General features: G+C 43.9%; 2 protein-coding genes across 2 annotated transcripts; both read right to left on the bottom strand.

Annotated features, from left to right (window-relative positions):
• Nucleotides 1–19,818: 19,818 nt before the first annotated feature.
• POU2AF3 (POU class 2 homeobox associating factor 3) lies at nt 19,819–29,090 on the bottom strand. The gene is made up of 5 exons (XM_077839644.1): nt 29,087–29,090; nt 27,489–27,583; nt 23,453–23,510; nt 21,477–21,706; nt 19,819–20,157 (listed from the first exon to the last, which is right to left on the bottom strand). Exons 1-5 carry the CDS (start codon nt 29,088–29,090, stop codon nt 19,819–19,821), a joined length of 726 nt encoding a protein of 241 aa, XP_077695770.1.
• A 9,329-nt stretch (nt 29,091–38,419) lies between these two features.
• Nucleotides 38,420–53,790, bottom strand: POU2AF2 (POU class 2 homeobox associating factor 2). Its single transcript, XM_077839806.1, has 4 exons — nt 53,770–53,790; nt 42,253–42,295; nt 40,137–40,426; nt 38,420–39,399 (listed from the first exon to the last, which is right to left on the bottom strand). The coding sequence occupies exons 2-4, from the start codon at nt 42,257–42,259 to the stop codon at nt 38,998–39,000; spliced, it is 699 nt and encodes a 232-aa protein (XP_077695932.1). The 5' UTR covers nt 42,260–42,295; nt 53,770–53,790; the 3' UTR covers nt 38,420–38,997.
• Nucleotides 53,791–59,273: the final 5,483 nt, after the last annotated feature.

The raw sequence follows: 59,273 nt of genomic DNA, 5'->3' as shown, positions 1-59,273 counted from the left end.
AATGTGGGGAGGAAATACCACTGCTTTGTTACCTACGTGTTTTGTTGCATCTTTTATTTTATTTTTTTAAAATTGGGACTAAGGTAGGGTGGCAGGAACAGGGGCGTTAGGAGAAGTGAGGAAGTAGAAGGAGAAGGAAGGGAAGAGGGACAATTATAGCTTGTCACCTTCTTAGGTATAAACAGCAGACAGGTTTTTGTGGGCATCACAGCAGAGGTAAGCCTTAAAGAGGAATTTGAAAGGAGGATCGAGGACTGGCTGCATGGATTGTATTCAGGAACGTTTTTCATTGGGGATCACTGCCCCATTGTGCTAGATGCCCTACACACACATCACAAAATGGCAATCCCTGCCCTAGGAAGCTTTGGCCCAAATTTTTAAAGGTATTTAGGTGTTGTGGCGCTAGGTGTTGCAATGCCTAAATATTTAGGAGCCTAAATCTCATTTTCAAAAAGGATTTAGGCATTTAGGAGCCAAGATCCCATAGACAGTCAATGGGATTTAGGCTCTCAGTGCCTAATTCCCCTTTGAAAATGAGATTTAGGTTTCCACATTTTTTAGGCATTGCAGTGCTAAGTGTTGCAATGCCAAAATACCTTTAAAAATCTGGGCCTTACATTCTACATGGAGCATCGAATCTATACTGCATTGCAAGGAGTAGTATTCAAACATGGATCTTTGGCTAAGCAGTGAACAGCTGACACAAGGAGTGAGGGAGATAAGCAGAGAAGGGGTTGGGAAGGAAGGGGAAGGACAAGAAAAGTGATTACTCAGTGAGGATGAAGATCATTATTGAGTCATTTTGCAAGCTGAGCAAAGAGGCCTGAAATGATGCATTGTGCTGTTCCGCTTCCCAGTGCGATACCATGGGTGAGCAATAAAATGCAGCGCGTTTCCCATTGCCTGTGCCATCCACAGTATGGAGCCAGACTCTTGGAAACAGCTCTGCTGCTTAGGGCTCATTCCAAGGACCACTGGCACAATCGTTTCCGCTCCAAATTATTTACACCCTTGAAGCAGGTCCCAGAACTGTGTGTCTATTTTGTCGGAGATCAGTGAAGTTGTTCATCGTCATGACTAGCTTTGGGCTTGGAGAATGTAAATATTTTACTGGACATTTCCAGTTCCTGGAAACCATAAGGAGAGCTAAGGGGAGATAAAGAAGTGACATACAGCGGCTGATGAAAGCCGTGACCCAAAGTTGCATTTCAAGAGAAATAGAAGGAAATCAGCCTGGTACAGCTTGCTCTGTTGCCAAGCCTCTAAGAGGATGTCTACACTGCAAAAAACCCAAACCACCCACAGCAGTGAGTCAGAGCCTGGGTCAGTTGTCTCAGGTTCACACTACAGAACTAAAAATAGCAGCGTAGATGTTCCCGCTTGGGCTAGAGTCTGGGTTCCGAAACCTGGCGAGGTGGGAGGGTCTCAGAGCCCGGGCTCCCGCCCAAGTGCCAACGTCTACACTGCTATTTTTAGCCCTGTTGTGTCAGTTCCCCGCGCCTAAGCCAGTTAACCCGGGCCCTGGGCAACGGGTATTGTGAGCGAACTTCATGACATTTATGCTTTAGTAGAGACCGTCCCCCTGACATATTTTCTGGAATTTTTACTCATCGTGGCTTGCCTAGCAGCTAGACATAATGGGCAGACCCTCAGCGGATGTAAACGGGAGCTGTTCTTTCGGCTTCAGTGCAGCTACGCTCCAGCCACCATCTGTTCAAGCTGCCTCAGCCTTTTTTTTCAAAACCTTCTTATTTATTATTTTTCACACGCTGCCAGCACATTTATCAGCCCAGCTGAACTCAGCATTGCAACATTTGTCGCCACAGAGTGACATCTGGGACAACACCTAACACCAAACCATCACCACGAGTGGTAGATTTGTTGAGACTGGATGTACGTTTTTCAGCACCTGTCATCAGCTGTGAAGAAGGGGGAAAGAAAGTTATTCATCTAATGTCCAGAAATGAACATGGTTTGATACAGAGACTGAGAGAAAGCTGTACAATTAAATATTATGTAGCTCCATTTACCACCGCTGAGGGTCTGGGCTTATAAACACACAGATCCAACAGCAGAAATTCACTGTCATATGTACTCTGAAGTGTGGCTTCCTACCGTCATGTCAGCCTCTGACTTTCCAACGTGGCCTTATTGAGGAATCCTCCTTGTCTAGTTTACTTAACCGTTCTCCATTGGATTCAGCAGGAGAGAAGATGTTATTCAGTTCAGTTAATCCTGGTGCTCAGTTTTGTGGATGCACAAGTGACACTTGCATGTTTCTTCTTATAAAGTTCTATTTGACGGGGAATGGCACGTGCCTTTTGCTCTTTGTGGTGGGACAAAGATCTGTAAAGAATAGTCTCTCTCCTTACCCTTAATTTTTTGAAACACCCTGGTCTTTTTTGCATCATTCTCTCCCTTTATCTCTTAGGACCCATTGTACGGGCAATAACTTGTCCATGGGGTTCTGGTATCTGACACTGTCTCCTGATAATAATCCTGTAGGCTCTTTCTACGTTGATAGGATCATCTGGAGTCTTCAGCTGCTCTACTGTGTCTCTTGTAACCATTATTTCCAAGAAAAAAAGATTACATCGTTGTCCTCTTGTCTTTCCTGTAGTTGAAGAATGTGAAGAATTTGAGCCTGCACCCGGCCCTCATTTTGCTCTAATTTCTTTTCAGAGAGTTTCAGAAGTTTCTGCACACTGTTCAGCGTCTGCTCATATTTCTTCACAACTGCATTGGCCTTGGCCCATGGGGCAGTCAAGGCCTCCTGTGCTCTTTCTAAAGCACCCAAGAGAGAGTCTAGAGAGTCCCATTAGATTCCTGTCTGACTTTCTCCCATTTATGTTTAGCAGTTTACTAAAAGAAATATCTTTGCAATATTTACTAGCAAGTGAGATCCAGGGCAAGACTTCTTAAGGGAATACTCAGATAGTACAGGCCAGAGGCCAGATCCAAAGCTCAGTGAAAGAAGTGGGAATGTTTCTGCTGACTCTAATGGGCTCTGTCTTAACCTTATATATATAAATTGATGGATGGATGGATGGGGTGGTGAGGGAACAGGTGGGTAGATAGATGGGAGTCAGAGGCCAAGAAAGTGGGTCTTGGATCAGGGAATAAGTGCACTGGCAAGTTTTTAACTTGTTTGCTTTGCTTGTTGGGATCCTGGCTATGATTCAAGATCATGCCTATGTATGCAAATACCAGCTTCATTGGGATATTGAGTAAAATCTGACTGAAAGCTGCCACTTTCGATGATCTCCTGCCTCGATGGGTCGGACTCTTTACCTGCTACAGTGTGGAAATTCAGTGATTCAATACAAAGTCATTAACATTAACAGTTTCCCTGGAATCTTGGAGGAGTTCTCGAAAGTGCAGAGGGGCTTGGAGACCCTGAACTCCATCCCAGGGCCGAGTACGCAGCAAATACTGAACCACAGCACAGTTTGGAGGAGGATGAGATTGAGTCCACTGTGCCTTGAGGCTGCAGCCTGAAGTACTCCCCAGTAGGCGTGCTGGCGAGATGGGCATAATACCTCTGGGAATGCTGGAGGAGAGCACATGGCAGCAATTGCTGGTGCACCTTGTTACAAGGTACAGCAAGTTGTTGCTCTGTAGAGCAGCCCTGCTCCACTGGCTAATGCAAAGGGGTGGGGAGTACTGGAGGGCATGACCCTGTCTTCTCCCCAGCCAACCCACCCTGTGTGTGAAATCTCGTGCCACAGCTGGCACTAAAGTCACCAGTCTCTTGTGCACCAAAAGCCTGATCCTGCATGCATTGAAGTGAATAGCAATGCTCCTTCCATTAAGCCATAAGATCATGCCCCTGTGCAATAGGAGAGAAGGCTCCCTGTGTTCTCTATCCCTTGTTCCCCGGCAGGACTGGGCATCATTTAGCCTGTAGTGTCCCTAATCCAACTTCCATTACAGCGAATGCAAAGGCTTTAATGAGAGTTAGTTCAGGCTTTATAAGATTAAGAGTCTTATTTGCCTAGCTGAATGTTTGGTTTCTGAAGATACCAGGGTTTCTGCCTCAAGACTGTTGTCAAAGATACAACATATAAACACAGATGTTTCATTTTTTCTTGAAAAGCCATATAAATAGCTAAGTAACAATAATTTTGTTTTATGGGATGGTAAAGTTGACATAACAGATTTGCTGATTCAGAACTTGTAAAAATACCTTGTTTCCCTAAAAAAAGCTTTTAATAATTTCATATTTGTTTGCTATTTAGAGGTGTGTTTCAGAGTATCCTCTGCATCAGAGGTGCACGTGGAACAAAAATTACTAACCACTCCTTCTAAAATTGGTTATTATTTGTGTCCCGTACCTTTTAATGTCATCCCCTTTCCAACTGAGCTCATAAAATAACTGCAACTGCATATCAGTGTGTAAGAGCTAAGTAGTATTGTTTGTTATTTCATCAGTTAATAAATAGAACAGAGGGAAATGAATTAGAACCACAGCAGGCGAAATGATAATACAAAGCTCAACAGAGCACCGTCTGTGAGGAATACATAATGATTTGAAAAATAAAAGTTATGGAGCTGGTTAAATATATTATCAGTATCATAGAATCTTTAATAAATTAGTCCCTTGCCATCTATATTTCTTTTATTAATCCTTTGTCACCAATCCTATTGACTCTTCTGGCTGTGCAGCGTGACAGGTTTTGTCCTGTCCTGTCAGATAACAGTGATAGAGTTCCTCTCCGGTTACAGAACTCAGTTTCAGGCCACCTACCGACCTGGCGAGGAATTACATTTTTTTTTTTTTTTCATTTTTAAGAATGCTTATGTTGAAGGACCCAGGAAAGCACTTATATATGTTCTTAAATCCCATTGCTTTTCATGGGACTTAAGCACATGCTTAAAATTAAGTACACGCTTACATGCTGTCCTGAATAGGATGCTTTCCAGAGATGGGGCCAATGACAGGTGTGATTTCTTTCACCTGCCCCAGTACTTGAGCCCCCTTATATATACAGTCCTAGCATATATTCTTAATAATATTACATAGAGATACATGGACAGCAGTAACCCTTCGAAAACTGGACACTTTCCAGGTGGATCACTTGTTATCTGAGTGTTTTGCAGTAAGTTCCACTAAGGACACTTGCCCAGTGATCCGGAACTTGGAAGAGCTCTAGCAGTAATAGGCAAGGTGGCTGGGACTTGCTTTTTTTGAAACAGAAAAAGCCCAGTGGCCAGGAAATCAATGTATTTTAGCTACAAATATAATCCATTAAATATTGTTCCTGATCCTCATTTACACTAAGGCCCTTTTACACTCTTCTGGCAGAGGCCTTAATGTGCATGTCAGAGCCGTGTAAAGCGGTGTTAGTGCAAATGAGAATCAGGCCCATTATTTTCAGCTATGATGCCCTATGTGAGCTAACACATGCCATCGCACAATTGTGTGTAGTGCATCCACGTGCCACCAGATTTTACTTTGTCTATGTAAAGTTAGTTTCTTGATAAGTGACTTTTCTTTAGCCCTTCAACTTCCTTCTACAAGGCACTTTATATGGACTAAGCCCATCTCTTTTTGCTAACAGCTAATCTGGTCCCTGCCACCTAATAAGATATGGTTCTGCAGACATTTGCAGGCTCGTTGGGCTCATTGCTAGTCAGGTGTCTTTTGCTGGCCTCTGAGATACTGCTACAGCCAGGTATCCATTCTTAAAGCGTCAAAAGCCACCAACTCTTAGAAGCAAAGCTTCTCCAACTTTGTAGCAGGTCTATTGAGTTGTGGTGTTTAGAATAGGCATATATAAGTAGCAGATAATGGAGATACCCTAAGGTAACCAATATTTTCTGGCCTCTTCATCTCTAATTGACAGTTTTCCATTTTTTGTACCCTTTTAAAACTGAAAATATTTTTGCGGGGAACTGAAAGATACAATTGAACCATGGACTGTAAGGTGTTGTTGTTTTCTTTTCATTGTGCTAGGCTCATGGTAACACTGCTTTGCACATGGCAGCTGCTCTTTATCAGGACAAAAATCAGGAAGAAATTATCAAATTGCTCCTGGACCATGGGGCAGACCCAAGCATCCGAAACTTAGACAACGACCAGGCAATTCACATGGCACAGTCAGGAAAGGCTGGCGATCGGGTAAACATTACATACGGTTTATACTCTATAACTCTCCCTGCCTATTAAACATAGACATCATGTATCTTTATCGAAAGAAAGAATTCAGTTATAGGGAAATTTGCTACTGAAATTCCCCGATTGAAAGCCTCTGAAACAATGGACCTTCATTCCATTCACTGTGCTAATTCTCCAGATCCCCAGCAATTACCATCCATCAGCTAGGCATTAAGGCCCAGATTTTCAAAAATGACTGTTGATTTGGGGTACTTCCATCTTCAGGGATTCAACCTGAGACCTTTTAAAGGGCCCTGATTTGCAGTAAATGCTGAGCAACCACCCTCTGAAAATCAGGCTCCTTTAAGGTATGTCAAGTTGGGCACTGAAAATCACCAGTCACTTTTGAAAATCTTGGCCTAAATACAGTATTTCAGTAGGATTCTCCCGTCCCCCTCCTCCTCTGTTCTATCTAAACAGGGGAGGAGGAGAGAAATTGTCACTGCTCCATAAAGAGTAAGAAGAATTTCCAACTCCAGTGTTGTTGTGGTTGTTCCAAGCTGGAGTAAAGAAGAACTCGTCTTGCTACAGTGGCTTCCTACAGTTAGGACCTAATCCATGGCCTATTGAAGCCAATGGGGGTCATCCCAGAGGCCATCCTCTCTCTCTCACACATGCACAGTTCCCTCTGCAGCTGTTTCAGGTGAAGAAAGCCTCTGTCACCATTCCCAAGTGAATAGGGCTAGCTATTATGCCAGATAGGCTCTCCTCTGTTACAGAGAATTTGGGTCTCCCCTGTACTGGGGGGTGCACACAAAGGGCATATACCTACTTTGGCAATTCCATAGCCAAGGAGCATAACAGAAGTATTAATGGATGCTCTGGAGATCTTAGCGAACTGTCAGCACATTGCCTGCTGTTTACAGTGCCTGCATTTGTGAAAAGGTTACTGGAGCCCATTCTAATTGACAGTGGGATCATATACATCCACCATGTACGCATCCACCCACAATTTTACATGAGGTATATTAAGTCTTTATATTTGTTGGCAGGTCAGGCATTTGCTGAAGAAAGGGAGAGTCACGTCAGCATTTGTTACCTGCCGTCGAAACGCGAGATCCTAGATCACCTGCCAATTCAGACAGGGTTTTGCCTTGGTTTCCTGAGAAGGCACCTCCTTTCAGAAAAACTTGAAGTCTTTAAATCAAGACTGAATGACTTTCTAAAAGATACGTTCTAGTTTTGCCACAAGTTGTTGGCCTCAGTGACAGCGATTACTGGGTGAAATTCTGTGGCCTTTGTTATGCAGGAGGTCAGATTCTAACTGCCCCTTCTGGCCTTAAAGTCTATGAAAATCCAGAGGCTTCAGTGATGAACTGTAAGGTGCAAATGTGCTGTAGCCACTAAGTTGAGCTCACCATCGTATGAGTCACTTACAGATTTAAACTAGTTTAAATGGTGGATTCTCTGTCACTTGAAGTCTTTAAGTCATGATTTGAGGACTTCAGAGACTCAGCCAGAAGTTAGGGGTCTATAACAGGAGTGGGTGGGTGAGGTTCTGTGACCTGCCATGTGCAGGAGGTCAGACTAGATGATCATGGTGGTCCCTTCTGGCCTTAAAGTCTATGTGTCTATGGCATTGTCATAGTTCACCTGTGTGACCACCAGTATGTCTGAACCTACGACATCTAAAGTGAAAATTCCTCTTGTCCATGAAGCTACTATCAATTCTGTTCCTCAGTATTTTGCATGAGAATATTGAAGTAGCCACACTTGAAAGCTTAGGTATCGTGCTTCTGACTCTAAGGGGGGAAAACAAATGCTCACAAGGATAAACATACAGGACCAGATCCTCAGATGGTGTAGGTTAGCATAACTCCGCTGAAGTCAATACAGCTGCACTAATTTACACCAGCTGAGAATCTAACCCACATATTCTATTTAGCATTCAGAAAAGTTAATTTAACAACAGTTCCTGTATGTAAAAATAACAGACCCGGCTGATCGTTTGAGTTCTTCTCTTCTTTTAGGACTATCCTCCTACAGTATGTGCAATGACTAATGGGATTTTGCAGCTCCAATCATGTAGTTAAAAGAGTGCAGGAAATCACTTTGTCCTACAGAAGACAGGTAATGATCACTGGCAAACATGGTGACATGTTATCTAACCTGCTTAATTAGTTTAGTTAGATTAATCACAAAGGCAAAATCATCAGCATCAAACCTAGACTGTCGGTCATATGCCCCCAACTGATGGTAAAAGTAACCCAGAAAATCAGATGTCTGAAGAAAGGCCTGCTGGGTTTTGTTTTCAGGCATCTATTTCATTTAAAATGTGTTAAAATTATTCTTTACAAAACAAATTACTTAAACCGAGGAAATTACCCAGAATAGTGACCAACATTCAGGATGCTCATTCAATATTTCCAATCAGAATAATCTATACAACACTGTCAATCATAGCAGGAATTATGGTCCTGAAAGCATTAAAATACAAGAAGCTAGATTCATCTCATCTGCAGCCAAGGAGCACGAGGTCTGGGAGGAGGGTGAAAAGATGGCGTGAGCTCATCTCTGTACTCTCTCAAATCCTCAGCTCACTCTGTGTTATTCCAGTCCCATGGTGTAATTTAGAGCAGTCTGAGGGTTGCCAATGGTCCCAAAGGACAAACATGGCATTGGGGAATGTAGGGAAGCCCCAGTCTGTCCATTCACTGTGGGCTTCCACTGTGGGCAAAGTGGGATTCATTGCAGGAATAAGGCCCAAAGCGTGAATGGAGAATATTCATAGTAACATTCTTAGCGGAATGTGTATTGTAGTAGATTCTTTCTATGGAAAGATTTGTGGGTTGCTATGCAATCGTAGACTGAAAATAGTGCCTCTCATGAGTCAATAGAAATGAGGGGGAGTAAAGGTGACATTCTGACAATCAGTACCACAGATGGTAATTTTCATTAATTATATTTAATAAGTTGACTAGAAAGCATTTTGATTGTACCTCACTATTTCTCATTGTAGCACAAATTAATTTTTAACAAGTGTAAACAGAAAGGTAAAGGATACTTTTTTTAAAATTTTTTTTATTTTAGTTTTTTTGCAGCATCTACGTGACTTAGGAGCCTAAGTCCCAGCATCTTAGCTATTGGAAAGTGACTCAGCCTTCGCTTTTTGAACATTAGCGCTCAGTGTGTCCCTCTTGAATGATGCTGTTGCATTGGGAATCACTAGTGATTTGCACTGAGACTTAGGCTCATAAGTTACTTAGGGGTTTTGAAAAAGAACGTTTAGCCAAATGTTCAGCAGGTTTAGACTAAAGCTCTTCAGAAACACTGCTATAGGTATTGTAATTACAGATTGCTGTAACTCTTAGCCTTCCTCAAACCTTTCTCTCCCTACTACTTGGCTACTTCCTTTCACTGCGTCATGTCTACATACCTGCCAACATCCTCTGACCAAAAAAAAAAAAAAAAGTAGCTTGTATATTTGCATATATTTGCATACATTCAGGCACAAATCAGCCAAAGCACATGCCTTCTCATTTTGAAGCTATGCTGTAAGAAACTCTAGCGTGGGAATGAATGCATGCACGAGTGAATGTTCAATGGGTGACACGTGTAAATGCAAATAAATAAATAAATGCAGTTGTTTAACTTGCTACCATCAGAAATCTGTGAATAACACTGAGCATTTAATACACTTTAATGCAACCACTCTTGCAGATTTTTATGTGGAAATCCTTATTTGTGAAATGAATTGGATACCATCATACAATACATGGAATAAACCATTCTTGAATTAATGAGTGTATAAATTATTAGCTCCCCTAATTACTTTCTTTAACATGTTTAATATTTAACCCTTAATAACAACAACACATAGCTCTTGTATAGCACTTTTCATCTGTATAGTTCAAAATTCTTTACAATGGAGGGAAAATTTCACTATCTCCATTTTACAGATGGGGAAACTGAGGCACGGGGAGGTACTATGACTTGCCCAGTGCCAGACAGTGAATCAGTGCAACAGCTGGGAAATAGAACATAGGTCTACCGCATTCCAGGCCAGGGTCTTATCTATTGGAGCATGCAACTCTCAAAGTGCCTCTTTCAGCCATTCTTTTCTGAACATTAGTGTGTGAAATGTCCCTCTGGAATGATGAAGTTATTGGAAATCACTACTAGTTGCTGAAAGCTATACATTGGTGTGTGTGCATAACATGATGACTGCTAAGAACAGCAGAATGTCAAACAGGCCTGCTTCTTTGTTACACTGAGGCCCTTTTACACCACTCTGGCATTGAATAGGAGCTTTAAAATAAGCATAACTGTAATTTATGTCCATTTTAAGGCCCCTTTAGATGGACAGATAGGTGCAAAGTGGCGTTAATGTAATCCGGTCAGATCCAGTGTTCCTGCAAAATAAATATTTAAAAGGAAAGGTTATTTTTTAAAACGGTACGCTCCACTTGTAATCAGCTTTTCCCTATAGGAATATGGGCATGTCTTAGGTTTTCGATGCACGTACTGATCCAAAGCCCACTGAAATCAATGGGAGTGATTTCATTGATATCAAAGGCTTTGGATCAGGGCCCGAGACATTTGGCCTCAAAGCTGTTGAATCCAGATAACAGGTAAAGAAACCATTTGAAAATAAAGCACCTTTTCCTCTTCTAGAGTGAAAATGACCACTGTGCAGAGAAACAGCACTACACCTGTGCACCATTTAAGTTCCTCTTATGCCCTCAAAATAGGATTTATGTACTAGTGCATAGGCTTCTGCTGACTGCACAGGGCTGAGTTTCACACATTCAGTAGTACCTTACTCTGCAAGAGAGAGAGATTCCTGTTGATTTCAATGCAATTGTTCAAGCAATAAGGCACTACACACTGTGAGAAAGGATGGTAGAATTTGGCCCTCTGTTTTGTCCAGGTTTATCCTTTCCTACCTTTGACTTAGCATAGGTTGTTACTCAAAAGGCACTGTTACCGTTAAACAAAGGCATGGAGAATTAGCACTATGGAAAATCTCCAAATGGTCTGTAGTTGAAAGCAAGGAACTATTATTTGATGGATTAAACAGGGCATTAGCAGAAAGCCCTAATTTAAGAGGTTTTGTCTTACCTAAATCTGCACAGTGCAATTTGAAATTGGGGTCCAGACATTAGGTTTGTTAATGGCTTAAGTCTCAATTTCTTATAAGAAGGGAATTATCTTAAAATAAAATATCAATATTTTATATGCAAACTATATAATCTATATTTATTATATAAACATTGGCCAAATTCTCAGCGGATGCAAATCAGTGTAACTCCAGTGGTCCTTTGCCAGTTTATATCAACTGAGGACCTGGCCCAAAGTGTTTTCTTTTAAACAAAATTGAAAAACAAAAAACACAAAAAATAAAAAAAAAAATTAAAAAAAGTCCTGCATTCCTTATTGTTGAAAAAGCCCAGGAGCAACCTTTGATGAATTGTCTCCTTCTGTCATTTCTTTCTGATGTTAATAGACAGTCCATCTGTGGCTCAATAATCAGCAAGTTTTTACTTGCACTGAATGAATCATCTGAAACGAATGAAAGACCTGAGGACCTGGAAACATAACAACCCAAAACACAAACAAAAGTCTGTAACATGTTTGCCATCCTAGGCTTGGACTCAAAAATAATAGACAAAATTGCAGAAACGAATGACTGATGGCATTATTCCAAAGGTCTATGAAAGACCAAAAATAAAAAATAAAAAAAAATGGTGTCAGTTCTGAGCCCTGAATTTGTAAAGGACAGGGACAGAAACGTGGCCTGTGATTGCCATGCCTCTGGCCTTCATCTGGGCTCCAACACCACGTTCCACTCCAACAGCTCTGCCGCATTGACCCTGGAGTGATGCACAGCATTCTTCCTCCATAGGCCCCCTCCGGGAGCAGCGAGGGGTGAATCTGCACAACCCTGTGGCTCGTAAGTCTCTGAGGAGAGAGCAGAGCACATCCCTGGGGATCCCTGACAAGCTGTGGGGCTAACTTTCCCCTTCACACTGCTGGCTACTCTGAAATCCTTCTCCCTAACTCACAAGCAGATGTTTTTTTCTAAAAGATCCGCTCTAGGAATTATTGTGGGGCAGTTCTCTGGCCTGTGTTATACAGGAGTCAGACTAGATGATCACAATGGCCCCTTCTGGCCTTTAGTCTATGGATCTATAATTCTCAGTTACGCTAAGGCCTCTTTACACCCATCAGAGGGTGACTGGCTCCTTTAAGGAGAGATGAGATCGGCCACCCCTGTGCCATAATTAATTAGCTGTTTCCCAGCCTGAGGAACAGGACTAAGGAGGGTCAGGTGAGCCCTGAGGTAGGGTCTGCTGGAGGCTGGGTGCTCTGTAGTGGAATGGAGTGGAACCACAAGGAGTGGGCAGGCCCTGAGCTGTAGGAAGCTGGGTGCTTCAGGGGCCCAGTTCCTCAGGGGCCTGGCGCTTCATACCAGCGTGGGGAAGGATGCAAGGAACAGAGCCCAGAAGGAGCTGTGAACAGTACTTCAGGGAACCAGCCTGGGAGCTGAATGCTGTGTCCCAGAGCCAGAAGACTCTCCAAGGTAACCCAGGAAGGGGCTGGGAATAGGGCCCTGAGAGTGGGTTGAAGAGAAACGCCTGAATGGCAGAAGGACCGTTTGTTTGTTGGGACATTTTTAGTTGCCCTGTTTCTATCCCAGAAGGGATTGTTTTGCTTGTCACTTGGCTGGAGGGCTCAGCTGCATCTCTAGCACATCTTCAGTGTGTGGAGAGCTGAGACCCAACTTGGTGAGGGTAAATGGACCTTAATGTGAACATTATTTGCAATTTCCACCCACTTCAAGGGCCTGAAACTCTGGCAGAGCAAAGTAAAAGGGTACTAGTGTAAATGACAATCAGACTTAAAAAGTATAATGGTCACCTAGGGTCTGGTTTCCTGCTGCCCTTTATCTTGTACAGTTGTTTACAGCTATGCAAAGGATAGTAGCGTTTACACCCCCTTGTGAATTCACTTTGCACAAGGTGCAAAGCTGCAGGAATCAGAATTGGGCCCCTTGCCTCTCTGCCTGTCAAACCCTGGCTGCAGCGGTGCATGGGCCTTATGCCAACTTCCTGCACAAGGGATGAATTTCACCCATTGGAAGGTATTTATCCAGGGCCTGCTTCTCGTTTATATTAAGCTCCCTTTATGCCACTTGGGCAGCATAAGGGTGCCCTGGAGCAGTGGTTCTCAACCAGGGGTACGCCTACCCCGGGGGGGTAGGCAGAGGTCTTCCAGGGGGTGCATCAACTCATCTAGAGATTTGCCTAGTTTTACAACAGGCTACATAAAAAGCACGAGCAAAGTCAGTACAAACTAAAATTTCCTACAGACAATGACTTGTTTACGCTGCTCTATATGCTACACACTGCGATGTAAGTACAATATTTGTACTCCAATTGATTTATTTTATATAATTATATGGTACAAATGATAAAATAAGCAAATTTTCAGTACTAGGGTGGCTGTGACACTTGTTTCTATTTTTATGTCTGATTTTGGAGGCAAGTAGTTTTTAAGTGAGGAGAAACTTGAGGGTACACGAGCCAAATAAGACTCCTGAAAGGAGTGCAGTAGTCTGGAAAAGTTGAGAACCACTGCCTTGGAGTGAGTGTTAAGGCACCCTTTCTGGTTTTTCTGTTGGACAATGCCAATTCGTTGGAAGATAAATGCTTTGCGGAAATATATTGATTTCAGCAGAAGTTCATTTTGCAAGAGAAATTGAAAAAAGCGCTTTGCTAAGGTCCATTTTGGAATGGAACACTTTGTTTCCCTATTTCACAATGACCTTTCATTTCAATTTTTAAAAATTGGATATAATGTAAAATAAGTAGAAATTGGAATGAATGACTTTGATTTTATTGAAACAAAATGTTTCAATTGACCAGAAACAAAGCTGGGGATTTTTAGTAGGAAGAACTTCTGTTGTCTTATGCCAAGTCTCCACTGAGGAGCTAAACTAGCATAACTATACTAGCAAAGCTCTGTACTGTGGACAAGCCCCCATGACTCTATTCCTCATCTGTAAAATGGGGAAAATACTCCCTTTGTCTGTCTTCCTTACTTAGATTGTGAGCTCTTAAGGGCAGAGACTGTCCCTTACCAGATGCTTGTACAGTACATAGCCCTGATCTCCATTGGGACCTCTAGGCGTTAATGCAATACAAATAACAAATGCCTGTGAATTAATAACAATGGGCTCTTGATCCTACAAATGTTTACTACTAGGTTTAGAGCTTATTGCTATGAATAATTTCACTGACTGCCATGCAAGTGTAAAGCAGCACTCGTAAAGTGTAGTGTGTAATCGTTGTTTATAGAATGACCAAGAAACATAATTTCCCTGGTGCACGGCAGCTAATCCTTAGCTGAGAAAAAGTATTTAATCTTTATTATTTAAATTCCATGCAACTGCAATCAGATAGGAGAGAGACACGGGCATGTCATAAACATGTAATAGTCTAGCAGGGTGTAGCCCTGGGCCATATGCCTACCACTAACCCTAGAAAACACACTGTGCCTCAGTGCACCTGTCACACCGTTGCACTGAAATGCAGGCGCAGATTTCCTAGCGGGCACTGGTCGTCTGATACTTGGCTTGAAGTATGTTAATTGCAAGTTGTGAGTCCTTATTAATCGCATTCCAGGAAGATGACTCAGTGAAGGATGTTTTAGTCTCTGTATTTTTACATTTTCCTCTTACTTTTTTGTGCATTATTTTATTGGATATAATAAAGACCGTTTGACTAGTCCTCACATACTCAGGCTAACACTTTCAAATCGGAGGAGCAGATTTGGTCACCTTATTCCTATTAATTTTAATGGGAATTGAGCATCTATGCCCTGGGTTAGCTTTGACCATCTCAATTCACCCTTTAGCTCTTCAAACTATTAATTTCTACAAGCCTCTACACACGTAACTAAATCTGACCAGTTTCCATGGACAAGTGTGTGGGGCCAAGAACTGCAAACACATAATCAGGTGCTCAGGTCATACGGTGTTGGGCACAGTATAAAAATCGGCACAGACAGAATGGTAGATTTTAGCCTAAATTGCCAAATTTTTCAAGCCAAGGTTTGGAAGAGTTGCTGCTGCATTCATTAAACCAGCCAGCAGAAGGAAGATCTTTCCCCTGTATCAGAATCTTGGTTCTCGCTATGTAGCTTCACCTAGCTACAAATCCGAGCAGTAACACATCAATCTACTCCAGTCCCCAGGAAAGGAAAACATGCCCTCCATAGGTTGTGAAAAGTCCGGAGACAGCGTATTCTGTGGCTGACCAGCAAACAATTCCATTTCATGAACAGCATGTTTTGATTCGAAAAAAGCTTTGTTGAAAACTTTTCAACCCACGCTAGTTGATTCAGTAGGTTTCAGGAGGTGACAAAATAATAATGCTGGTGGGTTTCATTTAGCATGGAGGAAAAAAGACAACTCTGAAAACTACCATCTCTAATCCCACAAGCAATCCAAGGGTACACAGGCACTTTCAAACTTTGCATTTTAAAAAAAAAACTTCATGGGGAATGCTCAACCGTAAGCTTTTAAATTAAAATTCAAAGTGAAAGAGGCCAGAAGGAAGCACTATTAAAGTTATGGCTAACACAGCTTGTTAATAATGGGAGCCAGCAGAGGTCATTGTTTTACTGAGCCAGCAGGCAATCGCTCTCTGTTTCATTTACTAATATATTCAGTGCACCACTGCGGTAAGGCTGAGACTGCAAACAGCAGGAAATTCTCAGTTACGGGTTCTGCAGCTCACCCCGCCTCCCAGGGCACACTTAGAATTTTGCTTTACTGCATAAACAGCTAAATATATACCTGTGTGATGAATATGGCCAGAATACTGTTACTACAGGAACCCTGACTTTGATATCCTGGACCAGATTCTAGTTTGTTCTCTGTGCCTTTGACACCACTAAGCCAGTGTGAAGGGGATGGACTCCGGTCTTAGCTGATCAGCAGACAAATGCCCTTCTGTGGTGAAAAGCAGGCAGAGCCAGCTTCTGTACCAGCCCCCTCTACTCACCACCTCAGCAGACTTGCATCACAAATAATGATACAGTTTCATGATGTATTCTTGTGATATTGTTAAACATGTGTGTCTAATGCCGTCGGTGTGTGTGGCTCTCTTTATAGAGAAGATAGACGCCGTTCCTGCCATGGGGCATATGAGATCTGGGTGGTGCAGGGAGTGATGACCAGGCACAGGGCAGGATGGGTGGTGAGAGAGAGGGAATGGGCTTATTTTGCCTGGTATATATGATATTGGTGCCTGTAAGTGTTACATTTATTCACTAGCATAGAGTGTGACACAGCGGAGTGAGACTGTGGGGAAAAGCAGGATTAGCCAGTAGAGGGACAAGTTATGTGATGAACAGGGCCAGGCAGGATATTTCAGGCAGGTGGTGGAGGGAGCCGTCTGGGAGAAAGAGCCAGTGGAAATGAAGGAAAGTGGGACTAGCAGAGTGAGAGTGGCAGGAGAGGAGAGAAAAGCAGGGGGTAGAGTCCAGAGGGCAAGAATGAGAATTTGATGCAGAAGGGGGTTCAAAGTGGGGAGATGCCCTGGATGGAGATGTGGGAGGGAAGGAGGAATTTGGCAGCAGACAGGCTGTGCTGTCACTTCCCTGCTATGCAAGGAACTGGGAGATTGGGGGAGAGGGGTGGAAATTTCAGAAGAATCATATGTTTATACAAATGGGTCCAGAGCCTCAGCTGGTGGAAACTGGAGTCATTCCACTTCACTCAATTGAGCTTTCCCAATTTACAAAGTCTGAGGATCTGGTCCATGTTCACGTTGGAAAATCTCATCCTTAGCCTTCTGATGCTTACAGAATCCTATTGTGATTCATTATGCTCCATGCAATTGTCACCCCAGTCACAAACAGAGGGTTCTATCAACATCCAGTGAATGGGTCACTTGTAAGACCTCCACCCTTCAGTGAAGGTAAGCTAGTGAGTGGAATTATACCCTACAGAGTGAACTGGAGGTTGCAAGTTGAATGGAGATTGAATTGGTAGGAGAGCAGGGCCAAAGGAAGGAAATGGAAGACAAAGGAAGTGGGATGATGATGACAGAACAACAGGCAGACTTTCAGGTAAGTAGGGCCCTACCAAATTCATGTCCATGAAAAACGCATCACGGACCATGAAATCTGGTTTCCCCCTCCTTGTGAAATCTGGTCTTTCATGTGCTTTTACCCTATACTATACAGATTTCATGGGGGAGACCAGCATTTCTCAAATTGGGGGTCCTGACCAAAAAGGGAGCTGCACGGGGGGTCGCAAATTCATTTTAGGGGGTCATGGTATTGCGAGCTTTACTTCTGTGCTGCTCCCTTCAGAGCTGGGTGGCCGGAGAGTGGCAGCTGCCGAGTGAGGGCCCAGCTCTGCAGGCAGCAGTGCAGAAGTAAAGGTGGCATGGCATGGCGTTGCCACCCTGCCTTCTGCGCTGCTGCTGGTGACGGCGCTGCTTTCAGCGCTGGGCTCCTGGCCTGCAGCTGCCCCTCTCCCGCTGCCCAGCTCTGCAGGCAGCACCGCCGCCAGCAGCAGCTCAGAAGTAAGGGTAGCAGTCCCGCAACCCCCCCTACAATAACCTTGTGACACCCCCACCCCCCAACTCCTTTTTGGGACAGAGCCCTGCAATTACAACACCCTGACATTTCAGATTTAAACAGCTGAAATCGTGAAATTTAGGATTTTTTAAATCCTATGACTGTGAAATTGACCAAAATGGACTGTGAATTTGGTAGCGCTACAGGTAATCGAATGGATGGAAAAGAGGTAATATTCACAGCTTGTGAAGGAAAAGATTCTGGTTTTAGAAGAGGGCTAATCTTGAACCTGGCGTGGTGAGTTATGCTTGGTACTCGTGTTTTTTTTCTTACCTGAGAAGATGTATTTGAATGGTCCATGGAGATTGTTTTGTTGGTTTGGGTTTAATTTGGGGAAATGCTTATTCCTTTCTAAATTCTACTTGTGGCTGGAGGATTAATTGAACATGAATCTTACTCCTTCTGCTCTATCAGAAGAGCATGGGGACACTGGCTAGGAAAGAGCTGAGGTTGTGCAAACATTGGGGTAATGAGGCTTCCGACATGAGAATTTTCTCATTTAAAACCCTGGCACGTGGACTGGCAATTGTAATGAGAGCTGAAAGTGTGGAGAAGCAAGAAGGCTTGGCAGATCTAACCAGACAATAATTTGTCCACTTAGATTAAATCATCATTAAAGCGCTGCTTTTTTGTTTCAGCTGGCTGTCCTTTAAAGTGACAAATGGTTCTGAGCAGACTGTGACATTTCAGGAAGATGCATTGCCCTAAGGAGATGTCATTTCTACAGTGACGTAGGGAGCCTGCAGTTTGTTAAAACACCATTGGCAAGCTCCTCAGTGGTGTAAATCAGCATAGCTCCAGTGAATTCAGACAGAGATGTAGGGTCTGCATGCAACATCTCTTGAAGTCAATTTGTTGATTTACACCAGCTGAGAATCTATCCCCATTTCTCCTTGTGCAGTCCAAATCCCAAACGCCAGGTGTTCCTCCAATGTATAGTAGCTAAGATGAAATGTTCCTAGCTCACACTACCACATCTTCACTACTATTGTTACCTGGGCTAGCTAGATTAAAGCTAGCCCTGGTATGCCTACCCATTCCAGAACTGCACCTTCACTTGCAGAATAGATGCACCCTGCAATAAAACTCCCTTCAGCTCATTTTGAAAATTACAGCTGAATGTTTTCCTCTACACATAGGTGAAAGAGCACTAACTTTGTGTGGTAAGGATTCCTGGTGGATGTCTCCTTCTGAAAGCCCAGCCCTGTTGTGATATTTAGAGGTTCCATGATTTTTCAATGGTGCAGAAAATCTAACATTTTGCTTGTTGTGTATCTAAGATAAAAACAACCACCTGGGAAAAGTTATGACTTTGATTAGTTTGACCAAGGGGAGTGAACAATGTTGCAATGACAGTTGGTGAGAATGGGAGGAGAGTACTTCAGTGTTGGAAGGATGCATGTATATTCAGACATGTGACAGAGGTACCGTGAAATGGACAGCAAGTGTTTATTGGCTAATCGTCCCACCCTTCACAGCATATGGGAAATATAAGAAATGGATTGGAAGAGAAAACATTGGCCCTGATCCAGCAATCACTTACACAACTGAGTAACTTTTCAAACCCCAGGAGGCCCATTGACTTCATGTGCAAAGGCCCCACTTTACTCACATAAATATGTATTTGCAAGAGCAAGACCTTTGACTATAGCAGAAGCGACCCCCTCCTACCCCCCGGTGGCTGGAAAAAAAATCAGATTTCCTCAGAATAACCTAAAGAATCTTTATAAACTTAACAAGAAGGAATGTGCTCCAGGAATCTGTACAAAATTATTTATTTGTAATAACAAAAACTTGTTTAGTGAAGCATTCACTGAAAGCTACTTTGTTTTTTTTTTTGTTTGTTTTTTTATGAAATACAAGACAGAAGGACAACTGGAGCAATGCTGTGAGTCTTAAAACATTGTTACCCATGAGGACTAAATTAACACCTGGAGCATACCAGGTGAAGTAGTGTAGAGTAAACTGAACTTTGTGTTAGACAGTGATGTTTTGCATAGTTCATAGGCAGTTAGCTGATTTGGATACCTGTACGTATGTACATATATATAAAACTATCATCTCCATTAACTGTAGCAGATGTCGTAGTTTCTATCCCTTCTAAAGAAGTCATCTGCCATTGTCATGGTGCCAGGATAGTCCATACAGTCTGCACTTGGATAAGGGAAATACTCTGATACTCTGAATGTATCCAAGTGCTCTGAGGCACAGGATGAGCAGTAACAGGCAGAGGGGGAGCAGCTGTACTGCGGATGGGAGCACTCCTCGAGAGGATAGCCGTAGTTCGTGGTGTCTAGAGGACAAAGAGGGCTGATGTTCAGTGGAGCAAAAGGAGGCAGTTGAGGTGGGGAGTAGCTATAGTCTAATGGGCTGGACAGGTCAGACGAGGCAGGAGATCCAGGAACCTATAACAATGGAGAGAAAAGAAAATGTGGTGGGAAATGAGGTCACTAAAAATGGGTGTTCAAATAACTACACAGACCAGAAAAAATACACTCTTAATTACAAGGCCCTGAATGCATGACCACATCACACCCCATTCTGGAGTTATCCTGGTCCATTGATACTTCCAGAGTTTTGAAATCAGTGGGCTTCACAAAGTGACTGTGAACTCATCAAGATGTCAGAATGTGTGTGTGGTTCTTCTGGAAGCACCGCCCTGATCCCGCAATGAGCTCTGTGCACGAGGACCTCTGCACCCACCCTGAGTCCCGGTGACTTCAGTGAATGTCTGTGCTGACAGAGGGGTCCATCTGGATACAAGTCACTGCAGGATCGGCGCCTTAGTGCTCAACAAGGGAGCATGCTAGAGAAAAGTGCCACATATGCCAGGTGATAGCCCTGAACAGGGGCTGCTCGGCCCCAGTTCTGTTCTATACAAGTTTGTGTAGAATAACAAATTCCAGCAAGACATCATTGGGGTAACTGGCTTTGCCACAATTTTTTTTGATGAATAACTGGGATATCTGAGGACACTGCACTCTGTTTGGTGTTGGTCCTTTAACCCTCCTGCCATGAGCATGTAGAATGCATGTCACTAAATGACATGTTATAAACGTAGCTGTTTTCTAAACTGCTAGTTACATGCAGTTTTAAACCCTCCTGTTTCACAGCATAAGCCAACCTCTACCTGAGGAGGGTCAGGAAGGAACTTTGTAGTGGGCAGGTTATTCCATTACTGCTGACTTCAGGGGTTCTTGCACCTGCCTCTGGAGCTATCAGAACAGAATACTGAACCAGGTGGAACAATGGTCTGACCTGGTCTGGCAGTTCCTATCTTGCTATTCATGAACATGTCAGTGGCATTAATTTAACCCTTAGGATCCAGGGGGGTGGATTGGGGTTGTCCCCTGGCCCCTCCCTAAAGCGGTTCCATGGATTACAGGTAGGGGAGAATAGTGTATTGGAAGTGACATGCCTCAATTCTGCAACCTCAGGTCAGGATCAACAGGTTCCTCATGCCCTCTCCCAGGATATGAGAGAGCCCCAATTCTACACGGAATCCCAGACTCTCCCCTCCACCTGTGGAGTTGTTGGAAATGAATCATGCTCATGAAACCAGTCTGAACCCAGAGCCTCAGGGAGTGGGGATTTTTATTTTGCCCATTTCGTTTCCCTTCTTGATTTCCTTGCTGGACGTGCTTAGGTGATTTCGCTCAAGGTGGTGCAAGCTATAACTACAGACACCACCAGTCCAGCTCAGTAAAGAACGCAACCAACTTACCAGGCTCTGGTTAAAGCAGAGAGGGGTTGACAGGAAGGTGTCTGGGTTATAGTGGGTAGAAGTCTGTAGAGCACTCAGGGATGGGTCCATAGGCGGCTCTGTCTGAAGATAGGTATCAACCAGTTGCTCCAAATAACTTGGGTTTTCTTCACAGGAAATGCAATTTGGAAACTGCCGTGGCTGGAAATAGTTGGGGGCAGAAGAGACAGGTTCTGCATCAAAATAAGCTGCTAGGAGAGGAAGAGAAAAAAGGAGAGTGTTCAGTACTTGTGCTTACAAAGGGAGGCTAAGCTAGCTGTATGTTTCCTTTGAGTCAGGCTGGGATACCCTGGTCTGTGCTGAGCAGCATCTTGTGTGGCAACCAGTCCCACGGAACACAGTGAACTAGACATGGAGGAAAGGCTCTTCAAGTGTAGACTGAGATTTCCAAAGGGTTCTATGAGAGTTAGGTGCCTAGTTCCCATTGAAAGTCAATGCGGGCTGGGGGGGAATTTTTCAGAAGTGCCTGAATGACTAGGGAGCTTAAGTCCTCTTGGTTTCCCATGGGGACTTAGGATCTAAGTCACTTAGTGCTTTTGAAAATTGTGGGATCCAACTCCCTTAGCTCCTTTGAAAATTGCAGCTTGACTCTGAAAGTAAATCCAAAGCAAGCCTGAGAGCATGTAACGCAGTGCTGTGCTGCTGCTCTTTTACCAGTTGGGTTTTGCCTTTAGCCTCTGCTGAACTCCGTGTTCCAGGGATGCACGTCTCCTTTAAAACAAAAAATAGCTTCTCATCTTCATAAGCAAGGACAGAGGCAAAACACTCGAGAGACCAGAGCTGTCCCTACATTACTTCTGAAAAATTTGGCGAGTATGTAGATGATACAGACCTAGGTTCAGCTGGTGTCATATGGAAGAGGGCAGGGGTCGAAAAGGCTCTAGGGCCAGATTTTCATTTACACCAAGACCTCTTTGCACTGCAATACTCTAGTACTGGGTATCAATTACCAGAGCGGTGTAAATAAGAATTTGCCCCTCTAGGCTTGACTACATTTCATGTTAAATTCAGCTGTTCTCAAACAGTTAATAACAAAGCCCTGATCTTGCAAACACTTATCTATGCAGGTAGTCCTGTTGATCTCAATGGGATTGCTAGCATGTGTAACATTACTCTCATGCGTAAGTGTTTTCAGGACTGGGACCAAAGTGTTTAACTGGACCGTGGGGAAAAAAACATGCACCCAAAAGAGAGAGAAAGATTTACCAGCCTGAAAAAGGTTATGTGCGTCTCAAGTTTCTATATTAACATAAGCAAATTTAAACCCCAAATATTTATTATTTAAGCATTTCCTTGTCCACGCAATGTATACATGCACACATTTACAGATGAACGGGGAAACTTTCTGGATCTCTTAGCTACCAACATCTAGAGAATAAAAGATCTGAAAAGTCCAAACTAATATTTTTTTCTCCCACCTCCTGGATATTGGTGTCAACCAGGAAGGAGCTGTTTATGCATCTCTGTTGAAAAGACTGACACCCCTTCTGAACTCTACAGGGAGAGGGGGAAAGAAAGAAACTGACTCTGCTGGAAGCTAAATGATTGGCAAGACAACTAACGCTTTAAAACGTTCTGGTCCCATCTGACAATCAGATGAAGGCAGTACCAAGAGATAGAAATCTTGATGAAGGCACCACGGCAGTGTTATTCTGCTGGTAATAAATGTTACCGACTAATTGGAGCTTTGATCCTCTGTAGAAAAGGCAAACTACATGGATATGAAGACAAAATTTCTGCTAGAGTGAGGGCAAAATGTACCCTGCTTGTCTTACTGTATCCTCATCTGCATTTAGTGAGCATTTTTCAGGTTCTGATTGGTTGGATTCCTAATTAAATGGTAGTGCTTGCCTCAAGCCTTGCACCAAGGGCTAAAAAGACTTGGACTGGAGGAATAGGTGGGGGGAGGGGAGAAGGGGGATGCTCTTTGTACCAACCTGTGCAGGGAGGAGAAACAGATTCTGGAAACTGGACACTGCTGCTGCCTCGGGAAACCTGACAAAACAGAACAGAAGGAAAATAGCAAATGCAAGTGTTTCTGTTTTAAGAGATCAAAGGAGATCTTTTTCCTGAACATTGAGGTAAGTCACAATTACCTTTCAAACTTACTTATGCAAACATTAATGATTGTTGTTTTTATTACCTGTGTGTATTACATTCAGTTGTTCTGTTAGTTATGTAGCACTCTCAATCTGTGTAACATTGTATTGTTCCAGAGTGCCACCCAGATTACAATAGATGTGCATTACAATGAATTGTTCTAATGTGAAATATGTAGCTACTCTGATGTCCATTCCATTGTTCCATTACTGTTAATTCACCATAGATGTGTCTATACTTGTTTTAGTCATGTTTTTAACATTTGTTAATTAGCAGGATTATAAATTCTAGTGTGGACATGACACAAAAAAACCTCTAGGGTTCAACATGAGTAGGAACAATTTATAATCGTGTTAGCTAACACGTTTAAAACACAACTAAAAAATCAAGTGCTGCTTACCCTGTGTAGCACCACACATGCGCACCAGACTGAATTGTTCCACTGCACACTTCACTTTGCAATCTACAAGTGTGATTACTCTAATACTGCAACACTTATAAGAAAACTGATAATGTTGTTTTCCCTGAGGATTTGTAAACTGAAACTTACAAAACAACAAGCCTATTAGAAAATCACATCCAACATTATGGGTGAAATCCTGGCTGCACTGAAAACAAAAGTGAGGTTTGCCATCGACTTCAAGGGGACTTCACCCTAGCTATTCAGACTGTGGCTTCTTCTGATCAGATGGTTTTAACTTATGCTGATCAGAGCTTCATTTCTTCCATTCAAAATGTTCCTGAGTTAGAGTGGCTGATTTCCCTATCAAGAACTTCCTAACGTTTGCCCAGTTATTTAACACTTAAACTGTAATTATTCTCTATGGGAGGGAAAAAAACATTATTTAAATCCTGGCAGTTCTGGAAGAGTTGGCAAGATTGATATTCTCTGTTTGGTCTATACGTACACAATATGTAGCCTCTGTTACCTCCCCACTAACAGTAGAGTGGGTTTTAGTTAACTTGCAGGTTCTGTCCTGCAGAACGCTTTAAAGTCTAGCTTTCCATTACACGTGTGTACAGTACCTAACACAATGGGACACTGATCCCTGGGGCTGCCACGATACAAATAAATAATAACTAGTATAAATTCTGTTAAGCACAAAGCTAATCTCCTGCACCGCCAGCTTTGGGTCTCCTTAGTGGATGGAACAATCATAGTGTAAACATTGAGTGAATAGCAAATTAAGACTAGTTCAGTCCAGCCTCTTAACATCCAGCTGGAACATTTATAGAGTATGTAAGTCCTTAGCCATTTTATAGAGGAAGAAGGAAGGGGTGACTTTACACTTAAGAGACAAGTACGCTGCAGCATTTCAGTGCTAGAGGGCTCCATTCACCAACCCTCTTTATTTGTGGTTGCAGGTTGCAGTCTGCTCAGCTTCTTGTGCAATCAACCGCTGCAGAGAGCAGGAGGTGGGAGATTAAATCTGAAAACCATCCAGGCTGTAATGTCATGAACCAGGAAGCAGTAATGATTTACCAACCTCTTTATGCAAAAACACAGGGCAGCCTGAGCTAGAGGGCTCACTTACAAGAGAAGTGGAGTGTTCTGTGTGTGTCAAGTCTGCATGAATATATAGGTCTCCTTAACCCTTTCCTTCTCTCCAAATAGTTTATGGTTTTGAAATGCATTAAAGGCCTTAATTCCACAAAGCACTTAAGCATGTGTATAACTTCAAGCACACACTGGGCCTATTCACATGCTTAAGTGCTTTACTGGATTGCAGCCAGAGTGTCCTGCATTAAGGGCCTGATCCTGCACCAGTAAAGTGTTCTTATTTATTTAAATGGGAGTGGGATCAAGCCCTATTTAAATGGCTCTTTGCTCATACTCACTTTCTAACTTTCTTTCAAGACAAAAGGAAATACATCTCTGGGGTTTTCTTTTTTTTCTTTTTCTTTTTTTAAACATGAAACAAAGTTGCATTACCCATTATAAAAATCCCAAATTTTCAAACACCTTCCAGGGTTTTTTTTAGTACACGTTAAGAGATAAGAGTCAACATTTCCATTGTTACCAGCCTTAACAAACTGAAAAGAAAAATGTTAAAGGAGAAAATTATCCCCTTGAGACAACAAAGATAGAAGATGCATGCACAGTAAAACAGGGCCCCAGAAACTATCTTGTATCAGGCAACACTGAACATCAGCTGCCAGCCAGCTGCTCATTCACCAAGCTTGGCTTGGTCCCTGTGAAATTCTTCACCGTAACCTCCAGTGTTCAGTAACCTAACTAATTTTATGTCATTACCAATTTGGCTACCACACTGTTCACTCCCAGTCTAGATCATCAATAAACATCAGTCCTGGTACAGAACATTGGACACTCAATGTTAACCTTTGGTCATGTTGAAAATTGACCGTTTTTCCCTGTTCATGTCTCCTGGCTAGTTTCTCACCCCTGACAGCACTTTGCCTTTCACCTCAGGGTGACTAATCTCTTGTGAGGCACTTTGTGAAAGGATTACATGATTACCACATACATGATGTTCTCCTGCAGGCACGGTTTTGCTAACACGCTCAGAATTACAACAGATTACAGAGGTGTGATATTCCTTCACAGAAGCCAGGCTGATGTGTCCCTGTGTCATGTTTTGTAACTTCAGTTTTAATTATCGTTTAGTTTGATTCCCTTGATAATGAAGTAAGGCACACTGCTCTACAAATTGCCAAAATCACCCCTCATGCCTTTTTTTTGAAAGAGTGGTAACAAGTTCACTCCCCTCCAGCTCTCTGGTACAGTAGCTGATTCTAATGAGAGGCTACCAATTCTTGCTGACAGATCAGCCTCTTTGTCCTTAAGTTTCCATACCAAGAAAGAAAATAAACTCTTGCGTTTTGCCCCCCGGGAAAATTTGTGTCACGGAGATACTCCCTCTGCACAGGATAATAGCTGCTGCAGTGGCAGAACAATACAGGGGGGATCTGAGCTCATTCCTGGGCATGGATCCAGCACATCTGGAGAGAGCTGAGCTTGACCTTTCACTCTTAGGCCACCAGTGCCTGAGAGTTCTATGGAACCACTGCTTTTGAGACCTGGTCCAAAGTCCATTGAAGTCAATGGAAAGACTTGCATTGATTTCAACTGGTTTTGGAGCTGGCTTCTAGCCCTTGGGGATCAAAGCTAAGACCCTCCTTCCTAGGCCAGCAGGAGTTAGGAGCAGTATGATGCCAGCACATTCAGCCCTGGGAGGATTTGGTTGTGCACCCTCCCCAGGTGCCAGCAGAAGCTGGACGCTGTGCAGAGCTGGTGCCGTCAGTCCCTGGCTGATGACTAAAGGAGCCCCTGAACAATGGAAGACCTTTGGGGGTTTTTGTGGGGGGAGGAATGACATTCTTTTGGGCTCTGAGTGCTACCTCTTGGAGAGGAGAAGACGATGGGAGTCTTAGTACCACATGGAGCTTTACATGGGAGGGTCCTCAAAGCAGGCAACAGGGGCTTTGGTTGAGTCAGATAGAACAGACATTGTCCCCTGCTGCTCCCTAGGGATTCTGAGCAGGCCTGTCTGTCAAGCCTTGTCTACACAGGGGAAATTGACCAGCAGAGTTATTCCAGAGCTGCTGTTCCTGTATAATTGAGCTATTCCAGAATAACTCCCTTGTGGGGAAGGGGGCACTCTCTTCTGGAATAAAAGTGAGCAGAGTAACTAGTCCAGAGCAAACTAATTTTTATTCCAGAATAGAGCATCCAGTTGGGGGAGTTATTCTGAAATAACTAAATTGGTCAGTTTCCTCTTGAAGACAAGCTCTCCGTTTTGCCTGCATCAGCAGCGTCTGCTCCTATAGATCTGACTTCATTAAGTCGATGGAAGAGAAATAGTTTCTTATTCTTAAATTACAACATGGAAGAAGCTAGTATTTTGTCCTTACAGTGGTATCAGTTGCTGCTTGTCGTGCTCTCCTCTGCTGCAATAACTCTTTCACGGTAATCTTTACTCGAACACCTTGATACACCTTGGGTTTGCCTGAAAAATGAGTTTAAAAACAAGGTTGTATGGATGAGAACAACAAAGCAGGCACTTCAGCGTGGTGCTATTTAAAATATCAGAAAGTAAATTCAGTGTGCTCTTGGTCACACTTTATATAAAGGGTATATTTACAAAGACTTTGTAAAGGGTTTATAAATTATTAATAGACTTTTTAATAAATGGTTAATCAGTTATTACAGAATGCCATAGGTCCCTTGTAACCATGACTTATACCCATTTCATGATTGTAATATGCTTGTAACATTTATGAACACTTTGTAGACTATTTGCAAATGTACCCTTAATATATAATAAATATAATTGTGACCACATTTTCTTTTTCCTTAAGAGTTTCTTTTTTTCTTAGTAACAAAGGCTGGAGAAATGAATGTCACTTAGCTCTTCACCTGAAATTCAGAGAACACTTTAGAAAGGAAGACAAGTACAATTATCTCCACTTTACTGATGGGAAGACTAAGGCAAAGACATATTAAGACCCCAATCTTGCAAACACTTACACGCATGCTTAACTTTTAATATTGTGAATAGTCCCACTGACTTCCATCAAAGTTAAGCACATATGTAAGTGTTTGCAAGATCAGGGCCTAAGCAACTTGCATAAAATCACATAGTAAGTCAGTGGCAGAACCAAAAATAGACCCCAGGTACTCTAACTCCCAGCCTTGTCTGCTGGACTATAATGTCAAATTAATTTGAATCTGTACAATAGCCTGAAGTTTTCAATGCAGGAAACAGACATGGGCACTGCGTTCATCCACCATGTTAAGAACAGGAATAAAAACAATGCAAATATGTGGGTGATTATTCTTTTATAGGACTAAACAATACTATGAATAAAATGATTGCGCTTTCAAGAATCACTCTCTGTGAGACCCAGTTTTCTTTCTTTCTTTAATGAGAGGAGTCATTCTCTACAACTCGTTTGTTTCAGACATGCATGTGGGCTTCCATCAGTCAGCAAAAACAATCACCACACACTAGCTTAGTCCGAACTTTGTATTTGGAGTAGTTAAGAATTTGCCTATTGACAAGAAACCACCCCAGACGCTCTTGCTGGAAGAAATATTTAACACCCATTGCAGTTTAGTTCAGTTTTTAGAATTGCTTCATTTTGCACTCAGTATATTTCTCTCTGAAGTGATCCTGCAGAGGCTCGGTAAAACAGACAAACACATTGTAAACCTGGGATTGAATCTTGTAAACCCTTATTCACGTGGCCCCAGTTCTGCTATCAGACCTGGCACTGAAGCTCTCCCTGGGCGCAGGGATCCACCCACACAGATCTGATTGCAGGATCCAGCTCCAACTCCTATTGTGTGCAATGGGAATACTTATGAGTAAGGGCTTGCAGGATCCGGTTCACAGCTAATATTCTGCCTTTGGAGACCCTGCAACATTACCTGGCCCTTGCTTGGATGGGTAATAGAACAGTCCCCTGGGGAACAATTATCTAGCTATGCACTGGTATTTATAATATACCCATCTATTGCCTGTTTGATCCTCTAACAGCAACTTTCAGCCTCTGCTTTGCTGTGACATAGGCAGTGTGTACACGTTGATCCACCACTGGCTGGCACTTGCCACCTTTCACTCCTGCTCTGCCAGGGGTGCTAGATTGACAGTGGAGCCTGTCCCTATCCTAGTGCAGATAGTGTCTCTTCTTAGCGCCACGGGCCTGTTTAAATGACAGCCTGCCATACACAGTGACATTGTCTTTAACGTGGTGCCTGGTGTTAACAGTCCTTGCCCCTCATTGCAGACCACAGGCCAATCAGTGTGGTATCTAGAGGAGGGGGTTCTATTGAGCTGCAAACTAAGCTCTCTGGGGATTATTTATTCTGGTCATTCCATTTTATTTTTGAAAACTGCAAAGTATGTTTCCTTGAATCTGAAGGAGAGAAACATTTAACAGGAACCCTCTGCTCCAAGCCTCTCCTGTTACAAGGGCTGACATCTTTGGCCCTGAGCCAGCAAACCTGCTTAGATTTATGCATGCAAACAGTCTCCTTAGCAGGTTTCAGAGTAACAGCCGTGTTAGTCTGTATTCGCAAAAAGAAAAGGAGTACTTGTGGCACCTTAGAGACTAACCAATTTATTTGAGCATAAGCTTTGGTGAGCTACAGCTCACTTCATCCGATGTCTCTGTTGGCTCTGGGTCAGGCCAACAGAGAGGCAGGGTCCTGCCTGGGCTAAGTGGAGATGTGACAGGTCCCCAGGTCAGCAGCCTGGGACTGACCCTTCACTCCACACTGCCTGCGGTCTGCACCTGCTTCATTTCACCTTCCTGGCAAACCTCAGCATCCATGGGGGGGAGAGCCAGTCCGAGCCTCAGGCCAGGCTGGTCCTTCCCCTGCCTCCCCAAGCTGAGCGCTGAGCTAGGGTTAAATCTGGCTCAGCGGTAGGCAGCTGACTGTGTGGGAGACAAGGGAGGGAGGTTTCCACCCTCCGGCGCTAGCCGGGTCCCGTGGCTGCACCCCGGCCGGGCTCAGGGGGTCGCCCAAGGACCCCAAAGTTCCTCCCAGGCGGGGAGGTCGGGGTGAGGTGCGCAAAGGGGCCCCTTGGGCAGGGCGCCCCGGGGAGATGGGGGGCGGCAAACGGCCGCGCAGGGCGCCCCCGGGTTGGAGCTCGAGCCCAGCGGGGAGCTGCAGGGGGGCGCGCCGGGACTGGGATGCGCAGCGCCCCGTGCGCAGCTGCCTGCGGCCCCCAGCCAGCTCCACTCCCGGGCGCGGCGCGGAGCGGGAGGCCGCTGCGGCTCAGCCGGGCACCTTCCTTCCGGAGGCGGCAGGTCCCCGCTCGGGGTCTGGGATCCCCCCCCCCAACCTTGGCCGGGAAAGCCCGGCTCTGTGAGTAGCTCTGATCGGGGACGGGGGGCAGGCCCCGCACCCCGAGCCCCACTGCGCACCCCCGGGCTGCCCCGTTCCGCGTCCTTTGCGCCGGGGCACCATGCGCCTTGCGCCCCCTGCCAAAACTCCGCATGCCGTGTGCGCCCACCACCCCCTGGGCCGGGAGGGGGCCCCTCCGCAGTTCCGTATCCTGTGCGCCCCCCAGCCTGGCTGCCCCACGCCCTGTCGGCTCTCCTAATTCCCCCGCAGCCTGGCCTGGGATCCCGGCCCTACACCTGCCGGAGGTGAACACAGGGGCTGCCCCCCACCCCTCATCAGTCTGGGACCCCCCGGGGCCGGGCTGTCCCCCATCTCCCCAGGATTAGCCCCCGTCGATCTGAGGCTGTTTCCCCAGGTGTCCCCCCACCCACCCCGCATAATTCAGCTGCTGGCCTCTCCAGGGCAGGCGCAGAGCCAGCTTGAGCTCGGCGCAGGTGTCTGGGGAGGGGAGTTAGGGGTTGCGCTGGGGTGGGGGCTGGAGCTGGGGGGAGCAGCCCCACCTGACACCCTCATGGGCCGCGGGGCGTTTGCTGTCCGGCAGCGCCACTTCTGGTCACAGCGGCCGTGGTACCAGGACACTTCGGGGGGCTCCCCAACTGGGGATCGAGTGTAGGAGGCACGGTTCCCCTTTTCAGCAGCCCTAAAGGGGAGATCTCTCCCTGCCTGTGCCGCATCTCCCCCGGGGGCTGGCTCAGGGGAGTCCTAGGCCTGCCGAGTCCCATTCGGGTCAGATCGTCCCTGAATATTAAAATCCACAACTAGTCACCTGGGAGCGCCGAGTTACGTTCCCAGAGTCTAAATTGCACCCGCGATTGGGCGCGTTAACCCTGAAATCTGCAGCCCCCGGGTGCCAGCGGTCCCGGAGCACTGGCTAAAAGTGCCCAATTTGCAAAGTAGGTTAGGGATGAGCAGCATGTTTTTAAAAGGCTGAAATACTTTAACAGTGGTTATTTAAAGCCCCTGCATTCCTGTGCACAAAACACCTTTGCTTTTCCCCTGTACCTTGCGTTGGGTGTGTGTATGATTCTACATATAATGTGTCCTGCATATGATCAGTGTCCCTTCTAGCCACTTAAAAAACTGATTTGGTTGCACCTGGGGTTATACAAATATTAACTTTTTCTTTCTCTCCCCCCCCATCCCCATTTTGAAGGTAAAATGACCAAAAATGGAGGCTAATGAAAACATCTCCCAAATTCTTGAAGAAAAGGTTTAAACTGAACTTACCGGACATGCTGACCTGAAAGAATAAGCAACTTTTGTCACAGCTGATGTTGCAGCAGAAGACTCAACCACCTGGGCTCCTAGATGCTGGGGGGAGAGGGAACAAAAAAAACCAATAATTTTAAAATTTAAAAAAAGGAATACCCAAGACCATTGTGAAAATTCCAGGTGGAGACTAACAATATTAATGTTTTATACCTACAGATATAAGTTTGAGTTTTTCTCCCCTAATGCCAAGTATTTAAAACCTCTAGAAACCAATGATTTGACAATCAATGATTGCGCGATACTTTCAATTTGAATATTCAAAGGCTTAACAAAATGGGCTATCTTTTTGTGAAACCCAGCACATCCCCATGTAGCAGAGGGTCTTGGGGAATAAGATTTGGTGGGGAGGCCTTCTCCACTCCTTGCTTTTGGGACATTTTGAACATTTTATCCACCTTTCCACAAACAAAGCGGATGCCCCGAAACCTGGTCAGTATTTTCATCTCAGATACACACACTTGGCTCCAGTGCTCTCATATTTCACTTGCTAACTGCAAAGGACTTTCTGCAAGGGAGCAGGGTGATTTTTGCACAATTTTTCACATTTTAAGGGTAAATTTGAGGATTTTTGGTGAAAATGGCAGTTGGTGGGCGTGGCATAATAGAGACACTGTCTAGGGCACCAGAGTAGCTGTCACTGACCAAAGTGGGCTTTTATTTCATTCTGTTCCCCTCCCTCATCCCCCCTTTCTGCCTTTTGTTGGATTTTATTTGTATTTTCCCCAGTTCATGATCTTCACACCTATTCCATAAAGTGGCCTCTTTCAGATTAGATCCCCCAGAATTAACCTGTGTGGGGATCCTTGCATGGACAGCCAATTTAGCTGGAGCAAGGGGAGCTTGACATGTTTTTGGCCAACGTTGGACAATCAGTATAGAATCCCCATTTTTTTTACACTGTATGTAAACATTCCCTATGCCCTGCAGTTAATACCCTCCACCAGGAATTGTTGCTTAAAGCAGAAAGCAGGATAGGCTGTTAATCATCTACCAGCAGTTTAATTTAGCTATTGTTACTCTTTTTTTCTTAAGTGCAACAAATGTACTTGATCTGTGTTAGGGAGTGGCACAGAGGTGGTCTCAGAAAAGTCCCTATTCCAGCCCTGAAAAATTTTCACACAAAAACTGATTACTTTTGTTGGGCCAACTACTGGAGCAGAATATCAGGAGAGAAAGCCCCTAACTACAGTATAAGTACAAAACATATAATGTCCCCATAGTAATAATTCTGTTTTATATCTGCTTTTCACCATAAGGTACACTCACCAATTTCACTGTTGGTGGATAAAAAAACAACATGCTCTGCTTTAAGACACAACTTGAAGGTGGATGTTTTGTGAAAGGAATACTAGATAGCTGTTTCCAAATCCAGTATAAATCCTCCTGCAGAAACGGACAGATTTCCACTCATGGGACTTGTTTTTAAAAGTTAGGAAATCTCTCTTCCTCCAGCTGTGACACTGGCTTCTACTTGGCCTGAAATATACACTGTAGATAGCTAGAGGCATGGGAGAATCCTGTTTATGTTCCAAGGGGGTTTACCTTGGAAAATGCTCCAATAAGTCTGTAGTTAGATTTACCTTTTGCAACAGGAAAATGTAGGCACTTGCTCATAAAAGCTGCCAAGATCAAATAAGAATTGGTTTATGAGTCTTAAGAAAAAAAGGATTTTATCCTAACAAGGAAGACCAAATGTTTTGGGTGTTAGTTTGTATGGCTCGGATCCTCAAAGGTATTTAGGCTCCTAACTTCTATTGATTTCTTTGAGGATTTGAGCCTTTGTGCCCAGATTTAGAATGGCTTCCACTGTTAAACAGTCCCTGCTCTGTTATTATCTGATTTCCATGAAAGGGCGGCTGAGCAGATACTCACTATTCTTTTAAAACTTAATGGCGTGAGCAGTGTAAAAGAGGGTCTGTACCTCCTTTTCTTTTCGCAACATTCAAGATAGATGCTGCTAAGGTAGCATCAGCGGGTGATTTTTCAGGCGCATTCAAGAGGGGTGCAGCTAATGTAAAGCAACCTCGGCCTCCTTTCTAAATTCCTTTGAAACCGCACATCAGATACAAATACTGACTAGTTCGCCTGGCAGCCAAAATAGGTAAGGAATAGAGCGATTTAGCAACATATAAGTTCAGTGGGTGTTGATCTGAAACACGGGCACATGCTTTGAGGTGCAAGAGGAGCGACTGCTTTGGCTGGACTGCGGCTTGCCGGCACTGCCAGGGCCCCACCAGCCCCTCCGCGGTCACGAGCCAACCCACTGGCGACTTCCCCCGTTCCGGGGAGGGGCCCCTCGTAATCAGCGTTTACACAGCCCCTGCAGCCGGCTCGCGCTGGGCCCCCTGCTCCCCTGGCTCGTCGCCACCGGCCCAGCTGCTGGTCCCGGCTTTTGCTCGCTTGCCCCGGACCCGAACTTGACCGAGGTTTTTATGGGAGGTTGTAAAATGGCTGGAGTCGGAGCTTGTCAATTGCAGGGCAGGGGGGCAAAACCACCCCCACGTGCCCCAGTCGCTGGGGGCTTCACCGGTGCGGGGCGTTCCCCCAACCCCGGGGCTGCGGTGCTTTCTCCCGGGCGCCTCCGCGCTCGCACCAGCGGGAGGCCCCGGGAGCCCAGCAGCTGCAAGGGCTGTGAGCGACAAGCGGGGTGAGCGGAATCTGCGCCCTGCTCCGCTTCCTGCCCGGGGCTCGTGTGAACCTGCTGCGCCGTAGGCCGTTTTCCCGGGGGGGTCAGGCGCAGTGCTCCCTTCCCGACTCGCTTGAGCAGAGGAGCCCGGCCGGGAGAAAAGTGGCCACCGCCCAAAGTAACCAGAGGCGAGCGGAGCCGGCGGCGCAGGACGGAGAGTTTACACGCCAGCAAAGCCTCGGGGGTTTGTCTCCAGACAGGTCTGAACAGGGCTGGAGAATCAGGAAGTTCCAGGAGGGAATTTGAGCCACTGGAGCCGGGGGCCAGGGCGGCCCCACCCGGCTGCAGGGTTCCAGCTCACTGGGCCTGGGGGGTTGGTTTTTTTAACCTGGGGGGCAGAGGAGTTAGAGGCGCGAGAGGGAAACCTCGCCCGGCTGGATCCCAGAGGTGTGAAGCCGGGGCCATCCGCCGCCTAGGCTGCAGGGAAGGGGCGGGCCCGGCCCGGCCCAAGGCCACTTGCAAAATAAAACTTGGCGAGCCACCGGCGAGCTTCTGGCCCTGGGCCAAAGAGCGCCGCCTTCAGGCCGAACCCAGAACCGGCCGTTCCACGTCCCCCCTCTGGGGCAGGAAGACAGTTACTGTCCGCGCCCCTTCTGCAGGGGGGTGGCTCTGGCCCTTAGGCAGCCCAGCACCCAGACAGCTGGATGCCACCTGGGCAGGTGATGCACTGCAAAGTGGGGCAGGGGTCACAAAAGTGGGTTTTGCCAAGGGAGCAGGGCTTTCTAAGGACTGGTGAGGCAGTGGCAGGATATGCCCTGGTGCTAGGGGTGGCCTTCAGTACTGCAGCCGCACACAGGACCCAAACCTGCCCTCAGATGCTTGTGTAACTGATACTCCCACAAGAGGGATACTAGAGTCACTGGTGCGACAGAGGGCACAAAACCAAGCCTACACTCAAAGAAAGGTCAGAAATGGAACCTGTCTGGAGAAGGGCTATGAACATCATCTCAGCTTTGGGTGGGGGGGCTTTCACAGAAGAAAGACTTGGCCCTAACCTGAGATTTTTTTAAAACTTGGAGTTTTATTATTAGATGGATTTAAATAATCCTTGCAAAGGAAAGTGTAGATTCCTTTACATAGATTCCTTTCCCCCCTTCTAAATTTGTGACTTTTCCTTTTTTTTTTTTTTTTTTGCCATGACAACTAGCCAATCTTAAAAATAATGTGTGGTACCAAGAAAGATGCTCCAATTGACCCTTTCTTATCATAGGCGGGCAAAGGGGTACCTAATAAACTCTCATGCATTAGGGGCATTGCTGGGTATGAAGGTGATTAATCACCAGTTTGCATTCTGGATGGTCATCTGGATGGTCATGTGTAGCTTGAGTAGAGAACTATAGAATCATAGAATCATAGAATCATAGAATATCAGGGTTGGAAGGGACCCCTGAAGGTCATCTAGTCCAACCCCCTGCTCGAAGCAGGACCAATTCCCAGTTAAATCATCCCAGCCAGGGCTTTGTCAAGCCTGACCTTAAAAACTTCCAACTGACAAGAGCTACCGGGTATTTCAAAATACCTAATTATTGGGGACACTTTCTAACATGCTCTGCATGTGTTACTGGGGCAAGATTCTGAAGGAGGGTAGCGCTCAGCAGTAACTGGAGTAATATCTGCATTCTTGGGGCTGGGCTCCCTTAGGGTTTATTTTTGTTCCCAATGGCTATTAGCCAGGCTGGGCAGGGATGGTGTCCCTAGCCTCTGTTTGCCAGAAGCTGGGAATGGGCGACAAAGGATGGATCACTTGATCATTATCTGTTCTGTTCATTCCCTTTGGGGCACCTGGCATTGGTCACTGTCAGAAGGCTAGATGGACCTTTGGTCAGACTCAGCACTGCAAACACAGTACCAGAGGCTTTGGTTGTTTAAACTAGCCATTCGTGGTTGTGCAGCATATTGTAAAAGGCAGAGAGGTCTGTGTTCCTGGATCAATCAGGGAAGAGCCCTCCTTCCCTTAGGAGGTTTGGAGAAATCCTTGAGAATGCTTTACACACCTTTAAAGGCCCCGATTTCTCACTGCCTGATTGAAATGTGTGAGCAGCCAGAATGGGAGGAGCTCCCTGCTGTGCTCATAACTGATTTCTAAGAAAATGCTGAAATGACCACCAATTTGTGTGGGGCAAATCCTCAGGTCCATCTTGGACCCTTTGGCATTGCTGCCACGTGGATAGTCCCCCATTGCAGAGGAATCCCTGGCTGGTATCGTCGCCTCTACACAACCTCTTCATGGTCCCATCCCCTCCGGGTTAAGTGCATAGTTGGGACAGGAGAAGGTGTGGCGGGAGTACCTTTGTCTCCTGGGATCCCACTGACTGCGTAACAACCCCTGGATTGCTGTTACTAGCTGGTGGAGATTAGAGCAGCCTTGATGCCCCTGCCTGCCCCCAGGATCTAATCGGTGAGGGGAGAGGGTGCAAATATAGCTTTAAACCACCTTGTCTCCCCCACACTCCTCAGGCCTTGTGCTGAGCATAATTCAGACAGACCTGAGGATTTACCCATGATAATCATGTCCGATGTCTTCTAAACTAAAAAATTGCTTCTTTCCTGTTGCCACGCTAAGGGACCATTCCCCATCAAAGGAGAAGGCATCAGCTGCTCTGGAAACAAAATTGCTACTAACATAAGAAGTTAACTAGAAACCTAATAATTGATGTAGGTTCTGGTTTGTGCTTTGTGCAGACAAAAGGGACAGGCCTGGTTCCGTGTGTGTGTACAGCTACCTCTAGTGGCCACACAGAGCTCCTGGCGACACACATCTTTTTTCAACTCACAGGGCTCTTTGCAAGGGAGCGAACAGCTGGCTTTGGGGGGTGTGAAGACATGAACACACATTGGTTAAAGTTCTGATATGCTTTTTAAAGGGACACAGCTGAGATACTTTGTAATCAGTTTAAAAATGTATTTTCTCACTTCTGTTTCTATAATCTCTTTGGAAGCATGAAACTACCATTTGTTTCCTTACAATTGTTTTTTATCCATTGCATATTGCTCCCACTCCTTCCTGGCTGGCTGTTGTAGGGCTGCTTGTGAGATTTAGGCTGCTGAATTTCATCACATGAGAAAAAAAAATAGTAATTAAGTGTCGTCTTGGCAAAAGAGGAGTATGATCCAGTGGACAGGACATTGGCCTGTGATACGGAGACCTGGGCTCTATTCCTGGTTCTGCCAGTATCCTGCGGTGGGATCTTAGAGATGTCATTTTGGCCCACATGCTCAACCATATTTAGATGCCTAACTCCCAGTGAAATCAACAGGCTTTCCCCACTGTACTTAGTTTTTCTTCCCACCTTTTTGTATCCCTTGTCTAGATTTTCAGATCTCTGGAACAGGGATTATCTCTCACTGTGTTCATACAGCACCTAGCGTAGCGGGGCCCTGATATTGGCTGGGACTGCTAGGTGGTACCACAATGCAAATAATAATAAAGGGATATTTTGAGTTTAATGGACCTTGCCATTAGGGGAAAAAACAAAGTTAGGGGTGTAAAATTATGGGCCTTCAAAATATGATTGTATAATTTATATACACACACCTCTTCCTCTGTGCTTCAAGAAATACTCATACAGCTCTGATTTAGAATGGCTTTGGGAGAAACATTGGCCTTCAACCTGCAAATGAATCCATACAGGCAGACCTCTGCACCCCGGAGCAGTGTCTTTGAAGTCAGTGGGACCATTTACACATCAATGGGACCATTTACATGTTTAAAGTTAAGTCTTAGCAGGATCTGGGTTTTACATTACAAGCTCTTTGGGCAGGGACTGTCACTATGTATTTGCATAGCACAAGGGGGGCTTGGAGCTGTTTGGAGCATTACACACAATAAATGAATAATAACAAATAGTAATTATTTGGGTATGAAAACCACTGTAACAGATAAGCACTCGTATACAGCAATCTTAATTTTCCTTGAAGCAATCCATTGTGGCGGATTTCAGGTTACAGAAGTTTATTTGTCATAGCCTGGTATGCTGTCTGTCCAAGTTCACCATGTATTTACTATCCCTTCCATAACTATCACCCTAGGACAATGCCATATTTACATAACATTGGCATTTGAAATTTACATGTATGTGGTATATAGTAAGATATCACTATACAGAACTTAAATTATTTGAAAAGGCTTCCATCCTACCCCTCCATAATTATCTTTTTGTAGAATCACTTTCTACAAACCTTCTGTTGTTTAAATAGACATGGTTTATCAGCTAAAAAGATGAGGTCCTGTTTCTTAAGGTTGCTTTCCGAACTGGGACTGATCCAAAGACCACTGAAGTCATTGGACTTTTTACGTTGACTTTCTCTGGGCGTTGGATTGAGACCGTTGTCTACAAGCTACACAGTAACCCTAACAATTACATTGTTAAACAGAGCATTAAGTAATGTACTGATTTTAGAAACGAGTATTTCCTTCATAGCATTTTTGCCTCCAAGTATGTTATCACTGTCCTCAATTTTCAATGATTAATTATAGGGAAATATCCTACAATCAATTCAGCTGTCTGAGTGAAGGTTAATTCTAATTTGTCACCAACTGTGAGCTTTCCTCAATAAGTTCTTCGGCATTCATATGTCCCCCAGACTGGACTCCCATCTTCTTTTGCCCAAGAGGAGTTGTCATGAAGGGAGGTTGTATCTAAGGGTTCCTCTGATGAGAGGGGGAGAGTCTTGGGAGGTAGGTCATTCGTTACAGCTGTAAATGGTGAAAAGGAATAGGATGAGGTGGCAGGGTAACTGGGTACGTAGTGGACATCTTCAAAAGCATGCAAAGGGTACGACTGGGCTCCTGGGATGGCAGAACTCCAGCTCGAGCTTCTATACTGGGAAGTGCTTCCAGTCTCGTGAGAGGTGAGGCAGTTGGTAGTTGTGGGCAAGGTTTGTAGGGAATCTGAGCACACGGCATCTGATTGGTTGAGGCTGTCAGGCATGGCCTGCTCCCAGGAGTCTCTCTGTTGGAAAGAGGGTGAGGGAGATCTTTGAGAATAATGCCATGTTCCAGAGCAAAAAGACAAATATGTAATCTACTGGGTCTTCTAGCTTCCGAGTTTACCAAGCTAAGCTATTCCTGCTTTCTAACCTAGGCCCCACACAGTGAGCTCTGTGTTGCCCTGCAACATTAGCAGAGTGTGTAAAAAGTGATTAAGGAAAACAGAGCCAGAATTTATGGCACGAGTAAACTACACTGCACCCAGTTCCAGATCAGACATGATTGTCTTAGGCCCTGATCCAGCAAAGCACTTTAACTGTAAGCCCACGAGTAGTCCCAGTGAAGTCCATTGGAATTAAGCATATCCATAAGTGCTCAGCTGGATCAGGGCCTTAGTTATCATTCCAGTGGGGGTCTGAAAAGGGAGGGTGGAGCACACAGATACATGCCATGCCGGCGCTGTGGGTGTGGGACTGAGCTTGGTTCTTGCTCCTTGGGGTGGCAGGGGCAGGAGAACCTTGTGACATTTCCAATCAACTCTCCTCCCACAAGCAGAACTGACAGGTCCCAATGGGACAGCCAGGGAGGCATCGCTAGGCAGCAGGAGACAGGAACACAGCAGCCTAGGAACGGTCATAATGGATCAGCCCAAGGCTCCATCTGCTCTAGTACCAGGCGTCCAGATGTGGTACACCCTCTGCACAATCCAAGCCACCATTTAACCCTGGATACCACATTCAAATCAGTACACAGACTCACTATTAAGAAATGTGCTGAATCACTGGGGAAGGGCGGCAGGAGCGGGGGCAGCGAGGAGGTGCTGAAAAGGGAGCTAGTGCTGGGTGTTACAGCAGCAGCACGATAGTCCTCGGTGAAGTAGGGGTCCAGTAGCGGCGGGTACCCTTGAACGGCAGAGGAGTCACATGGAAAGGACTTTGCCCCCAGGGATGAAGCATAAACATCATTTGAAAGCGGCTTAGTGTTGTGGAAATCCAAATCAGACATGAATGGTCTCCGAACTCCATAGTAACCAGACATGGCCATGGAGCCTGCTGGCGAGAAAGATGGAAGTCATACCAATGAAAGGTCATGTCAAAGTCACCATCCACTGAGTCAAAATTCATTGGGAAAATCAACAGAGCTGAAACCCACAGAACTCTCCCCTCCATCTGTAACAAACATCTGCCCACTTCCCAGGGCCGGAGAGAATCCTGTTGTTAAACAAGTGTCCCCATACGGCAGGTTTTTACTCCCATGGTCATTGCAGGGCCCTTGGTTGTTTTTTTTTTTTTTTTGCCTTCCTCTGTAGCATGGGGCATGGATCACAAGCTAGGATCTTCTCGGAAGATCTCACCTAATCATTTCCCTTCCATTGCAGGGGGCTCAGGCATTGATCATACCTCAGTTTCTCCTGTTCTCTGCTTGTGGCACACACCAGTTTAGTCTCCTAGGACTGAAATGCTTTAGTTTATCCCGAATTATGGGATTCAATATGGTGGTAACTGAGTGAAATTTAACGGCCTGCAATATACAGGAGGTCAGACTAGATTATCTAATTGTCCCTGCTGGCCTTAAACTCTATGAAATTACAAAATTATCAACCCAAATCACAGCCTGGCCTTCCCCTTTCTCTCAGTCTTGGGGTGTGTTGTACCAGAACTTGACAAACTCTCTTTATTGAAAATCCAGAAACCCATCTCCCATAGACTCAGGTACGCCCAATTCAGGTACCAGTTAAACCTCAGCAAACCCAGCATTGTCTGATTCAGCAAAGCACAAACGTATGTGTTTAGGTCAATGTCTGTTCAGCAAAGTAAATCACGTTTTGCTGAATTGGGGCCTTTGTTGGGATGCTCTGCACTGAACTGCTCTGCCCATGGGCTGGGGACCAGCTGTTTTGGCCTCTGCCCTTCCCCTACTTTTCCTCCCTTTCTGTTCCCCTCTCATACCTTGTGTGTGGGAGATGGGGGGTTAACCATCTGCCCCCCAGCTCCCATCCATCCATCCATCTACTATGCCCTCCTGAAATGAACCATACCAGCTTTTGCACTTTCCTCATCTATCCCAATGGGAAACCACGATTTCTACTACAATGTGGAGCTGTGTGAGGCTGTACATTCTTACGGCAACCCCATGTCCACTCTCAGGAGGCGTCTCTCAGCAGCACTGCTGGCTCCTCCTGGGCCATTAGCACTAGGGAAGTATCTCCCTTAGGCAGATATGCTTTCGTCTCTGCTTGTGTAATAACATGTGCAGAGTACATGCCAGCATTGTTCTTCATATTACAATAGCACCTAGAGATCCCAGCTGAGATCAGAGCCCCATTGTGCTAGGCATCATACAAACGTAAGAACGGCCATTCTGGGTAAGGCCAATGGTCCATCTAGCCCAGTATCCTGTCTTCCACCAATGGCCAATGCCACTGAGAGTGAGAGACAGCTGCTGCCCCAAAGAGCTTGCAGTGTAACTAGAAAAGATGGACAAAGGAAGTAGTCTTCTCCCCATTTTACAGAAGGGAAACTGAGGCACAGAGCAATTTAAGTGATTTGTCTAAGGTCATATAAGGAGTTGGATACAGACAGAAACTGAGCCTCATTCTCCGAGTTCCAACTCAGTGCCTTAACTTCAAGACTGTCCTTCCCCTCTTGGAGTCGGTTCACCTTGTCTCCTTTCCCTTGGAACTTCAGGGAAGGGATTGAATGTCATTAGGATACTTCTGAGTTAATCCTTCAGTGATTCTCCTCTCTGAGTGGTGGGTGGCACCACTATAGATCTTCGTGGTAGTATTTTCAAGGCCCTTCACAGGAAGAATGAGATAGAAATGGCACTGGATTGCCGACACTAAAGTCATGTATGATTTAGTGAAAATACTCACCTGACATTTGGACAAATGGAGACGGAGGGGTGCTGGCACTGCCCTAAAAAATAAAGAGACATTGAAAGTGTTTTCTTCTGCAAGCCAGAGCGTAAATGTGTAGCTTGGAAGTGGGTTTTGCATCATTTCAATGTAGTTTTGGAATCTCACTGAAGCTACGAATAAGAAGCAATTAGGCACAAGATTGCAAGCTCTGGAGAGAGAAAGTATTAGTAGATGGAGGCTAGGAAGAGATTTCAGAGCGCTCAGACAAATGCTGATAATGGCAGGAAAATCAAGATAACAGGGCTTGACGCTCATTTACATTAAAGTTCCTTTACACAGTCAGCGTGGTGTAAAGTGGCCTTCATGTGAGAGTCAGCCCCAAACGATTCAATGTCCAGGATCCTCTGTGTTAAAACTTGTGCCTGATACTCCATAGCCCTGCACCATCGCAGTCATATATACCAGTGGAAAGGGGGGTGTAAATTGTTTTGTTCTGATTTGTAGCATTTCACACCTACTCTGCACAGGTGTAAATTACTCTATGTGGGCAGTACAAAGGAAAGCCAGGCTCTATATCTGTACCACACTGGCAAAGTGTATGTCATGTCCCCCTCTAGTGGCTGGTCTGCTAGTGGATAACAACCAACTGCTGCTACCAGCGAATGGAATTGCTCATTTAGCTCAAGGAATCGAGGTCTGTTGTATCAATTTAAATGGAATAAAGGAGCCTAAAAAGTCAAAGTTGTTAACATGCCCCAATTACAGTCCAACATTAAACAGTTTTAAACAAGGTTCAGGATTTAGCTGGAGCTGGTGGAGGTAGCAGCGTCATCTGGGCCATCTGTGGCCCAGTCTGGGCAATTTGATGATGATGATGGGCATCCTCAGGATCAGAATGATGTAGGGCCAGGGTCCCAGAAGACGGTGGGGGGTGGCAGCCATAATGTTGAAGCTCACACCAGTTGCTAATTTTTTCTCCCTGAAGTCTTTCTTTAAGGACTCCAAAGGGGAGTGATGGGCAGAATAGTCTGTCCTGTCATTATTTTGTCCATCAATAGACCTAATTTCTGGCACACCAATTATGGTTCATTGATCTTTTGGTCTGATGTTGTCTCGTTTACCAAGCATGATCTTAAAACGGTCCTTGAATTATATCAGGAGGCCTTTCTGTTTGCACTAATTCAGTCTGTCTCCCTTTTGTAACTTTTCCCATCAACTTTTATTATTAATGGTTATTGTGACACTTTATGAACTTTCACTCGCTTCTCACAGCTGAGCTCACAATTCAGGCAAATTTGTAGGACCAGTTATCCCAACAGATCTGTGCTTTGGGACTAAGGGTCTGGAGTTCAAACCCCACTGATGATCTCTGAAAGTGAGTCATTGCACATGCACGAGGTGGTGTTGTCCTGCACAAAGAATAGGGGGGAATATTTATGGATTTGTAGCAGAGTTTCAGTTGCGTATTCTAATCACACACTCCTTCTATAGAAGTCATTAACAGATCAGCCATCTATAGTGCTTGCAATGTGAGCCTGGTCATTTTCCCACAGTTTTATTGCTTCACCTGAGGCAGAATTAAAAGGCACCAATATCAGCAAATGGAAGTAAAGGGGTGGTGGTGATGGAGGGAGGGGTATAAGTTATGGCAGATTAATCAACGAACATTAGGCTGTGAAAAGCATTTATGACATGATAGTCCTGATACTGTAATTGGATCCACATGGATGAATTCTTACACCTGTGCAGAGTCCCAGTGGGGTTCCATACGAGTGCAGGGATCATCCCACAGGGATCTGACTACAGGACTGGGGCCTATATGTGTATGAATTCAGTTAAAAACAACCAAGGTAGCAGTCTGTTAACCATGTAACTATCCAATTAACGCAGGCCTGCGTGCTCCCCTCCTGCAGAAAAGTGAGCAGAGGAGAACAAATGGGGGGCAGAGCTCTGTGCATTGCAGCCAGGAGTTCCCCTGCAGCTCCAGTCACAGAGCATGGGATGACTTAAATGGGGGCGGAGAATCTGACTCATGAACTGGGTGCTCACATGCAGGGCCAATGCTTCTTTTTAAATACATGTTTTAGTTTTTCAAAGAACAGGTAAAATATTGATGCAAATGCATTCTAGAATGCGAAAGTTTTGCAACAGTTAAATTTTATTTTTCACTAAACATTGTTTGTTTGTTTGTTATGCTGGCCATGAGTTTTCGCTTAACGTAGAAAGCAAAACACTGAATACCAGTTTTATCATCCAGCTGAGACATTTAGCCATTCTATTAATATTGTGCTCTGAATCACTATGCATCACTTTGCTCCAGGAGGATCTCGCCTCCTTGGCATCCCAATTCAAATTCCTATTAGCAGTAAATATACCTTGCTCAGAGTCATTTCTACTGTCATTTCTATGAGTTTAGGAAGCTGCATTTTCTTAGTCTTGAGTTTCCATAAAATATGGCCCAAATGAGAATTATTTGACCCATGCTCCAGGTATCCCTAAACCTCTAACTGCCAGAAGCTGGGACTGGATGATGAGATGGATCACTCGACATCCCTGTTCTGTTCATTCCTTCTGTAGCATTTGGCACTGGCCACTGTCAGGAGACTGGCTACTGGGCTAGCTGGACCATTGGTCTGACAGAGTTCTTCATTCACTTCTCCTAGATGCTGAACTGGGCCACCTGCTTGGACCCTCTTTGCAAATGAAATGAGTGGCACCTCTGAACACCTAACTCCTACTCCTTCAGCGCAGCTGGAACACAATGTTAAAAATATATCACCTGGCACCTGAAGTTCAGCGGAGGTCAAGCAAGCCCTGAATAATATTTCATGCCTCCGCCCTCCGTTTCAGATTACCTCCAGCGCATCATACAAATGCTGCTACTACAACTGCGTGAGCAGGTTTCTGCATAACCTGGAACCTGCAGCTTTCTCCATATGGAAAAGCTCAGATGGCCGTCGCTGTGAGCACTGACACCAATATTTTGTGCTGAGGTCTTTCTCCAAACTTCTAAACCCTATTTGAAAACAAAACAAAACAACCCCACCAAGAGAGATTTTTAACTATTCCACTGCTTTTGACCCTGTAAGGTGGTACAGTATACAATTTCCAGTTTGCATAGAGCAAACAGGAGGTTCCTGCCATGCCAGGCAACCAAATTTAGAGGTTTATATTTGAATTAAATTTGCCAGTGTTAAGACTTCCTTTAGCTAACATGGTAAGTTCACAGCTGCCTATGGGCTCCCTCATGAAAATGAGCTCATTCGAACTAATAGGTGACCCAGTCTGCAAAGATAAGAGGTTTGAGGAAAGAGTAACCCACTGGCAGGACTGCCCAGGCAGTTTTATGGGGGAGTATTTTACAGAATTTAGCCAACTTGTTCAGAGCTGCTTTGGGGAATATACTGAAAACAGAGAAAAGAAGTGAATCAGCTCTTTTTTTCCCTTTTACTGCTCCTAACTAGTCAATCTGGGGTGTTTCTCATTTTAGACATAAAATACTTTAAATCACAAAGTAAAAGCAATGGCTAGGATGTCAGAAAGAGAGAAATGATTTTAGCTCTGTCAGTATTTGAGGGGCCCGACTTCTGTCCCTTTAAAGGGTCTGGATTTTCACTAAGTGCTGAGCACCCACCTGTGAAAATCAGCTTCCCTAAGGGGGGTCTGGCTGGGCACCCCAGATCACTAGCCACTTGTGAAAATCCTGGCCAGTGAATCCTGATGAGCTTTGTCAAAGAGAACGCACTATATTATATCAGGTTAGAACTTGACCATGCAAATCTTATTCAGACATCCCTCTCTCTGCATGTACGTACCCTGAGTAATCTTTCTCTAGGATATAAAGCCTCCTGCTACAGGCTTAAACCAACACCGAGCTATTGAGGGCAGAGGCAGAAACTTTCCATGGGGTCAGGTTATCTTATAACTGCAGGGTTTCTGGCACCTTCCTCTAAAGCAGCTGGTACCAGCCACTGCAGGAGACAGGGTGGAGCCCTGGTCTGATTCAGCCTAGCAATTCTTGTTTGTTCTGATATAGTCCTACAGAGTTTACTGGGACAGTTCATGTGAGGAAAGATTACTCATGTGAGTAAGGGTGGGTTTAAGACTCAGGGCCCAGTTGGCAAATGAAATGGAGAGACCAGCATCAGTTTCAGGGGAGTTCTAGCCCAGAAAATGAGGGATACCTTTCCATCAGACTGGGAAAGAGGCAGTAACAGGTAGGGGAGAAATGCAGCTGCTGTAGAGACAGCGCTTGGAAGGAACTAAGGGCCAGCCAGGGGTTGGGAGAAAAAAGAGCCAAGAGGCAGAGAGACGCAGGGATAGTTGTAATTTTGTGACTCTTAACTGCCCCCTGCTCCTCTACTGCGTTGCATGGACCAAGACACCAATCGCATGGGGCTAGGACAAGCATGTCTGAGTCACTAGTCAGCAAATGCACACAGGCACTCTTCTAATTACAGCCTAGCCTTCAGCACCAAGCTAGGGTGCTATTAAACATACACGTTTGCCTCAAAACTCTCTCGTACTGCTGCCAATTTAGCAGTAAACCCTGGCCACTAGCTGAAGTCTTGTGTTCTCTCCTCCAGTTCAACAGGTGCCTGACTCTGGATGGTATGTATTTTTTGGCAGGCAGGAAACTTTTTTGTAATCCGAGAGAGCGAGAGAGAGTTCCAGGTTTACTGAGTTCTTGCATTTTAGACAATGCAGTCAAGTTTTATGGTGCGAACAGCAGTCTGCCAGAAACTCCTTTAACTCGTGTGATAGCACTCCCTTTTTTTGGACCATAAGACCCAGGTTCAAAACCAGCCGATACCCCATGGTAGGGTTTGTTACCAGGAATGCAACCAGAATTTTGCTAAGGAGGGGGCCCAAGTTACTTATCTGGCCGCTTCAAATCTGAGTAGCATTGCGACCCCATGTCCCAAGTCACAATGCCACTCATGCAAATTTGGGCTAGCCTCCCCTCCATCATGACGGGGTGGACAGGCCAAATTTGAGTCAGATGTGTTGCAATCCAGTGTATGGAGCCACAACCCCACTAACTTAATTTTGACCAAGGCTGCCCATCCATCATCTGGTATGGGGCCAAGGTGGGGGCCTGGGGCCCCAGATTTCCCCTCGTTTCACCCTTATTTTACATTTTCACTAATAAAATGACTGTTTTGCCCTCTTGTACATAAGAAATAGAAATAAAAAATGTTTCTACACTAATAAACAAGCACTTTGAAATTTAAGGCAAGAGAGACTTCTGCTAAGCTTTGAATCAGTTGCTTTAAACTGCCCTGGGCCATCATTAGACCATCACCGCAAGTAGTTTAAAATTTAAAAATGCCATTTTACAAAGGCATTTGAGTAAACGCTGCAAATGCGCTTAGTGGGCTGGACACTCAGACATTCAGCATGAGCATTAGGAACTGTAATACGCTGAGAATATTCAGCATGCTGATACCCTCTTTTACTTTTCTACCTGCTTGGGCTGGAGATCTCGCCTCTATTCATTCATTCCTATGATCTAGATTGAAAAGAAACTCCACGCCAACATGCCCAGCCAAAGCTCAGGGTGTCCTTTTACTTCAGTAAAACAATTGGACTGGCGTTACAAAACAGTCCAAAGCAGCACCGCTGATTCCCACCTGGCCCTCTTATTAGTTAAGCGCCAGTCATGTGCCTTATACAGTTTAATACCCCCCTTCCTCCCAGGCAGAAATTCCGTACCACTCTCCCCTGCCTCCGCCCTGCATCAATGGCAGCTTTGCGGAGTGCTTGGGAGCTCAGCAAATGTGGGCTATGTCAGACCTTGTGGGGTCAGGACAGAGGTCCCAGGGAAAGGGACTCTGATAGAGAACGTGTTGACTTTTATATGGTGTGGGGGCCTGGGCTTATCCTCTCTAGGGCAGTATCCTGTGGAGAGAGGGGGTCTCTTGGGGTAGGTGGGCTTAGTACATATTAGTCTTCTGGTCTCTAATGTAAAACACCTTGGAATATTGGCATACGTGAGCCCTGCAGATTTTTTTATTTTTATAGTTAAAAATCCCTGTTTGAGCTGTAATTCCATATGCTGCAGATTGTCTCAGCAGATTGATTTTATTGACTGCTCCAGAGAGCTGGCAAATAGCACCAATTGCTTAACTTGGTTTTGGATGTTAATTCCTCTTGGAATGGGCATTGTAGCATATTCTCCCTGGCAATTAATCAGAACAGACACTGACATATTTGCCTGGGCTTAAACTTTGGATTTCATTCTGCGTTTCCTTATCAGGTGGTGAGTGGCTCAGATTATTTTAAACTCATTCATCTATTTCCTCCCTGCATTATTTCTTTTCAGCACTGCAGGATTATGATAACTGTATCTTTCACACAGCAGGAGTTGGTATAGATCAGTGAGTCTGTTTAACATCACCAGGGCTAGAGTTTGTAAAGCCATTAATAATCGTGGTATGGGCCCTGTTCTCCAATGATTTACATTACTAGGCAATGCTTCCTGTGAGCTGCGAAAGAAAGTGCATAGAGCACTGCTGCTGTTTCAGTTTACCATCATTATTCAGCAACATGGCTCGCTTGCATTATGAAACAAGCCACGCTCCATCCACTGAGGGGAGAGCGGAGTGTGTGGCAGGGGAGGGGGGAGGGACGGAGGATCCTGTGCAAACAATAAACAGACAGACCTTGGTTATGCAACTGCATCTACATGGGATGATCCTGATTTCAGCAGATCCAACCACATGGATCCAGTTGCAGGATCGGGGCCTAATTCAATAACAATAATAGTGATGCTTTCTCCTGCACAGGATCTGGTTGTCCTGCTAACAAGGCAGGTCAGCTCACTGTTCATAAAACCCTCAGCAGAACTTAACAAAGCTGCAAGGCCCTTCTCGCCCCTAGTGGAGCTGGTCAAAAATGCCAATTGTTTCTTGCAAGAAATTTTAAAAAGTGTGATGGAGGGAGTTGGTTTTTTTCCTTCTCTAAATTTCTCATGAATTTGTTTTTTCACTGCAAAAATACCCAGAACTGTTTTTCAGATTGAACACTTTAAATTTTTATCTGATTTTTTTTTCTTGGGGGTTTGTTGAAAAACCAGAAAATTTCAACTAAAATATACAATTTCAGTGCATTTTTTTTCCATTTAAAACATTTTGATGAAACAACTTCAGCTAGCTCTTGTATTTAGCAAATCTCTGCTAGAGGGTCTGTCCTTTGTGGAGATCCATCTTTGGGTAGCAAGAATATGCATCATTGGAGTGCTGCCTAGTGGATAGAGTTCTGGACTGGGACTCAGAAGACCTGAATTCTATTCCTGGCTCCGCCATTGGCCTCCTGAGTGACCTCAGGCAAGTCATTTTACCTCGCTGTGCCTCAGTTTTCCCATCTGTAAAATGAAGACTATGATACTGACCTGTCTTTGTAAAGCATTTTGAGATCTATGGATGAAAAGTGCTGTATAAGAACTAGGTGGTATTTATTTATTTATTTATTTACTAGGTGTCCCTCTTTTTTTTTTTTTCCAGAGAGGAACACTTGCTCTCTCTGCCTCCTCCTTCCCAAACACCCAGATAGATCAGAAGAAACAATAACACGGCACAGCAATTCGTGGGAAATCAAAATGCAAATCACCTGTATATCATCACAATGCAAATTTATTTTATATCATTTGGAGAATAAAAGACCTACTATTGCAGAATGGTGACAGTTTTAATGTCACTCAACAGACCATTAGCTAACCTTTCTGACAATGATCAGGCCAGCCTGGGAGCAGGCATCTGTGACCATGAGCTTTCATTGGCTAAGGAAGGGTTTACTGATTTCCGAGCAAAGATCAGATCCATGCAAACGGTGCAATGTAATTACACTGCATCATAAATATACGTTATTGTGCTCACTCGCCTGCTGTTCACTCAGATTCCAAAATATTATATTATGTTAGCTATTTATCTCTTCTCACAGCAGTTATTTTCCAAACTAATCAAAGAATTGTCCCAGCAAATAAGGAAGTTTGCCCACCTCCATAACTTTTATTGTAAGGAGCTAGCTACAGAGTAATTTTGTATTATCTACATACACACAAACTGTTCTGCTTTTGCATACAAAACAAACATGGCAAATAAGGCGGCAGGAAACATTTACAATACTGGCCTATCTATCTAGCATAGGGCTTCCTAGAATACCCACCGTCACAGCATCTAAGTACAGAGTAGAGGGGCATCTGTATATTCAAGAGTGAAGAGTGGATAAAGCATGACAGTCCTGAATCATTGTCTGAAGTTTCATTTGGTTTTTCAAAGCATTCGTGCCTTTGCACAAGTCAGGCCTGCTCAAAAGCCGCTGCATGAGTTAGGCATGCACAAAAGTGCATGTGCCCAATGCACTTATGCAAGTCAGGTGTGCCCAAAGGTGTGCATGCTCTTACGCATTTTGGGCCTTTATGTCAAGTCTCATAAGCTGGCATGTTTGGTGTGGCAAATTCTTATTTTACGTAATTTATGGGCTGAATCTTTGGTTGGTTGGTTTTTGTGTTTTGCCACATGCAGCTAATGGATGCAAATGTGACAGAGAGAAAATTAATTTAAAATCTGTTTGCTGCCTAATTTTGCTAACAGTGAAAACCTGACTCAAAAGGCTTGGAAAGGAAAAAAAAGTTTCAAACGCTCTAAAATGTCCCTCATTCTGCTCCTAATTCCACAAACTGCTTCCACCATACCCTGAGAAAATCAAAGACTCAGTGATTTGATAATACATTACCATCCTCGTCTATCATAATTATACCCAGCCAGTCAGGGATGAGAAATAATGCCACTTGACTAAGGTGACCAATCACATAACCGTAATACAAATAGCAAATGCCTCCAGGGAACAGTTTGCCAACACAGTCATCTTTTCAGATGTGATTACAGCTGGAATACTGTGTCCTGTTCTGGAGACTGTATCGTCTCCAAGTTGTCCGTGTCTTTCTGGTAGTTCAGAAAAGAGAAACAAAATTTATCAGGGGCTGGATGATGTGACTTATGGTGAAACATGAAAATGAGATAAATCTGTGGGGCTAAGAGACTAGCTAGGCTAAGATTTGCAAAGTCACTCAAGGAAATTTAGGCACTTTGCATGAAATCCTGGATCCACTGAAAACAATGGCAGAACTGCCATTGAGTTCAGTGAGGCCAGGACTTCACCCAATGGGAATTAATCATTTTTCAAAATCTCAGCCTAAGTGTGTATCTTGGGGAGGGCAGGAGCTATCTGAAGAATATAAAGTCCAACTATTCCAAGACTCTAAACTCCAAGGAAATTATTTGGGGTTCTGAACAGGAGTATAACTAAGAGTAATTGGACAGAATTAAGAAAGGCAAAATGTAGCCTGACATCGCGTTACATGGTTAAATTAGTGCCAGAGACTTGGTCGCATGGGATGATTCCCAGAGTGTATTCTAAAGGGTTAAAAACAAAGGGCTTGATGCCGGTTTTATGTCTGTATAACTGCTGAAGTCAGTGGAGTTAAACTGACACAAACACATTGTGTCTGAATGGAGAATCTGCCCCGGAGTCTATTGCTGACTTGCAGTGCATGAAATAATGGATCCATGCCCATGTACAATCAGCATGTATAATGGCAGCTCCATAAATAATGCATGAGTGACAGTGATTGATAATCACATTTGGAGCATCTTAAGTGTAGCTCTGAATCCATTTTGTTTAAAATGGAAGAAAAATGGAAAAGTCTTTGCAGTAAGAGGTGCTGTAGTTGCTTGTGTTACAGATTACTTAGTCAGATGCTTAGCTGATGCAAACTGGCCAAGACCTCTGAACTCGGTGCCTTCAAAAGGGTATTCAAGTGCTTTCTGCCACAGATAACCCTCAAGAGAAATTTGAAGAGCTCAAGTCCAGGGTATAGAATTTGAGGTAGACACTAGTGACTGAATCTCAACTAAGAAGTTATTCAGAAGAGACAGGAGTTTAGTTGGGTTAAGACAGAGTCTGCTGTTTCTTCTAATTAGTTCTTCCCTGATTTGTAAAGTTTCTCCTTTAGTAAGTATAGACAAGATTATCAGAACTGACGAGTGAGCTTCTGTTTTTGGGTGCCCAGTGTGGGACACCTTAAAAGGGTCTGATTTTCAGAAAATGCTGAGCAACTACCTTCTGAAAATCAAGCCCCTTTAAGGCATCTCAAGCTGTTAATCGCTTTTGGAAATCTTTTAGTGCATATGTATGACATGTCTAACTTGTACGTAGACACAGAAATTCCAAAAGGGGAGATTAAATTTAAATTCTGAGCTGTTCAGTATCTCCAGTGGTCAGCAATTCTTGGTCACGTTATCTTTTACGATTAGCATCCCATCCAGGGAGACGGCTGCATATCCAGGAAGTCAGTGAGAATTCTGGCACTGTATCAAACTGTTAGGCTATTTTTTTCAGTATTTGCAGAGTACGGGAAACAAAACCTTTTCTGAGGATGGTCCAAGCTTGAGGACTCCCCTAAAGACTATCACAAAGCTCGCCACTTTCCAGTCCAAATGTAAGGCGCATTTCTTCGACCTTACTTTCTCTAGTATATAAACATATAGCAAAAGGTATATGTAATAACAACAGCCAACCAAAACAAAACACTTTTCCACATGCTTTTCCCTCTTGGGAGAGGATGAGAGAACAAACCACACCTGATAGGTGTGTAATCACGTTGCTCAATGCACTGTTGGAAGGTGCTCAGATAAGCATGGTACAAAAACATCTATAGCATTGCATAGAACAGAACAGAGTGGTTCCTAGCATAGGATGTTCCCTGACTTCCCAAGGGAACCAAGTGTCTTTGCCATAAATCAGGTTAGGAAGAGTAAAAGAAAAGTAATAGGTAGCTTCAATGCTTTGTCATGTGAGGCTATTCTCGGTTTCTGTAAAATTCAGCAATTTCCAAGTCTATTGCATTACAGCTGCCCAGTTATAGAATTTCCACTGGGAAAGTTAATGCCCCTTTTTTGTTTTCTGCCTTTGGATCCTCAGCAAGCTGATTCTCTATCTCTTTCTATTAATATAAAACACCCCCTCCCCCAAATAGAACTTGTAGGGTATATAACGTTTGGGGTCGGACATTCATTTTTATCGAGTTGATTTCGTCAGACATAGATGATGGTAAATTAATCTGTCCTTGAAGGCCATAACATAAAGTGTGTGAAAGGCACTGAAAATTTAGTGTTATCAGTTTAGTTAAAATGGGTGAGATTTGTGCCTCCTGGGATTCAAAGCTCACAGGGTTTCATTGACATGAAAAATTAATTAGATCTTTGGATCAGACCCTAACTGCACAAATATTCCTGCTTTTTGCCTTGACGATGGTGGTTTCTGACATCCCACAGTAGCTCATCTTACGTTAGACTCCTGAAAGATCCTCCTGGCTCTTAATCCTTTGTTTTAAATGCCTATACCAAGAAGGCTGCCTAAGGACAAAACTTTGTGAAGACTTCGGTGTTGCAGGTACATTGTGCTCAGTGCAAATCCTCTTAAAGCAACAGGATTATGTACAATGACATTTCTGTTTAAAACATGACTCACGCTGAATCGGGAGCCGCTGGTCTGTCTCGATCTTTTTTCAGCAAGGAGATCTTTGACTGTGTGTTTTACTCTCACTCCTTGGTAAACTCGTTTGCCGTAGTCTGTAGGAACTAAACAAAGGGAGCATGTGTGAGCAGAATTCAGCCAGTAAGTAGAATAAATGGAATAACTTACCAAGGTAAGGATAGCCAAATTGCCAAGTGTCTTTAAATCAAGATGGGATGTATGCCTAAAAGATTATTATTTATTATTTGTATTGCAAAAGTTCTTACGAATCCCGCTTGTGGATCAGGACTCCATTGTACTAGGGACTGTACGAACACAGAACAAAACGACAGTCCCTGTCTTATGGTCTTGTTCATTAAGAAGTTATTGGGTGTGATGATGGCCACTGTCCAGCGAGAAAGACTAATTCTCTCTGTTGCAGGAATCAGTGGGTGAAATTCTCTAGCCTGTGTTACCCAAGCGATGACTAGGAGATCATAAGTGACTTACAATCGGTGGTTAAGATTTTCAAAGTTAACTAAGGGGAGTTAGCCATTCGGCTTCCATTCATCTCAGTCGGAACTCCTATCTGACTTTGAAAATTGGTAATAAGGTGCTTTTGAAGCCCGGGTGTTGATATTTAGCACAGACATTCATACTCTGAGGCAATATTACTGTCAGTGCAACACGGACAAAAAACTCCAAACCCAAATGGTCCAGCTAAAATACATTCTCATTACAATGCTTTTGATTAAACTGTGCTGAACTCTAGATAACGAGGAACTAGTTTCTCAAGCCCACTCTCTGTTTCAGTAGGTGGCATGGTCTAGCAGACAGGGAACTAAGTCAGGAGTTATGGGTTCTAGTCCAAGCACTGCCATTGACTGCTTGTGTGGAAAGCAGGTGAAAAGCACCATCCCAATGCAAAGGTAAAATAATTAGTAATTCTGAGTCTCATTTAGGCAGAGCAAATTCCATTAAAACAAAGAGTTGTTCCCTAGGGATGGGCTGTTTGAGAAGTCAAGGAGTTCCTGTCTCCTAGTCTTGTGCTCAGACCACTAGTCTTAGCCTTGTCCTTCAATGTCAGAGAGAATCTGTGGCCAGAGGAGTCGGTGACGGCTTTATTCTGCAGCTGCTACATACAGAGCTCATTAATTTCCGTCTTTCATTTTTGCGGCCTTCATATATAGTGGATGTGGGGTTTTCTAGGGGCAACAAGCTGCGGTTTTTCCATATCCTCATGTAATTTCTGATGCATCTTGGTTAATACCACTCACAAAATGTTACACGTCTGTAAAAAGGTTTAAGGTTGGTTTTTTAAATTATAAATCATGTGGTAAACTCAAGAGTTGCCTCAATCACACTAATTCTGCCCTGAAGTCATTTTCAGATCCTACTCACCAAAACAGATTAAAACACGTTTGAAATCACTAGCCCAAATCACAATGGAATTACAGAACAATGAGACAAAGAACAATTAGGCAGATATAGTAAAGAGGTAGTAACCTCATTTTTTGCTAACACTCACCACTGTTTTAACGAAATTTTTACTATCTTCTTACAATGAATAACTGTCATTTACATTCAACAAAATCCAGATAGTTTAAAGATCTTGATAACATCAATTAATAGTAAGTAATATCTAAAAAGTGTAACCCCACCGACAGAGTGGGTGCTGTATCCTTCCCTAGTGGCTGGTTCACTGGCGGATAACAGCTACTACTGCAATAGTGTTACTCCTTTGGCTCAAGCGGTAGAAGTCTATACTGTGCAGTATGTTGCCTTGCATAATGAAAAAGGTGGCTTGTTTGGTGTATATTTAAGATTCTATTATTAGTTCATTTAAAAAAAAAACAACAGACCAACACTGGGTGTGAGTTCTGTGTACCTGCGAGAGGCCTCTCTTCCCTTGACACACTGCCACAGCTGTGGTCAGCGAAAGTGATGCCCATCATTATAAAAGAGAGGGATATATTATAGATGATAGGGTACTGGACTGGGACTCGGGAGACCTGCCACTGCCCTGCTGGATGACCATGGCCAATTCATGTCCCTCCCTGTGCATCAGTTTCCCTATTTGTAAAATGGGGATAATGAAAATGGCCTTTATTTGCAAAGTGCTTTACAAGAGAAAGATCAAACATGCTAGATGAGCGCTAAATAGTATGATGGGGGGTGGGGGGTGAGGGTCCCAGGACTCTGGAACTTGTTCTCCACCCTCATTGGTCCAAAACTTGGTGACCTTCTGGGCATGTTGCAAAAGCCGTTTATTTGACAGGGTTTTGTGGGGAGCCTGTGGGTGTGTCTCTGGGGGTGGGGCTAATGGGGCATTTTTGTTGCTTTGATTTATCAGCTAGCTGAGCTAATTGATATTTGGGTGGTCACCACCCATTTGAACATTTAAGTTGAAGTGTTTGGGGCACCCAGAGGTTTATGTATGGGCATTTTTTATTGTTCTATAAACCTATAAGAAATAAATTATAGGCCAGATTCCCCATCGGTGTAAATCCGTGCAACTCCGTTAAAGTCAAGGGAGCAACACCAATTTGAAGGCACAGAGAACTTTGCCTTTTATATTATGTTATTATTTGGATTGGCAGGTTGTAACTTGGCCCAGCATATCTGATTGGTTAGAAAAGCAAATAATTTCATGCAAGACTTTTGTACTTAATTACTTGTTTTAATCTGAACCAAATATTCCCCTTGAACAGATCAAGATGAAAGAGCAAGTTGACTTGGTAGAAAATAGTCTGTTCTTCAAAGGAACTGAAAGCAGATGGCAGTGGTAAGATATTCAGAGACTTTGGGTCAAGTTAGGCAAAGCAGTTTTTTAAGGATGAAATTTGCCCTTGTGCAGAGAGCCAATGCAAGGCCTACGAACCACTTAATAATAATAATTAATAAATACCTCGCTCTTATATAGCACTTTTCAGCAGTAGATCTCAGAGAGCTTTACAAAGCAGGGATCTACATTAGCTCAATTTTACAGATGGGGAAACTGAGGCACAGAGAAGCAAAATGACTTGCCACGGGTTGCTCAGAAGGACAGTACCAGAACTGAAACTAGAACCCAGGACTCCTGAGTCCCAGTCCAGTGATCTATCCACTAGGCAACACTTAAGTCCCAGTGAAGCCTGCACAGGAGGGAATTTCACTCTATCTGAGTTTTGGAGAGGCATATCTGTTTGTTTTTTTCTGAGTACATCTCTGCAAAACTTTCCATTTGTTTGGGTGTTTTGACTGTAAATGAGCCCAGTGATGTAGCAGGGTACAATACTGAAGGTGACTCTTTTATCCTCTCCATTGGAGTCTGCCCACATAAAGAGCTCACACCTGTGGAAAGCAGTGAGGAGTTTAAAAAAGGCGTTTATTCAAATGTTACAAATGGGAAGTTGATGTTTGAGTTAATCCTTTTGAAAACAAAAAGATCTGTGTTTCCGGACAGAAAGTAAACACAAACGTATCAGAGAGGAAGTATCTGATCTCTTTAAAATTTTGGTTTACTTTGCTACATCTATGCTTTTCATCATTCTGGCTCACTTTATCATTTTAATACCTACAATATTGTTATCCACAGGTGTATTTAAACTCATAGAAACTTACGTAGGGTGAAATTTGAGGCTTTCGTGGTGTTGGGTCTTTGTGTTGGCCATAGGTCACAGAGTGTCTAAAATTCTCTTTGACAGGGCATTGTTTGTATTATTGTGATTATTTATTTTTAATCAAATTGTGTCTGTGGCCCCAGCCAAGGTCGGGGCTCCACTGTGCTAGGTGCTGTACAAATAAAGAATAAGAGACCAGCCCTGCCCTGAAGAGTTTACAGGTAAATAGACAAAAGGTGGGAGGGGAAGCAGAGCGGTGAAGTGACTTATAAAAGGTCACAAAGCAGGTCAGAGCTGGGAATAGCACTCACATCTTCTGAGTCCCCCTCGCACAGCTGTCTTCCCGCTGACTGAGTCTGACTCATCCACATATTGAGTCTTTCCGTTGACTCCACTAGGTATTGATTCAGGGTCCTAGTGAATAGGCTTTTGTTATTTCTGCTATAAACCCAAATGATTAAGGATATTTTCTGCTGCATTGGTCTGAAGCACAAATTCTGAGCCTGGGCATAGTTATTTTATATGCAAATAATTTCTAAAGTGTCTTAGTTCTAATAAAAATGTGTTTGGGCTTCTAATCAAGAAGCTATGAAAACAAGGTTTGCTAAAAAAACAAATGAGCAAGCAAAATTTTACAGGCGTGTCTGTGTGTATACATGTAAAATTGATTGCTTAGGGGTATTTTTAGGAAGTTTAAATATTTAATTTTAAACTTTTGAGTTGTTTAACTTTAAAACAAAACAGCTAATGCATATGATGCATCCACACTACAGATCATATGCCAAGGCACTACAGCAAAAGTGGACAATATATACATAACAGTACTTGCACTGAGAGTTTTCCACCTCTATACAGATGCCTCTAAACGTTAAATTAACAATTCTGTATTAAAAAAATAATTCTAATAGAAGTGCCCAAATAACATAGTATAGACCCCTCTTGATACGTTTTGACAAGTAAAATAATTACCTCAAGTGCCTTCTGTTTGAGTCCAAATAAAGGATTCAGGCCCTGATTCAGCAAAGCCCATGCCTAATTTTAAGCATGTGAGTAGACTCATTAACGTCACTGGGACTATTCACATGGTTAAAGTTAGGCATGAACTATTTGAATTGGAACTTAAGGGAAAAATATAGTCTTGTATTTGATGATTGCTAAAATAGCAATATTTTTTTAAAACTGCCATCAAAAATTCCTAAAAGATGGTATAATAAAACATAATCACTAGTGAGAATGACTGAGCAAACTAATATCTACAGTTGGGATTGAGGCCAGAGGAATTATTCTTTACAACAGTTCAAATTACAGGTTTCTGTTTTAGAAAACTATTCACTTTCCGATTTATATACTGTTATCCTGGATTTACACCGGTATCACTGAGATCAGAATTTGGCCTACAATTAAGAAAAATTTTCTCGCAGTGATATCAATTAGTTTGTTGAATAAGCTTAACAGGGAAATAGCAGAAAAGTCCTACTGCATTAGATCTTGAAAAACAGACTTCAGAAAAAGCCCTAGCAGACGAAGGATGGATTAGATGCACTTTTCTGTAGGGTAGGCTGAAAAAATTCCATTGTAACTTTTTTCAATAAAAAATGAGGTCTTGACTAAACAATTTTTTTTGTGAAATATGTCTTCTTTCCTCAAATATTTTTTGATTTCTCATCAGAATTCAAAGAACTCCAAAATTGAATGGTTCTTGGCCAAAAATTCTTGTGTTTTTTTTACAAAATGCTTAAATTTTCTACAGGATCCCTACCTCTCCTTCTCCCCCAATTTTCCAACCAGCTCTACTGTTCAGTCTGTTCCATGTCTAATTTCTGCCATTCTTTAAAACACACATAATATTGCATTTAGGGTGTTAAATAAATGAGGCCAAAATACAACAGAAGACTTGGAACCTGCTTCTCATTTACA

This window comes from Eretmochelys imbricata, chromosome 22 (assembly GCF_965152235.1).
Source record: "Eretmochelys imbricata isolate rEreImb1 chromosome 22, rEreImb1.hap1, whole genome shotgun sequence".
NCBI classification, from domain to species: domain Eukaryota; kingdom Metazoa; phylum Chordata; order Testudines; family Cheloniidae; genus Eretmochelys; species Eretmochelys imbricata.
This window is presented reverse-complemented; position numbering and strand designations above follow the sequence as displayed.

What these genes read in the sequence shown, in the direction of transcription:
- POU2AF3 (XM_077839644.1), bottom strand. An exon ending in AAGCAGCAACTGATACCACT is followed by an intron (nt 23,511 to 27,488) that starts GTAAGGACAAAA and finishes CTGTTTTGTCAG; the next exon opens with GTTTCCCGAGGCAGCAGCAG. An exon ending in TCTGCTTTAACCAGAGCCTG is followed by an intron (nt 20,158 to 21,476) that starts GTAAGTTGGTTG and finishes CCATTGTTATAG; the next exon opens with GTTCCTGGATCTCCTGCCTC.
- POU2AF2 (XM_077839806.1), bottom strand. An exon ending in ATTCAGCACATTTCTTAATA is followed by an intron (nt 39,400 to 40,136) that starts GTGAGTCTGTGT and finishes TCTTTCCAACAG; the next exon opens with AGAGACTCCTGGGAGCAGGC.